The sequence below is a fragment of the Liolophura sinensis genome, chromosome 11, assembly GCF_032854445.1.
Source record: "Liolophura sinensis isolate JHLJ2023 chromosome 11, CUHK_Ljap_v2, whole genome shotgun sequence".
In the NCBI taxonomy this organism is placed as follows: Eukaryota; Metazoa; Mollusca; class Polyplacophora; order Chitonida; family Chitonidae; genus Liolophura; species Liolophura sinensis.
The window spans coordinates 8,772,437-8,836,074 of NC_088305.1; the positions used below are offsets into that span (position 1 = coordinate 8,772,437).

Below are 63,638 nucleotides of genomic sequence, written 5' to 3' on the forward strand. Positions count from 1 at the left end.
CAAGTTGAAAATCCTTAGTATATTTATGGATTATTTATTTGACTACTTCACCTGTACGATGGTGGCCGGTATTGCTATGGGAGGATTTCCACCACCGTCCACAAATTGGTGCCTAACCTTCCCACGTACCACCAAAAGATCTCTGAGTATCATGATGTGAAGCAACCATAAATCAATGTTTGTTAACAGATGCGTTCCGCAGACGAGACCAGCTTCAGCATGGGGGAGGGGAAACTGGACAGTGTACCTTTCAGTATGACGACGTAAGTTCACACATTCCACTCGGGTTCTTTTAACCTCATGGGGTTATAGGCAATAACATATTATGTATCTGTTTTTGTTATTTTGTAATGAAATCCAAATATTTTCTATGTTGAAACAATTTGATTGAGTGAGTGAGTGCTTGAGGTTAACGTCGTACTTAACAATTTTTCAGTCATATGACGACGAAGGAGAGTCCTTAGAATGCATGTAATGTGCCTCCTTGTTGCAGGATTTCCATCGCTCTTTTATCTAGTGCTGCTTCACTGAGATGCCTTACCGAAGGCAAGTAAGCCACCCTGCCCGAGTCATTATACTGATACGGGTCAACCAGTCGTTGCACTATCCCCTTTATGCTGAACGCCAAGCCAGGAAGTTATAACTTCCTCTTTTAAAGTCTTAGGTGTGACTCAACCCGGGATTGACCCTGGATCTACCGCTCCTGAAGCGGACTCTCGACCAGCTGTGCTATCGGGGCCTGTTAGAAACAATTTGAAAACACAAAACAAAGAACCACTGAAACTGAAATGTATTTATTATGAAACGAAAATGGGTATCAGTCAAGAAATCACAGAAGAATGTTGCCCCGTTTTTGTGTGGATTATATTAAAATTTCATCAACTTCCCCCGAGTCAGGATATTGAACTGTGTACAATCCAGCTAGTACATGTCGGTCACAATATTAAAAAAACAATGCCACCATGACATAAAAGTTAATATTACTCCTACGATTGTTGTCTGCTCAAAATGGTAATCTGGGCAGGGGAGATCATGCCAGTGAACAACGCTCGTAGCGTTGGACTCAGTGACCACTTTGCTTTCAAGTGTAAACTCGGTAAGGTGTCTCTGTGAAGCAGCACTAGATAAAAGGACGGAGGAAATTTGTCCTGCAACAAAGAGGCATATGACATGCACTCTAAGGATTCGTTCGTCATCATATGACTGAAAAATTGTTAAGTACGACGTTAAACCTCAAGCACTCACTCACTCACTCACTCACTCAAGTGTAAACAATATGAGGTATGAAAAATGCTTGGGCTCTGCTGTGTTCCTGGGTGTATCGGCCCTGGGGTCACCATTTTCAGTTAAGAAAGTGATGGATACAGGCTGTGAAGAAGGGAAAGGCGAACTTAGGTGACCGTTGTGGTGGACTAACATGTGTAGTGCCCATTTCATCGAGGGTGACTACATCACGACGACCAAAGAAAGTTAGTGCGTCAAAAAGTTTTCCTCTACTTTAAATACAGAACACATAGCAGAGTGCCATGTCTCTCGAGTTTGCGCAGATATTTAACATTATGTTTTAATTAAGACGTAATGTACCGCTGTAAGGCGAGGACAATTTTGTCATGTTCCTTCGGGAGTATGGAATGAAGTTGTCCTCTGTATACGTTTGTTAAAAATGTCTGTTTAAAAATACGCGCCTTTCAATTAAATTCTTCTTCTTTTCCTTCCTCGCAACCTTAAGTTTCTGTGACCTTAAAATGTCTTTCAAATCCTCAAGGGTCTATCCCGCGAACTGATTGTCACTCTTATCAGACATAATAAAGTGACATTAAACATTAACAGTGTGGATAGCAACTGCCACAAGTACTGTGAATTGCCTCTCTTACTATGTTACTACTAGTCCCACCAAAACCCTGACAGCTTCCCGGAGTGCCTCTCTTACTATGTTACTACTAACCCCACAAAAACCCTGACAGCTGCTCAGATTGTCTCTCTTACTATGTTACTACTAGCCCCACCAAAACCTGTCAGCTGCCCAGAGTGCCTCTCTTACTATGTTACTACTAACCCCACCAAAACCCTGACAGCTGCCCAGATTGCCTCTCTTACTATGTTACTACTAGCCCCACCAAGACCCTGTCAGCTGCCCAGAGTGTCTATCTTACTATGTTACTACTAGCCCCACCAAGACCCTGTCAGCTGCCCAGAGTGTCTATCTTACTATGTTACTACTAGCCCCACCAAGACCCTGTCAGCTGCCCAGATTGTCTGTCTTACTATGTTACTACTAGCCCTACCAAAACCCTGACAGCTGCCCAGGGTGCCTCTGTTACTATGTTACTACTAGCCTCACCAAAACCCTGATAGCTGCCTGGAGTACCTCATTACTATGTTACTACCAGCACCACCAAAACCCTGACTGCTGCCCGGAGTGCCTCTGTATGTTACTACTAGCCCCACCAAAACCCTGACAGCTGCCCGGAGTCCCTCTCTTACTATGTTACTACCAGCCCCACCAAAACCCTGACAGTTGCCCGGAGTGTTTCTGTTATTATGTTACTACTGGCCCCACCAAAACCCTGACAGCTGCCCGCAGTGCCTCATTGTGTTACTACTAGCCCCACCAAAACCCTGACAGCTGCCCGCAGTGCCTCATTACTATGTTACTACCAGCCCCACCAAAACCCTGACTGCTGCCTGAAGTCCCTCTGTATGTTACTACTAGCCTTGCCAAAACCCTGACAGCTGCCCGGAGTCCATCTATTACTATGTTACTACCAGCCCCACCAAAACCCTGACTGCTGCCTGAAGTCCCTCTGTATGTTACTACTAGCCCCGCCAAAACCCTGACAGCTGCCCGGAGTCCCTCTCTTACTATGTTACTACCAGCCCTGCCAAAGCCCTGACAGCTGCCCGCAGTGCCTCATTACTATGTTACTACCAGCCCCACCAAAACCCTGACTGCTGCCTGAAGTTCCTCTGTATGTTACTACTAGCCTTGCCAAAACCCTGACAGCTGCCCGGAGTCCATCTATTACTATGTTACTACCAGCCCCACCAAAACCCTGACTGCTGCCTGAAGTTCCTCTGTATGTTACTACCAGCCCCACCAAAACCTGTCAGCTGCCCAGAGTGCCTCTCTTACTATGTTACTACTAGCCCGACCAAAGCCCTGACAGCTGCCCAGGGTGCCTCTGTTACTATGTTACTACTAGGCCCACTAAAACCCTGACAGCTGCCCGGAGTGCCTTTGCTCTTAATAATTCAGCAAAACATAAACTGGGGGTTTGGGGTCATGTCTGGTGTCTTCGGCATGTTACTTACGTGGCGGCAGCACTTTGGCAGCACGGACATGCCCTGCCACAAGAAGACACAGTATATGTGTACACACCTAACGATTCCTCATAGTCATATACCTAAAAAATTGTTGAAGTATTCATTCGTTCCTTTCTTTCAAAAGTTGAACGTTCCTTTTTAACTGTAACCTAAATTTTCCACACAGGAAACCACTAAAGCTGTGTTCTGCCTCCTGTTCAATTGGAGTGGCTGGATGATCAGTTTTATAATATAACAATCACATACATGTGCACAACTAATTGCTAATTTTTTTTTCAGTTTCTTCGCTGTGTGATGTGCCTGTAGATATTTCAGTCTGACTTGCCCACATTACAAGGATAACAGGTAAATAATCACTTAAGCATGTATATCCCAAACACTGATATCACTTATTAAACCACATTCAAAGGCTCTTGCATTCATTCTGCCGATTGGTTTTTAACCCTGTAGTCAAGAGTTTATCTATCATGTTCATGAGCATATGAAACAGATGAGCCATGAGTAAACCGCTAACCTTTGTCAAGTACCTGCCACAACTGGTTAAACCGTTGACCTTTGTCAAGTGCCTGCCACAACTGGCTAAACCGCTAACCTTTGTCGAGTACCTGCCACAACTGGTTAAACCGTTGACCTTTGTCAAGTGCCTGCCACAACTGGTTAAACCGCTAACCTTTGTCAAGTACCTGCCACAACTGGTTAAACCGTTGACCTTTGTCAAGTGCCTGCCACAACTGGCTAAACCACTAACCTTTGTCACGTACCTGCCACAACTGGTTAAACCGCTAACCTTTGTCAAGTGCCTGCCATAACTGGCTAAACCACTAGCCTTTGTCAAGTACCTGCCACAACTGGCTAAACCACTGACCTTTGTCAAGTACCTGCCACAACTGGCTAAACCACTAACCTTTGTCAAGTACCTGCCACAACTGGCTAAACCACTGACCTTTCTCAAGTACCTGCCACAACTGGCTAAACCACTAACCTTTGTCAAGTACCTGCCACAACTGGCTAAACCACTGACCTTTCTCAAGTACCTGCCACAACTGGCTAAACCACTGACCTTTGTCAAGTACCTGCCAAAAATGTCTAAACCACTGACCTTTCTCAGGTGCCTGCCACAACTGGCTAAACCACTGACCCTTGTCAAGTACCTGCCACAACTGGCTAAACCACTGACCTTTGTCAAGTACCTGCCAAAACTAGTTAAACCACTGACCTTTGTCAAGTACCTGCCACAACTGGCTAAACCACTGACCTTTGTCAAGTACCTGCCACAACTGGTTAAACCACTTACCTTTGTCAAGTACCTGCCACAACTGGCTAAACCACTGACCTTTGTCAAGTACCTGCCACAACTGGTTAAACCACTGACCTTTGTAAAGTACCTGCCACAACTGGCTAAACCACTGCTCACTCTTATTGAATGGTCACGTAGTACCATGTGGTTTTATTTACGTGTCAAAGGCACAACCTTGAACTCCTAAATTCACCTAGCAAATTATAGGCACCAGGCAGGCTGCCCTGTTATGTCTGTGTACTGATACCAGTAGATCAAATATTTTTCACTTGTGTTAGATTTGCATACTAAAATCCCCTAGCCCATTCAAGTTCTTGTGAATCTATTGACATTCTTTTTTTCTGTTGCAGGTTGGCTTGATTCACCCAACACCCAGATTAAACAAAACTCAAGGAAATATCTGAGTATCACAAACACTGGCTATTCCAACCTTATATTAGGAATACATTGAACATGAACCTCTGCCTGAATACTGATTAGTTCTGGGAAGAACCTTTCGGAAGAATTTGGCTACTTGTGTTAAATTCTTTCATCTCAAATAGTTTGATGATCGATTGTATATTTATTGCAGCTCCCCTGCTTCTTCTAATTTTTGGGACTCAAGGTGTGCTCTGTAAAACCAGTATATTTGTTATTGTAGCAGGAGTATTTACATTTTTTGTTTTTTTTTTTTGTTTTACATGGTTAGTGCATCTAATGACCAACATATTCATATCTTATTTTTCTTAAAAAAAAACTTAAGAGAAATGTAATTCTTTGCATTCAGCACTTCTTCTATATATCCTAAAAATTAGAAGAAATAGGGGACACTTAGAGACCCAACCAATGTACAACATATACCTATTGTTGTATGTGTCTAGTTGGGTGATGTATATACATGTACATATATATATATACATGTATACAAATATATATGTGTATTAAATATGTGTCATATAGATTCAATGTCATCAATTCCTATTTGTTCATTATAATACAATAATACCTACATGTATAAATGTAGTCTTGTTTTGTGGAAAATTCAGATTTTCTTTCTCTTCACATGCTACTCATGCATATTTATTTATTTATTTATTTGAGTGGTGTTTAGAAAAGATCCAAGAGGCGGTGAGATGGCGAGAGACTCCTGGGTACTAGCACTCTAAAACCACTAGGCCATTGAGGCCGTTGGTACATGTTTTTTTAGAATAGCCCAAATAGTTACCTTTCACAAAACATAGCTTCGTCTGTTATCGTTCAAAACCATTGATAAAGTTCCCAAAATTTATAAAGCAGGTCACATTATCACTTCCTCAAACTTTAGAAGCATTTGAACACCATACATGGATATAGTATAGGTACAAAACACTGGCATTCCGGCAACCTGCGAATGGTTGTGGGTTTTCTCTGGGCTCTGCTCGGTTCCCTCCCACCATAATGCTGGCCGGCGTTGTATAAGTGAAATATTCTTGAGTACAGCGTAAAACCCCAATCAAATAAAATAAATAAATACAAAACACTAAAAGGCAATAATTTGAGCTGTTCTTGGTGAACACAGATAATTTGATTTGATTACAGTAAAGCTTCTTAACACTGTGCTGAGCCAGTTTCAGTGGATGCCACTGGATTCATGAGTTTGCACCATTCAATCATAGTTTAATTGTGAGTTGATTTCACACTTTATGTCTATCATCCTCATTTCCACCAAGTAATAATCAACCGTTTTGGTGGCTTCATGGTTAGAGCGTCCACATCGAAGTCTGGAGACCCTGGGATAAAACCTGCATCAGGTCATGCCATAGACTTTAAAAATGGTACTTGCTGCAGCCTCGCATGGCGCTCAGTACAGAGGTTAGAGCAAGAAAACAGTAATGGTTGGCCTGGTGTGCGTATAATGGGACTGGGTGCAGTGCCATGTCTGTTGTCTTCGGCATGATACTTCACTGGCAGCAGCACTTTGGCACCACAAGAAGACTCAGTACATGTACATGTACATACACCTAATGACTCCTTGTCGTCATATGACTGAAAAATTGTTAAGTACGATGTTAAACCCAAAATACACATACCAAGTAACAATCAGGTACATTTATTACTTCATACACTACCTGTAAAAAGTGATTCTTGGAAATTCCTTCTGCAAGAATGAACTTGATCTGATTCATGTATTTATTTGATTGATGCTAAAAAGCTGTACACCCTACTTCCTCAGCTTTTTCACTTTTTACATATGAAAGAGCAACTTTCAGAGAGATGCATGCACCTGTTTAATTTGCTTTCACAGACAAAGTCTACATTGGTTGGGTTGACCAATTTCAGGACTTCACAAAAGTATAAATGTATCAGTTCATGCAGAATAATGCTCTATATGCAGAATATACATGTACTTAAAAAAACGCCTAGCAAATATCCAAAAAGGTTGAAGAACAACAGTAATGAGAATGGAATTGAACATAACCCTTCAAGTCACAGTGTGATTCTACAGCAAGCGTCCTAACCACTAAACCACCACCGGTTCCCTTTCAATTATTCATTTGATTGGTGTTTTATGCCGTACTCAAGAATATTTCACTTATATATCAGCAGCCAGCATTATGGTGGGAAGAAACCGGGCAGAGCCTGGGGGAAACCCATGACCCTCCGCAGGTTGCTGGGAGTAATTCCCACTTACCGCCAGAGAGGAAGCCAGCATGAGCTGGACTTGAACTCACAGCCACCGCATTGGTGAGAGGCTCCTGGGTCATTACGCTGTGCTAGTGCGCTAACCAACTGAGCCACGGAGGCCCTGGTTCCCTTTCAAGCAAAAGCCGTGACACATGTTTATTTATTTGATTGGTGTTTTATGCCGTACTCAAGAATATTTCACTTATATGACGGCGGCCAGCATTATGGTGGGAGGAAGCCAGGTAGGGCCCGGGGGGGATCCATGCCCATCTGCAGGTTGCTGACAGACTCTCCGACATACAGCAGGAGAGGAAGCCAGCATGAGCTGGACGTATTCACGGCGACCACATTAGTGGGAGGCTCTGGGGTCATTACGCTGTGCTAGCGTGCTAACCAACTGAGCCACAGAGGCCCCGCCATGACATATATGTACAGTACACTGTAAACCTCACTCTAGAAGAAGCTTGAGACGTTCTCCCATACTCGAAAAAGATTTGCACACTTTAATGAACAATTCGTCACACACTGGTGAACTTCAGATGTCTCGTACTAAGCCTTTGTACAACAGAATTTTTCCCATGATATCTGTCAGCTTTGCTCAGAGGTCTCCCCAGGGGCTGAACTGTTTCTCGCCCCCGCTTCAACGTACCCTAATTTACGCCAGTCCTCCCTAGCCATGAGGTTCCTCTGCATTCTGCATTCCAGGTACTCTTTGGACTCGTCACGACACATGGAATTCTGTTGTTTGTTTTCCCGCAGACACCTCATGTAGTTAAACATGAACTGCTTGCACTCCCCCTGGTGGTCAAGCGGGAAGCTCCCTTTGTCTGGAGGTCGCACAAATGTCTTGTTCTGAAATGTCATCGATGTCGACATCTTGCTCACAGCAAATAGAACCCCAATTTGATCACAATCACAGTACTGTAATCAAACTAATGGCATTCAACAATGAAATTTTGGGTATTATAACAGTATTGAAATGCACAATGTAGTATCGTCACAAAGTTCTGAATCCCCTACAACACACCCAGAGCTCGTTCAACGAAATACGTTCAACATTTGGATCTTGTAAATCTTTTTCTGAAGACTAAATACAGATCTCTGATGTCGATCAAGAAGTCTCACTCTATCAATCCACTGGCTTGAGATCATGTAAATCTTTATTCTCGAGGAATACTGCCAAGATTTCAATCAGTCACTCACAGCCAAACACTTCAGAGACTGCAGTATCCTCATTAAAACACTCCAGCCTTCTGTTAGAGGCTGTTTTTCATCTGCATCATCTTGTTTAAGAAGTCCAGGTACACCTTCTTCTGGGCGCTAGATGCTGGTATAAAATGACCCCCAGGATGCTGAAGAATGGTTGGTTCAATAAACTGGTCATTAGCGAGTTCTTCACTCATGTCTGGAGCAGAAAGACGAAGAAAAGTGAGAAATGAAGTCATTCACACTTTCATGGAACTTTATGATAAATTATACATTTACAGATATGTGTGTGTGTACATGTAATACTGCTGAGACAGTATATCCATGTTGCCATGGCAACCATTGAAATAACGGCATCCTTAGAAAGAAAAAACATGAACTAGTGCGTAAGACATTCCGCACAGTGACGTCACATGACGCTGACATTTTTAGACTCAACATGCCAGTTTTTAATAATACTGAAAGTGTACAGATTATGGGAAACCAATTAAGTAGGACTTGATTATCTTCTGAATTATGTTCTTGTTTGGGTTTTGGCTTTCTCTGAACACAAATACTGCGATTTTAAAAGTAGGCCTTTCACAAGAGGAAGTATGTTGACGTAAAATAATATTAGGCCACACCAATTTTTATTAATGTTGTTTTACGAGTAAATTTTTTCCAACATTAGTACAGAATTAAAAACTTTTGGAAAATGTGGACTATGCTGACAATTTTGCGTGTTCAAGACATATATACATGATCAGAGGGCTTAGAAAAACAGGAAAACTGTAAAACATTTTCACTTTTATTCTGACTCCCTATTTGGGCTAAAAGTGAGCACTATTTTAAGTGTACCTTTGGGAATAACCCCATCCGTCTCCCCATAAACGTGCAGACTGGGGCAGCTGACTTTGTTACGATACAAATCCTGGTGATCACTGGACCGACTCTTGAAACCAGCAACCACGATGGCAAAATCAAACTGAATAGGGGAATCTGGAAGACGATGCAAAGATGAATGATGGACCTATTGATGAAGATGCTTAGAATTTTCTCATCATTTGGACGTCATCTTACTAACCTTCATTGTTTTTTAATGAAAAGCCAAAATATAAGTGCATTTTAGGGTGCGGAGAAATCATGGAGAGAGAGGGGGAATTCCACAACCATCTGCAGGTTGCTACCAGACCTTTCCAAGATGGGTCCTGTGGTCTTACCTGTATCCTGCTCCTTTATAGCACAGAGGAGAGAGAGGAAGGAAGCTCCCTGACTGAACCCTAGTACTCCGTCAAATGGACCCTGGAAAATATGTATCAGGCTATCAGTATAGGGCCCTATTCATGAGTTTTTAATGGTATTTCATTAGAAATTCATTTTTTTGTTTAATACTTTTCTCACAATGTTAATTTTTTCAAAATCCCTATCGTTTTCCTTAGCCAGCAGGAAAAAAAAAAAAAAAAAGAGAGCCAAAAAAAAAAATTCCATTCGACCATCCCTATTTTCTCTTATACTGTCCGGTTATGCCAACAATTTAAAATTTTTTTTTTTAAGATAGATAGATAGATAGATAGATAGATAGAGCTTTATTTCAGACTGAATTGTCCATATAAAAAAAGATAAACACACACACACAAAGAAAAAGAAAGAAAAAAAAAAAAAAAAAAAAAAAAAAAAAAATTAATTATATACACATAACCGACTTCACATCAGTATAGTAAAACTGACCACCTCTCCTGAAGCCGAGATGTTATACTGGTGTCACTATTCAGGAGTTTTATTACGATGGAATTGTCAGTAAACATAAGTCTCCGTCTGAAACAATACACTGACCTGCGCAGTAATTCACCAAAGGACGGTACACCATTAATGCAGAACATAAAACTGGCACTACAATCGCGCCTGAAACACATTAACCATCTAAATGCATTATTGTAAGTGACCCGTAATGAGCTTATAACCTTTTTCAGAAAAGTACACCAAAGCTGACAACAGTATATATTGCAACAAAAACTACGAAAAAGTTGTACTTTAACAAGCTGAGTACAAGAACTAAACTTACGTATCAACATGTTGGCTCTAATACAGAGCTTTCTTTTCTGAGACAGAATGTCCGCATCATCAGACAAATTGTCAGTAATAATGTGCCCAAGGTAAGTATACGATTGGACATAAGATAACAATCTTTCATTAAGGTACAAAGGCGGGGGATTGAAATCTTTATACGTTTTAGGTTTAATAACCAAACACACAGTCTTACGGGTATTAAAAATTATGTCATGGGAAAGAGCATACTCTTCACATACTTTAAAGAGAGCTTGCATTGCTTTTGCAGACGGGCAGATTATACACATATCATCGGCGTAGATAAGGTGATTGATAAATATACCTCCAACATTACATCCAACACAACTATCGGACAGAGCAACGTCCAGTTCATGGAGGTATAGGTTAAACAGAGTAGGTGATAAAATCCCCCCTTGCCTAACTCCGTTTATGATACGGAAAGGGCTCGATATGGACGATCCCCATTTAATACTGAACTCTTGGGTATTAAACCATACTTCGAGAAACTGTATAATACATGGAGGTACATTACGATCAATCAGTTTTTGCAGTAAGCACCAGTGATTTACGCGATCGAAAGCCTTACTGGCATCAAGGAAACAAACAAAAACAGGGCTGCCATTAGAGCAATAGTAGTTGATAGCTTCTTTTAACACAAAAATGCATTGATCGGTGGATCTATTAGCTTTAAAACCAAACTGAAAATCTGAGGTGTCGAAGAAGTTAAGACATTTTTCTAAAATAAGGCCTTCGATAAGTTTCGAGATAGTAGTAGCGACAGCAATAGGTCGATAATTGTCGGAGGAAGTTATATTTCCAGACTTACTCTTAATTACTGGCGAAATGTAAACATCAGTAAGTTCCTTGGGGAGACAAGAATGCGCCATAAGTGCATTAATACAGAGTGTGAGATGATGTGCAACTTCAGGACCACCATACTTTAGGTGCTCAGAACTCAAACTGTCAGGTCCACTACATTTACCCAGTTTTAAAGTCTTAATTTTATCAGACACCTCTTCCACAGTAGTAAATCTATGGAATGGAGCATCATTACATTCAGTCAAATACTCAAGTACTTTATCCTTAGCTCTGGTATTTCTGACTGAGTTAAGAATAGATTCATATTTATCTTTCCACAGAGATGCTATGTTGGCTTCACCATGAGTGTCATCAATACTGATAGGGAGAGACATATTCTTAGCATTGGTGTTATTCACCTCTTTCCAGAATTCCTCCGAGTTGCATTGGAAGAGAGTTTGGGCCATTTTGTCGGCTCGAATTGATGACTCATTTTTCCTACAGGCCCTAACAGCATACTTAAATTTACGTCGAGTCATTTGCATGTAATTACAGATTTCACCACTTCGAGGGCTGCCATGCTCTTTCCAAAGAAGGAAAGCTACACGTGCATGAGCATGAAGGTCACTAACTAGATCATTCCAACCAGGAATATTGTATCGAGTAGAAGACTTATTTTTAGCAACGGTTTCATAACCAGCTTGACGCAGAGCGGTGACAATACTGCGATAATACTGAGATAACTCTTCAGAATGTGTTTTACATTTAGGTTGCATGCAATTCAGAGCCTCAGATGGAATTGTTATAGATCTCATTTTGAGTTTAGTCACAGAAGTATACCTAGCAATATCATTTCCATTAAGATTACTCCAATCAATGAACAGGCGAGTTGGATTGGAGCTGGAAGTAGAGAGGCGGGGTAAATTTTGCCAAGAAATGTTAATAGACAGTGGTTTATGGTCAGAAGTAACAAAATCATACAACACATTAATATTGTTTACAGAATCACTAACATGCTGGGAACAGAGGCAGTGATCTAACCACGAGGTGGTCAGGTGGGCATCACTGACATAAGTAAACGTAGAGTGCGGGAGAAGATTTAAGTCATAATTATATAGTCCTGAGTCAGTACAGAAATCTTTCAGCTCTTTTCCAAATGAAGCATTTGGGTCTGCATTCCAGTCTCCCATGACCACAACGTTGGGAATGTCAGATTCTTCAATAATAGACTTTATCTTAGCTAGATAATCATTAAATATGTCAATATTATCTGTACAATCCGTAGGCATGTATATATTAATTATCAATAGTTTACTTGAGTCAGACTCTAAACGAAGACCAAGCAGCCTATTGTCATGGAAGTCAACAATACTAGCCAAGCTTCCCAGCGACTTTTTCCAGAGGACAGCAATACCACCAAAGGGACGCCCAGGAGTTAGAAGGGTTTCGTCAATGGACGAGACACCATAGCCACAAAAGTCATTGTGTATGGCATTCAGTAAATCATGTTCCGAGTTTCTGAGCCAAGTTTCTTGAAGAACACATACATCACTAAGGTCACATAGTTGTTTAACTTCCTGTATAGAGGTCTTAAGTGACCTACAGTTGAAAGAGGTTACAGTTAATGACATGTTGAAAGTTAAATTGAGATAAGGCACAAGCAGAAATAAATAAATACCATAACTGGGACGCAAAAAAGTACATTCACTAAGAGTCATTCTGTAACATCACATGGTCACGTGCATATCGCTGTGTAGAACCGTTGGTGGTGTAATGGTCACCTTCCCTAAATCTTCGCTTGGACCATGTTGCATCCGAGTCGCGGCGGTTATAGAATTTTCGAACCAGTACTTCATCGGGCCAAAAGCTAGAACGTAATAACATATTCGAAACTTTACCCGTTACTCGTATCCAAAACGATGCATATGTGTCATATTTAGTATCCAGCCTCTTACATTCAACGTTAACACCTGAGTTATCCTTAACAAATTGGATTACGTCATTAGAAGTGGTTGTTGGCTCCAATCTGGTAATAAAGATTTCCACAGGGGGATAGGTTCGCAAACCTCGCAATTCATGTTTTTTGTTTGGTCGGGGTTTGTTTCTAATCACTGTTGTGAAATCGTTTCCAGCATACTCCAGAGTTGTACGGCTAGGATGTGATCCTTCAGTTGATAGCACAGCAGCGTAAGATTTATCCATTGATTGGTCTACACAGGAAGCCTCATTTGGAGCAGTGTTGTTAGTTATATCTGACAAAGGGACTGTTTTGCTTTTATTAGCAAACGGACTGTCACCAACAACATTGCACTCGTTGATGCGAGTAGACTGAGATAATTCAGTATCATCCTTAGAGGAGGCGCACTCACCGACACTGGTAATAGATTTCTCTAGGAATCGAGTTTTTCTATTTGTAGGTGGACTAGCACATTTGCTGTCCAAGCGGTCCAACTTTTTTTGAACATTGATCTGTGTTGAGTTTAGATCATCCATTTTGCTAACAATGTCATTCATCTGGAGCTTAACTCCTGCCAATTCACGTAAGAGAGAGGAAACATCAATATGATTTGTTGACACGGGAGGTAACTTGCTCAGTTGCCGAGCCACAAAGCATGGAATATCACTGGGTTCCAATTCGTGAAGCATTTTGCATATATCCTGAAGAGAGTTCACCTTTCTGTTCGGACCTGATCTCTTGCGAATTTTATTTGTCACAAGGTTTCCGCAGCACTTATACAAGATATCCTTTGCATTTTGAATTTCAGTATCACTATACACATCGTCACATAACTTCACCAGCGTGTCAATTGGTAAGACATCCAGCTTATCCGACAAGTAGCATAGTAGCTCGTTAATTATAGGCTGGGAACGATAATCGGCCTGAACATCCACAGAATTGGAGTCAGTATTGGAGTCATTGTCAATTTCAGCTGAACACGTAGCAGTATCAGCCATATGTAGTATATTCCGGTTATTGCAAGCTACGCGAGAAAGCCCGTAGAGAGCCTCACTGAAGATTGTATGCCATCTAAAGACTGTCACCAAGCATGGCGGCCACAAGTTTGTCCACTGAGCTGAGATTGCTCGTCAAGATCCACAGAAATTGATCAAACTAGAGTCGTGTGATGGAATGGATGAGAGAGAGCTGATTTGCCATACCTTCATGTATGCCCACAACAAGTCTTGGCACAAAACACAACACTGATCCACAGAAAACCTTGGAATTTGTCGCCACGAAGTGAAGGTAAAACCAAACAGCTGTTAAGAATGGCCTCAGCAGGTTTTGGCCCATGAGGACAGAAAACTGGGTTCCACACAATCAGCTGTAGTCACTTAAGCATTTTTAATATATATACTTGGTTAAGACTTAATCATGTTTTATTTCTAAATAAATATTCCTGGTAAAAATTAAAGTTAAATGAATCTATCTTGTTACCTGTATAGAGACACTTAAGAAAAAAAATTATTAATGTGGTCAGAATTAAAAACTCACGATACTGGTATATCTTTTACATAAAGCTTACATCTGATCACTTTTTGGCAATGATTTGATTTGATTTGATTGGTGTCTTACGCTATACTCAAGAATATTTCACTTATACGACGGTGGTCAGCATTATATGGTGGGAGGAAACCGGGCAGAGCCCGGGGGAAACCCACGACCATCCACAGGTTGCTGAACGACCTTCCCATGTACGGCCGGAGAGGAAGCCAGCATGAGCTGGACTTGAACTCATAGCGACCGCAGTGGTGAGAGACGCCTGGGTCATTACGCTGCGCTAGCGCGCTAACTGAATGAGCCACGGAGGCCCCTGTTGGCAGTGACGAAAAAGATAAAAGAAAAATCTGAATATACAAAAATCTAATATTGGATTCCCATGGATTCAACGAGATACAGTAGCTTGAATTTGTCTGAATATTGGTGAAATTTCATAAAACAAACAAGCCTTTCTAGATCACCTTCAGTTATTTAGCCAGAATATAACACTCAGCCAAAGTAACATATGATGGCTTCGCATACTTCCTCTTTGAAGCACTTGCACACCACATCCACAGATTCACGGAAGCCTTTGTCACAGTCAGTAATGTCCTGTGCTCGGAAATAATCGTCTGGGCGAGAAAACCACCAACCCCTTTGATCTGCAACCATGGAAACAGGCAGGTTCATGCACAGGCTACATTTGATTTCATTAACAGCTAGGTGTTGATCACAGTACGTTACCCAGGGGAAGGATGGGTGGGGAAATAGGCTGCATCTTTTGATGTGTATATTGCTATAAAAAAAAAACCACTTACACGTGAACAGGCTAGACTGACTGATTTATTGATTTATTTACTGAATTGCTGTTTTATGCCGTACTCAAGAATATCTCAATTATCATGACGGTGGCCAGTATTATGGTTGGTGGAACCCGGCAGAGCCCGGTGAAAACCCACGACCATCCACAGGTTGCTGACAGACTTTCTCACTTACAGCCGGAGACGAAGCCTGACTGACTGACCTGGCCACTACCATGAGAACATTGATTTGATTTGATTTGATTTTTGTTCAACATCGTGTTCAAGAATTTGTTTTATGGGTGCAGGGATAAACCACAGGCCTTTGGGATGTTACTAATAAATTTTTCCACGAGACGTACAGACAGGAACACCATGATGGTGGAAGTCAAGTGGTCTTCAAATAACGACAAAGGAATCCTTAGAGTGCATGTAATGTGCCTCCTTGTTGCAGGACAGATTTCCACCACTCTTTTATCTAGTGCTGTTTCACTGAGACGACTTACCAAAGGCAAGTAAGCCGCCCCAGTCTGAGCCATTATACTGATACAGGTCAACCAGTTGTTGCACTATCCCCTTCATGCTGAACGCCAAGTGAGGAAGTTGCATCTTCCTTTTTTTAAAGTCATAGGTGTGGCTCAACCCAGGATTGACCCTGGATCTACTGCTCCCAAAGCGGACGCTCTACCAACTGTGCTGTCGTGGCCGCTCACACTGTTGGGAAGTTACTAACAAATTTTTCCACATGAGACGTAAAGACAGGAACATGATACTGGTGGAAGTCAAGTGGTCTTCAACCAACACATAAAGACATGTCTCATAAACAGTGAGAATGAGACAATCATAGCACAGATGCTGTGTCTAAGGCTGACTGGACAGGCGACTTAAAACAGTGCAGTATTTATTTATTTATTTACTTGGTGTTTTAAGCTAAACTCAAGAATGTTTTACTTATACTACGGTGGATAGCATACTGGTGTTAGGGAACCGGGCAGAACACGGGGGAAACCCACGACCATCCGCAGGTTGCTGGCAGACCTTCCCACGTACGGCCGGAGAGGAAGTCAGCATGAGCTAGACTTGAACTCACAGTAACTGCATTGCTGAAAGGCTCCTGAGACATTTCACCCCACTGGTGTGCTAACCATCTCAGCCAGGGAGGCCCCCAAGTACAGTATTACAGGTGAAGAAAACACTAAAACAAAGTATTTGTTAGATGAAAGAGCATTAAATACTGCCCAGGAAAATAGTCTGACTTATTTTTTTAGAATTTTTCTAACTGACTAAAATGCACTTCAAACATAGGATTCTATGGTGGTCATCTTGGACTCAGAGGGTATGAGGGAAGTCAAAGCAATATTTTTGGCTTGAAATAGTTTGTTTCAAGGTCCGTTTCTTGAATGCGTTCATAGCTCTAAATGAAGACGCATTTTGAATGATTAACTATAGCAATTTATGTGTGTCGAGTGGCAAAAAGCTGAAGAGACACCACTGGTTCCTATATGGCCAGCAAAGGCCACAGAAGGATCCGAAGATTTATATGCATTTTACTAGGTCGAAAAATATTTTAAAAAATAAATCAAACTCATCTCCTGGACAATATTTAATGTTCTTCATAATAGTGTGTTCTTTGCATTCAGTGCTTAATTTGTAACTTTCAAACTGCCTTAATAAATCAAATATGTTACTACGGCAACTGTGTACAGAGCACAACTGCATGCTATAGTCTGACCTGATGAAATCGGTGTATCAGCAGCACCCTCTTCGCTCTCCAATGGCGGCACAATATTTGGGGCAGTGATGAAAACTGGGAGAGAAAATTTTTTTTAATCAAATGTGCATAGCTTGTGTTGTCAGAAAAGTGGATTTCCATGAACTGTAGACTATTCTAACCGCCATACAAGCCATGTCAACTGCTTACTGTAACAAAGGCCCTACAAGGCGGAAGAGTGCAGGAATCTACCACTTCCCTGCCCATGTCTGGGATTGAACCTGTGCCTCATGCCAAGTGACCGAAAGGCAAGCACCCTTAACATATTTAATCACTAGACCCTGGCTTGCATGCGCACCAATTTCAGTGGACATTTGATCGGGCTATTCTATGGAAAATGGCTGACAAATGTTGAAAATCATTCCACCCGATTCATGTCCAGGTCAGGCACGATACTGGTGCCTGAGCTTAATCTTCTTCCTTATCCATTCATATTTATACAACCATGTTTTCAAGAAATATCAACACAAACAAATTCTCTATAATGTTGGGATAGCATGCTATACTATCAATGTACACCAAAGTTAAACAGCTTAAATTATCTGTAATTACAAGACTTGATGTTAAACTAGGACAGTTACAGTATATAAATGCATTCAAACGTATGACTGAGAAAACTCACCTAATTTAGCCTTGTTTTTTATTATCTTCCTGAATGCCCCAGTTTTCTCTCGGAAAGTCTGACTGTTTTGTCTGCATTGGAGGAAAGATTTCATCAGAAAACTGAATGTATATGAAGTTATTAAACGACTTAACAACACAAATCTACAGTATTAATTACAGTGCAGCTTAATTTCACTACCTCATGACACCAAGTTTTCTGAAAACAGCGATGATACAAGTTTTTGTATCTTGTGAAGAATTTTTCACTTTATAATGGCAGTCACTGTATTATGGGCAGAGGAAAGTGGACTACTTGGGGTAAACCACTGACCACAGGCAAGTTACATGTACACTTGTGAACTTATGCACGTCACATACTTTAGGTCAAGGGGCCTGCGTGGCTCAGTCGGTTAGCGCATTAGACCCAGGAGCCTCTCACCAATGCGGTTGATGTGAGTTCAATTCCAGCTCATGCTGGCTTCCTCTCCGGCCGTAAGTGGGAAGGTCTGACAGCAACCTGCGGATGGTCGTGGGTTTCCCCCGGGCTGTTCCCAGTTTCCACCCACCATAATGCTGGCCGCCGTCGTATAAGTGAAATACTCTTGAGTACGGCGTAAAACACCAATCAAATAAATAAATAAATACTTTAGGTCATATTTGCTTGAAGGCTCATGGAATCATGAAAAAGTGCCTGTACGGTACTGAACTAAAACCTTGTGTGACCTAGCCATTAAAAGAATTTATTTGAACTTACAGAACGACACAAAATTTAAACAGAAACTTTTCACATTAACCCAATACAGTAAGAAAAAAAGCTGTCAACTGACCTGTAGCCATGGAGACACAGTATCTGAATAAAGGAAAAAAGAAACGCGAAAAGTTTATACCCAAAAATTATAAACCCATACACCTTAAAGGCTTTTAAATGTGTAATTTCAAGTGCTCAAGAGGACTGGGGATAAACCAGAGTTCAACAATAATTGCACCTTTCATTTTTTTTTTGCCACCTGAAGTTTTACAGCCTACAAAAAAATTATGTAAATGACCTACAATTTTGCACCAAAAGTGAATTTTCAGTTCACATTAATCCAACAACATATTACTTTTGGTGCCAAAACTTATATTTTGGATATATCATCCTACTTTCCACACAAACCTTAAAATGTTATTCTTAACATCAACAGAACAGGTTGTCTGCAAGTTACCAATGGGTGAAATCTTACGTCATTTTCCGTAGTTCACTTACATGAGGTAATCGGTGGATGTAATTGGGTAGGAAACCACTATGCATCCAGGTACCTGACATAAGCCTCAGTCAGCTCCTTGTGAGCTAGATTCAAACATACAACCTCACAAATGATGAGATCATCTAGATATCAACAGAGGAACAAACATAACAGGCAAATGACGCAGTAAAATATGTACTGTAAACATGGAAGATAACCTAAAATCCCGTCCACTCTGAGAATTTTACTGATCTTCAAAAGGCCTTTCGAATTTGGTTTGGTAAGTAAGATGACATCACACTGGAAAAGTGTGAGTGCCAAAAGTAAAATTTTACGACATTTATTTAAATCTAAAACTACACCTTTTTAGGGCTGCAATGTCAGGTCATTTACTGTAAGCTTGATGCCCAACGGGGAATTGTGCTTTCAACAATATGTCAGTTAGTAATGTTTACACATTAACAAGGAAACTGGTACAGCGTCCGCTTTGGGAGCGGTAGATCCAGGGTCAATCCTGGATTGAGTCACACCTAAGTCCTTAAAAGAGGAAGTTGTAACTTCCTCGCTTGTCGTTCAGCGTGAAAGGGATAGTGCAACGACTGATTGACCCGTTTCAGTACAATGGCTCGGGTGGGGCTGCTTACCTGCCTTCGGTTAGGCGTCTTGGTGAAGCAGCACCAGATATTATTTATTTATTTATTTGATTGGTGTTTTACGCCGTACTCAAGAATATTTCATTTATACGACTGCAGCCAGCATTATGGTGGGAGGAAACCGGGCAGAGCCCGGGGGAAGCCCACAGCCATCCGCAGGTTGCTACCAGACCTTCCCACTTACGGCCAGAGAGGAAGCCAGCATGAGCTGGACTTAAACTCACAGCGAAGGCAACACTAGATAAAAGAGCGGTGGAAATCTGTCCTGCAACAAGGAGGTACATTACATAAACCCTAAGGATTCCTTCGTCGTCATATGACTGAAAAATTGTTGCGCACGACGTTAAACCCCAAGCACTCACTCACTTAAACCCCAAGACTCACTGAACCTGGTTGAGCTAGAGGAAACCTGGTTCAGCTGGAGGAAATCATCATCTTCCGCTTTGTATGTGTACATGTACCTGACAAAGCCATTAAAATTAACAGAAAAGGTGAACATCTACGACACACTCCCGGAACCCTCCCCACCATCCATACTCCTGGGCCCCATTGTTCAAAACTGGTTTAAGACTTTACCATATTTAACTTTAAGCCAAGTCTTCAATTTTGTACTTAACATTAAAAAAAATGAGCACCATAATGTTAAATATAAACTAAAACTGCTGCTGTTATACTCTGACTTTGGAGAACAGCATTGGCTGCTGTGTCTGGCTAAAATTTTAGATAAAAAATATGACTTAATACCAGTATTAGCTAATACACTTTTGAACAACTGGCCCCTCAGGTTTAACAATTATGTGATGTTTACATGTATTTGATTGGTGCTTTATGCCATACTGAAGAACATATCTTTTATACAATGACATCAAGATAAATGGCTCATAATTAATATTTCCTTATTGGTTATGATTACGGTTGAATGCCTCTCTTAATAATATTTCATCTATGATTGAATTTCCACCTGACAAATGCTACCAATAAAAGGAATCAGACCTCTAGATATACAGTTTGGATATTTCACACACATTTAGGGGAGGGTTGTCAGAGTTTGTGGCCATTGTAGCACATGTGAGAGCTCCCCACACAAAGCACACCTAGGTTAGAAATCTTGTCCAGTGGTCTCCATACAGGATTGTCCAAATACCAGCAACCTGAGCACAGCTAAGCAAGCCCGGGGTCTGTGAAAATAGAATTAATACATGTACACGTACATGAAATAAATAGATGGATATAATTCATTTATATTTGATATTGCTGACAACAGACCTTAATGCTTAATTCAATTTTTTAATCCTGTGAGATGGAAATGACGTGAACCGAGACTTTGAGCCATTCAATACGTCAAAAATGGATTGTAGTGCAACGTCCATTGTAAAACTATAGTGACACTGTATCAGTTTCTACTGTAACATGATGAAGGAACATTTGACGTCAACACAATCAAGTCAAGGCTCCGCTACAGGGCGAGACAGATCCTTAATTAACTATGCTCCACTAAACAGCACTACAAACTTTACAAGTTCCTAAATATTACAGATGCAACCTGCAGAGAAGGAAAAGTTTAAATTTGTCATTTTAGGTATCATCTATACAAATGCCTAGACTGCATTTTCTGACTAGAACTTGCAACAGATATTGCTGTAGTTCTAAAATGCTTCAGAGAGTTTCCATGTGTATGACGCAGGTAACATAGGCAGAGGAGGCTTTGGTGGTCAAAATATTGCCCAAAATGAAATTACCAGACCCTAATCTGAATATTCTGACTAAAAACTTGCAGCAGATATTGTCGTAGGCCTGACGGCATGCTGCAAAGTTAGAGTCAGAAGACCTTCCATGTGAACAAATAAATAGTTTCTGACTAAAAGAACTGCAGCATATTTATCACAATACCTGCTGCAAGTTCTAGTCAGAAAAATTCGGACTAGTTCGGAACCTATCCTTTCATAGACATAAAACTGGTGATTATACGAAAATGTCCTGGACTGGTTTTGGGACATGTAAGGTGATAATTAATAATGAGTGACAGCTCACAAATTCTGAGTACAACAACAACGAAAACAGTCCTAATATTACGAAAAATATCGCCAGTTTTAACTACACGCGTTATCTCTGTGACCGTCGTTAGCAAACGTTTAGAATCGGAACTTCTAAACCAACTGACAAATGAAATAGAATTGAAAGAACGAACGGGAAAGAATTAAGTCGCAAAGAAGTTTTCCTCTAAACTTACCACAACAGCACACCGAAGAGTTACAAGTGAAGGGAGATCATCCCTACATTGTGAGATGAGAGTCCTCTCCCCTTACCCCTGATTTACAACCTACAGTTTGCCCCAAATGGTGAATCGGGACGAAATGACAGTTGTAAGCACAATTTAGAACTAAAAATATTCACTATAATACAAGAAAGTAACTCGAATTACCTTCCTTGCCCCTAAATTATTCAAGATATAACGTCACCTGGTTTTGACGGAAGTGGTACTTGGGAATAGGGGTAAGGGAGAAGTCATTGGTTGCTTCGACCGAAATCATCACTCATTTTGTGGTAACACACACACCACGTGTGTTGTGCGCGCCTTCATTTGTCGACAATAGTCCTACAGTCGAATTGAGAGAGACAAAAACGAATTTCTCCGAGTCAAAATGACATCAGAGGCCTGTAACGGTAGTCCGTCAGATGAAGCCGGCTTTGAAACGAAAACAAAGACCAAAGGCGATGCTGTCATCGTAAGTGTCATTTCTTAAATTAGTTGCATGTAAACCCTGCTTGGTTCCCTTCGCGGTGCACTTAAGGTCGATGACAGTGGACATGCTCAATTCACGCATTGATACATTTATACTGTCGTAAGCAAACGCAACCCTGATCTGCCAGCAACTAATGTGAAGGGGATTATTAATTTTAGAATTAAGTGTTTAGATAAGATAGCTTTTCTTCGTATAACCAGCTTGTGAGTGACAATTCAGTGAAAGAGCTGGTCCATAAAAGATTAATTAGTTAGACACTAACTGATATACATTCTAATTTCAATTGCTTACTACGTTTTCCATAATATAAAATGGATTATATTTAATTTTTATATACCCATCCTATATAACCACATTGTTCATTCTGGGAGCAGACCACCGTCAAAATATGTTAAATGAAGTAGTAAATTCCATGAGTCATCTGAAAGGCCGTTTCATGCAGATTCCAAAGTGTGGGTTTCTTGATTATTTTTTTTTACATGTTTTACAGTGAACAAAATACAAAGAAAAAAAAAGAAAGAAAAAACACATTAGCTAATGTTTGTGAACTCCCAAGCGCAGGGCATCTATTGTACAGCTAGGCTGATCGGGGTACAGTGAAATGATAGATATGGTGAACGCTTTCACAAACCAACGTGGCTAAAAAAGCTGGATTTCAGAATTAATAATTCCACTTCTTTGATTTGTGTTTTACTGCTAGTACTCAAACATTATGTCACTAGTATATGATGACAGCCATTTTGTTTTTGGTGGAGGAATCCAGGCTTAATAGCCAAAGAGAGCCCACTGTACCTCAGCTGACAACTTCAGCTTACACATTTATGTAAATGCAGCATCAATTGCAAAGGGCAGAGAATTTGTACATTCTACAACTCTTACTGCTTGCGAAGCTTTTGGTGACTGTAAGTGGTTGGCAAAACCTTTGTGTCCGTTCGTGCAATCTGACATTTATTAAACACCACCGCTATGATGTGCATATCTGTACGTCACTTGTGAGAATGTTTGTTAGTAACCTGCCAAAGGTTTTGTGGTTTATGCTGGGCACCGAGGATTCCTTCACGTGGAACATTGTATATAAGCGAAAATTATCTTGAGCATGCATGGCATTATTAAAAACAAAGATCAACCATCTTTAAGCCATCTCAAGTTGAAAGACCTGGGGATCAAACCCGGTTTTGGTCATACCAAAGACTTTTGAAATGGTTGCTGCTTCACTTGGTGCTCAACATAGAGAGATAAGGGCAAGGAAATAGTACTGGTTAGCCCGGTGATCGTATAATGTGATTGGCTGGGGTGTCATGTGTGGTGTCTTCGGCATGATACTTAGTGTGTGGCAGCTCTTTAGTGAGATGGACTCACCTTGCCACAAGAAGACACATGGTATATCAACACACCTAGTAACTCATCGTCGTCGTATGACTGAAACATTCGCTGTGGCCACCTACTGGTACCTGGGATACTGTAGCTATGTAGCTCGATATTGTTATGCCATAATACTGTCATTTCAGCCATCAATATTTTTAGTCCTATCCTTCTGCTGTAATTCCTAATGAAAACCCCATGTATGTGGACCTTAATCAGAATTACAGAAATGATTTATATAGTTTGCTCATGCAGTCAAAACAGAATATACACGTAGCGCCTTGTTCTGCTTGAGTAACTGTGTTGTCTTTAGTATGAGTAATGTGGTGAGCCTTTACAGTACCTCTTTGTTACATGTCAAAAGTTCTGGCTGTGTTCAATCATGTTTGTATATTTACATCTGTTGTCATTTTGCGGAGTTTGATACATGTATGTAGGTTAGTTACTTCATATATATGTATGTATGTATGTATGTATGTGCTCTGTAATGCCAGCGTATGATAAAGTGTTTCACATTCTGTAAACATTGAAAGGCCATGCAATCAAAGTAGCAGTAGCTGTAGGGGTTTTGTTTTTCTTTTTTTGGGGGGTATGTAATCTTTTATCAGATTCTCCGATACATGTGTATGAAGTTGACTGCTCTTGGCAATCCCATATAATTTATGTATTTATTTCATTGGGTCTTTTTTGCGCCATACTCGAGAATTCTGCGCTTATATAAGCGCGCCAAGCGTCATGGTGGGCGTTGGCTAGGAAACCGGGCAGGGCCCAGGGGAAACCCACGGCCATCCGCAGGTTCCCATATAGTAACATGGACAGTTGTCGGCAGATCTTCATGTACTCAATATTCATTGAGCATGGCGAAAGAAAATAATTACAAATTCATAATATCTACCACATTCCCCATGAACCGAAATTTCATGTCATGCACTCGGGCCTTTCTGTAGACGAATGGCACATATTGAAAGATAGGAGGTGCGGGCTATAAGGCTGTGAGGTACAGAAAATGGAATGACTGACCAACCAACCAACAAGAGAGAGAGAGCAATCGACTTAGAAAGATGCTTTAAATAGTTTGCAGCTACAAATCCCAGCCGAAGCTTTCATTAACATGATAAATTAGTATTTTTATCAGAGTTTTAAAATATCTCATCAAAAATAGTGTAGAATGTATGTATAAGCAGGGGTGATGCCTTCTGTACTTAAGCTCAGCTGTGTTCGAGAATTTTGGATATGTATGTTATTTTAGTAAAGTATTGTTATGAATATACATCGGAATATGTCATTCTGATGTCATAATGTTTATAATACTTGTAACTTGCGTACATTACATGTCTGTCATCTGTATTGTATACAGTATACAGGTATCTACATATACACGTATATGTATATATACATATACGCACAAATACATCAATCCTTGGTGTTCAGCATGAACGGGATAGTGCAACAACTGGTTGACCCGTATCAGTATAATCTCTCGGGCGGGGCACTTTCTTGCCTTCGATAAGTTGTCTCAGTGAGTCAGCACTAGATAAAAGAGCAGTGGAAATCCGTCCTGCTGCAAGGAGGCACATTACATGCACTCTAAGGACTCCTTTGTCATCATATGACTGAAAAATTGTTGAGTACGACGTTAAACCCCAAGCACTCACTCACTCATTCACACACTCATATACATCAGTCTGTTTACGGAGAACTATACTGAGATTGGTATTCATGATAAAAATATTCCTAATAGCTTTCTGATAAAAACAACGCTCTCCAAGCTGATTAGATCATAGATGAAAATTTTAGATGCACAGTGAAATTGTTTCAGTCTGCTAGCTCTTGAAGGAAAAAGTATTAACATGTACTCATAATTGCAAGTATATGCAAATGAGTTTTGACAACAAGGAAATTGATTTGATTAGGGTTAATTTTTTTTATGGTCAAAATGGATATACAATGTATCTTTACATTTTCCTTTGCAAAATTGTCATCGGGACATATTTTAATTGAGAATTTGTTGACTTACAATGCAAATGAGAGTTAATAACTAAATATTTACATATTAAAAGGGTTATCTGGCAACAGCTGGTTGAAGTTATTGTCATACTGGGTAAATGACCGTAAATTTCACCTTGATTAAGTTGTACATTTTGCCTGACTCTGAGAGTTTTATTGATTTTGTTATTATTTTATAAGAAAAAATGTTTTGAGGTTTGGTTGTTTGAGGCAGATGTAGGACGATAATATATTGTAAACATGGTAAAACATTTCTGCACCAAAATTAATATCTACCAGCTTCATGCATGTTTTGAATTTGATTTTGGAGATAAAACAGCATTGGTTGGATTGGCTAGTGTCATTTTGTCAGTCAACAGAGAATAATGCTTGTCTTCACAATATCCTTGAATAAATACCTTGCAAACAAACATTACATTAACATTTAATTGGGTCTAGAAATGCATTTTTTAAGGCAAAATTGTAGGTTATTTTAAAATTTTATACCATGTAAAACAGTATTTTTTTTGTCCCCTATTGCGAAAGTAGTGAGCCAAGAGATATGGAAATGCTCTCTGTTTGTCTGTCCCTCTGTTTGTGTGTCCTTCTGTCAGTGTGTCTTTCTGTTTGTGTGTACTTCTGTTTGTCTGTCCGTCTGTTTATTTGTCCCTCTGCCAGTCTGCTCTTCTGTTTGTCTGTCCTTCTGTCAGTCTGTCCTTCTGTTTGTCTGTCCCTCTGTCAGTCTGTACTTCTGTTTGTCTGTTCCTCTGTTTGTCTGTCCTTCTATTTATGTGTCCCTCTGCCAGTCTGTTCTTCTGTTTGTCTGTCCTTCTGTCAGTCTGTCCTTCTGTTTGTCTGTCCCTCTGTCAGTCTGTCTTCTGTTTGTCTCTCCCTCTGTTTGTCCTTCTGTCATTCTGTTTGTCTGTCCCTCTGTTTGTCTGCCCCTCTGTTTTTCTGTCTTTCTTTTTGTCTGCCCGTCTGTCAGTCTGTTCTTCTGTTTGTCTGTCCTTCTGTTTGTCTGTCCCTCTGTTTGTCTGTCCCTCTGTCAGTCTGTCCTGTTTGTGTGTGCCTCTGTTTGTCTGTCTTTCTGTTTGTCTGTCCCTCTGTTTGTCTGCCCCTCTGTCAGCCTTTTCTTCTGTTTGCCTGTCCCTCTGTCAGCCTTTTCTTCTGTTTGTCTGTCCCTCTTTTTGTATGTTCCTCTGTTTGTCTGTCCCTCTGTTTGTCTGTCCTTCTGTTGGTCTGTCCCTCTGTCAGTCTGTCCTTCTGTTGGTCTGTCCTTCTGTTTGTCTGTCGTTCTGTCCCTCTGTTTGTCTGTCTTTCTGTTTGTCTGTCCTTCTGTTTGTCTGTCCCTCTGTTTGTCTGTCCTTCTGTTTGTCTGTCCTTCTGTTGGTCTGTCCCTCTGTCAGTCTGTCCCTCTGTCAGTCTGTCTCTCTGTTGGTCTTCCCCTTTGTCAGCCTTTTCTTTTGTTTGTCTGTCCCTCTGTCAGCCTTTTCTTCTGTTTGTCTGTTCCTCTTTTTTTATGTTCCTCTGTTTGTCTGTCCCTCTGTTGGTCTGTCCCTCTGTCAGTCTGTCCTTCTGTTGGTCTGTCCTTCTGTTTGTCTGTCCCTCTGTTGGTCTGTTTGTCTGTCCCTCTGTTTGTCTGTCCTTCTGTTTGTCTGTCTTTCTGTCAGTCAGTCACACCTGTCGAGTTCAGATACACAGTGGCTCATGGTTTATAGTTAGAGGACTGTTAAGATTCTGAGATGCTAACATATACACAAGTCATTGGCTTGAGGTCAGTATAGGGACATGTGGGATACAGTTCTATCAGTTTCTTGGATTTTCCTGAATTTGGTTGATTTTTATGCATGCCAATCCTCTTGAATGCATACTTTTAAAGGGGTATGCTTTACATGTACTTGACAGTCTGTTATTAATGATTTCTTGTTTAATGCTGTTACGGGGATGCTGCAGTATTAAGCCCTAAGCTAGTACTGTCTCCACTATTGTGGTAGAGAGATCAAAAAAAAAAAATGTTCGGTATGAACCACAGGTGGGGGGTGGGGGTCTGCTTTCGTAGGGATTAAAACTATCATGTAGGGCTATGGCCAATATAAAAACCACACCCATTGTTTAATAGTGAAGATAATGTAATCTGACCATAGCATGCAACAAGAAAAATCCACTGGGATAAAGTTTTCAATAGATTTTATTCTCTCAACTGTTCAGGCTTAACGTTGGCACCTGGGATATCGGTGAACTAACTACTATTATAATGGGACCTGGGAATTGAGTGGTGAAAAGATCTAGAAACACAACACTTAGATTTCACGCACGGCAATCCCGAACCAGTATAAAGATCGTGACAATTTACCCGTTTAAGTTATGACAGAGTTAGTACCGAAATGTCTGCAAGATACATCAAAACTTTCCCTGGACACAGCTACAGAAAACAAAGGTGATTTACCATACAAGTGCTCTGGCTTCCCTTAATTACGGTCCCATGGTTAGCCTTGACGCAAAGATCTTCGCACACTCAACACCAGAAATTCGCCATCACCCACTGTCCTGTGTGACAGTCCTCCACCTCCTCTAACTAGCCTAGATGTGGGCTGTCTTGTATAGTCACAGCGCGGACCTCACAGAAAGCGGTCCTCTCTGGACAAAAACTTTTTAAACCATACAGAAATCTGTGCTTCCTTGGCACTGTTTTTTTTGGCACTGGCAACATTGTATAATAATTACTTGTGGAAGCGTGGGGATGTACATGAAAAAGTTTACTCTAGTGATTAGTGCGCTAGTGCACAACAGTGACCCAGGGGCCTCTCACCAATACATACATGTATGTGAGAAGGTCTGTCAGCATCCTACAGATGGTCATGAGTTTCCTGTGTGCTCTGCTCAATTTTTCCCACCATGATGTGGGCTGCCAACATATAAGTGAAATATTCTTGAATCATATGTAAAACACCAATCAATAAGTAATAGAACCAGTTTACTCAAAACAAAAGGATTTATTTATTTATATATTTGATTGGTGTTTTACGCCGAACTCAAGAATATTTCACTTTCAGCATTATGATGGAAGGAAACCGGGCAGAGCCCGGGGGAAACCCACAACCATCCGCAGGTTGCTGAACGACCTTCCCACGACCTTCCAGCATGAGCTGGACTTGAAAACAAATGGATATGACCAGATAGACTGTGGAGTGTCGTATGACTTGTACATGGTGTCCGCCTCGAAGTCTGGAAACTCTGGGTTCAAATCTGCTACTTGCTCTTTTCTTCCTTGGTGCTCAGTACTGAGAGGTTAGAGCAAGGAAACAGGACTGGTTAGCCCAGTGTCAGTATAATTGGGTGTCATGTCTTGTGTCTTTGACATGATACAAACTGTATTTCAGTGGCTGTGGCAATGATTTGTCTTCATAGGACTGAAAAATTAAGTCTAACCTTAAACCCTACGCATGCATACATATACAATACATGTACATGTTCTTGTACCTGCTCCAAAGACAAAAAAAAAAAAAAAAAGACTATGCAGTGTGTTACCATGGCAACCTTTGATCTAGGTAATTATTGGTGTATTATTGGGCGTTTTCAGCTGGGAGAGCAGCATACATGTAGGAGAATCCATTGATTCCACTTTATAGGTACATGGTCTGAAACTATTCATTACCTTGATATCGCACAAAGGCGGTGTAGGTGGCGCAGATCTGCATCTGTCTGACCTTTAATGAAGCATGTGAGCATGTGTGCACAGGTAGGATATATGTGTATTCTTTTTAAGACATACGGATGTTCACACTGGAGTAGTTCTTTAAGATGATCAGTTTTAATACCCTAATTCTTCTAATTTTTTCGGACAGATGGTAATTGTGCTGAAAGTAGAATATTACGTTTCTTTACCAGCTGTTTGGAAAAGTTATGATATGAGTATGGTGTTCATTATTAAAGTGGTCTAACCATGTGAGAAAAAAGAAACTCAATATTCCTGCTACAATTACATATATATTGGCTAAAATAACAGATCAGGTGTCCCAAAAATTAGGAGACAGAGGGTATTTATATGTACCTCCCCTCTCACTGTTTGTGGGTCCGTGGTTAAAGTTAAAGCAGTCCACTACCCTTGTGTAGCTCTTAACACAGTCAATTATTAAAGTTAGATAAAGATCACCTGTCTTTCACCATTAAATGGTATTTATATCAGTTCATCTTGTGAGGAAAAGTTTGTCAGTGACTTGCCCAAGGGTAGTGGTTTACCTACTGCGCTCTGTTTTCTCCAACCATAAAACTGATTGCATTTATATAAGTGAAAAATCTTTGACGGGCGTTTAACAACAAATAAATAAATAAATCAGTTACTTATACATGTAACTTAACCTTGTACATGTTTAACAGAGACTTGACAAAAAATTTGTAAAGAAAACTTCTGTAATCCCTCAACTTTTTCACATGTTTGCCAAGTGCTTATTCAAGCATATTCTGAAGGCATTATTCTATGTTGACTGATAAAATTATACTTTTTTGTGAAGCTCTAAAACTGGCCATTCCAACTAATGTACTTTTTGTCTCAAAAAAAAAATGTGCATAAACTGAACTGAAAGTTGCTCTTTTATATGTGAAAATGTTGAGGAATTAGGGGACCTGAATGAAGTGATTTGTACGAAGTATAAAATTTCACATACATGTAATCAGAATTTGCCCTGCCATTCCTAGTACAGTTGGTAGAGCGTCCGCTCCAGTAGCGGTAGATCCAGGGTCAGTCCTCGGTCGAGTCACACCTAAGACCTTAAAAGAGGAAGTTGTAACTTCCTCGCTTGGCGTTCAGCATGAAGGGGATAGTGCGACGACTGGTTGTCCCCTATCAGTGTAATGGCTCCGGCGAGGTGGCTTACTTGCTCTGGGTTAGGCCTCTCAGTGAAGCAGCACTAGATAAAAGAGTGGCAGAAATCTGTCTTGCAACAAGGAGGCACATTACATGCACTCTAAGGATTCCTTCATCATCATGTGACTGAAAAATTGTTGAGTATGACGTTAAACTCCAAGCACTCACTCACTCACTCACACCTAGAAGGGTAGACAGAAATAATATTTAAGTATTTTGTATAGTTTTATTTTACATGTAAATGCCCACAAGCAAGTGGACAAGACCCTTGATTAATGAAGTTGTGAATTCAAATCATTCCATGTTCTTGCAAAAAAGCCAGGGATATTATTTTGAGTTTGTCTGCATATCCATCTGTGTGTCAGGCTTTGGTTTCCATGCAGTAACTGCTCATAGTACATTTCTGAATTTAATAAATAAAAAATTATTTAAAAAAGTAGCCCAATCCATCAATGATTTTAGATAAGTTTTTCCTGTTTTATGGTGAATTCTGTGATCTTCTTTGGTTCCTAATTTCTGTGCAATATGTATAACCGAGTCAAATATTGCCAAATCATGACAAACTTTTGTGAACAGACAAAATGGGTGCTGAGATCGATTTCAAAAACTAGCTTATCCTAATTTGCATATTTAGTGTGGGACATAAATTTCATGCACCTGTATGGCTTGCTTGCGTGCTTGCTTGCTTTAATACTAAGTATGATTTTGTCTTTTTGTAGGTAACAGATGAATGGCAGGGATATCCACTGGAACAGTTCTGTGTGCCCAAGCATTACGAGGAGGACCTGGAGAGTATCCTCATCCCGTGTGGACTCATTCTGGACAGGTAAGTGATGAGGGACACGACTGTGTGTTAGAACAGTTCTGTGTGCCCAAGCATTACGAGGAGGACCTGGAGAGTATCCTCATCCCTTGTGGGCTCATTCTGGACAGGTAAGTGATGAGGGGACAGGACTGTGTGTTAGAACAGTTGTGTGTGCCCAAACATTACGAGGAGGACCTGGAGAGTATCCTCATCCCGTGTGGGCTCATTCTGGACAGGTAAGTGATGAGGGACAGGACTGTGTGTTATAACAGTTGTGTGCGCCCAAACATTACGAGGAGGACCTGGAGAGTATCCTCATCCCATGTGGACTCATTCTGGACAGGTAAGTGATGAGGGACAGGACTGTGTGTTAGAACAGTTGTGTGTGCCCAAACATTACGAGGAGGACCTGGAGAGTATCCTCATCCCGTTTGGACTCATTCTGGACAGGTAAGTGATGAGGGACACGAATGTGTGTTAGAACAGTTCTGTGTGCCCAAGCATTACATAGAGGGATGCGGAGAGTGTCCTCATCCTGTGTGGACTCCTTCTGGACAGGTAAGTGATGAGGGACACGAATGTGTGTTAGAACAGTTCTGTGTGCCCAAGCATTACATAGAGGGATGCGGAGAGTGTCCTCATCCTGTGTGGACTCATTCTGGACAGGTAAGTGATGAGGGACAGGACTGTGTGTTAGAACAGTTGTGTGTGCCCAAACATTACGAGGAGGACCTGGAGAGTATCCTCATCCCGTGTGGACTCATTCTGGACAGGTAAGTGATGAGGGACACGACTGTGTGTTAGAACAGTTGTGTGTGCCCAAACATTACGAGGAGGACCTGGAGAGTATCCTCATCCCATGTGGACTCATTCTGGACAGGTAAGTGATGAGGGACAGGACTGTGTGTTAGAACAGTTGTGTGTGCCCAAACATTACGAGGAGGACCTGGAGAGTATCCTCATCCCATGTGGACTCATTCTGGACAGGTAAGTGATGAGGGACAGGACTGTGTGTTAGAACAGTTCTGTGTGCCCAAACATTACGAAGAGGACCTGGAGAGTATCCTCATCCCGTGTGGACTCATTCTGGACAGGTAAGTGGTGAGGGACAGGACTGTGTGTTATAACAGTTCTATGTACCCAAGCATTACGAGGAGGACCTGGAGAGTATCCTCATCCTGTGTGAACTCATTCTGGACAGGTAAGTGATGAGGGACAGGACTGAGTGTTAGAACAGTTGTGTGTGCCCAAACATTACGAAGAGGACCTGGAGAGTATCCTCATCCCGTGTGAACTCATTCTGGACAGGTAAGTGGTGAGGGACAGGACTGTGTGTTAGAACAGTTGTGTGTGCCCAAACATTACGAGGAGGACCTGGAGAGTATCCTCATCCCGTGTGGGCTCATTCTGGACAGGTAAGTGATGAGGGACACAACTGTGTGTTAGAACAGTTGTGTGTGCCCAAGCATTACAAGGAGGACCTCATCCCGTGTGGACTCATTCTGGACAGGTAAGTGATGAGGGACAGGACTGTGTGTTAGAACAGTTGTGTGTGCCCAAACATTACGAAGAGGGACCTGGAGAGTATCCTCATCCCTTGTGGATTCATTCTGGACAGGTAAGTGATGAGGGACAGGACTGTGTGGTAGAACAGTTCTGTGTGCCCAAGCATTACGAGGAGGACCTGGAGAGTATCCTCATCCCATGTGGGCTCACTCTGGACATGTAAGTGGTGAGGGACAGGACTGTGTGTTATAACAGTTGTGTGTGCCCAAACATTACGAGGAGGACCTGGAGAGTATCCTCATCCCGTGTGGACTCATTCTGGACAGGTAAGTGATGAGGGACAGGACTGTGTGTTAGAACAGTTGTGTGTGCCAAAACATTACGAGGAGGACCTGGAGAGTATCCTCATCCTGTGTGGACTCATTCTGGACAGGTAAGTGATGAGGGACAGGACTGTGTGGTAGAACAGTTGTGTGTGCCCAAACATTACGAGGAGGACCTGGAGAGTATCCTCATCCCGTGTGGGCTCATTCTGGACAGGTAAGTGATGAGGGACAGAACTATGTGTTAGAACAGTTGTGTGTGCCCAAACATTACGAGGAGGACCTGGAGAGTATCCTCATCCCGTGTGGATTCATTCTGGACAGGTAAGTGATGAGGGACACGACTGTGTGTTAGAACAGTTGTGTGTGCCCAAGAATTACGAAGAGGGACCTGGAGAGTGTCCTCATCCCGTGTGGACTCATTCTGGACAGGTAAGTGATGAGGGACAGGACTGTGTGTTAGAACAGTTGTGTGTGCCCAAACATTACGAAGAGGACCTGGAGAGTATCCTCATCCTGTGTGGACTCATTCTGGACAGGTAAGTGATGAGGGACAGGACTGTGTGGTAGAACAGTTGTGTGTGCCCAAACATTACGAAGAGGACCTGGAGAGTGTCCTCATCCCGTGTGGGCTCATTCTGGACAGGTAAGTGATGAGGGACAGAACTATGTGTTAGAATAGTTGTGTGTGCCCAAACATTACGAAGAGGACCTGGAGAGTATCCTCATCCCGTGTGGATTCATTCTGGACAGGTAAGTGATGAGGGACATGACTGTGTGTTAGAACAGTTGTGTGTGCCCAAGAATTACGAAGAGGGACCTGGAGAGTGTCCATCCCGTGTGGACTCATTCTGGACAGGTAAGTGATGAGGGACAGGACTGTGTGTTAGAACTGTTCTGTGTGCCCAAGCATTACGAGGAGGACCTGGAGAGTATCCTCATCCCATGTGGACTCATTCTGGACAGGTAAGTGATGAGGGACACAACTGTGTGTTAGTACAGTTGTGTGCGCCCAAACATTACGAAGAGGGACCTGGAGAGTGTCCTCATCCTGTGTGAACTCATTCTGGACAGGTATGTGATGAGGGACAGGACTGAGTGTTAGAACAGTTGTGTGTGCTTAAACATTACAAAGATTATTTGTGGTTTTCTTTTTGTATCTATTGCTACCTTCAAAGCAAATTTTAAAATGCCTTTCTGAGATGAGCTGAACATAATAGAATTAAGCAAGGTGACAACTTTGGTCATATGCGGAATGTTGTATACAGTTTTATAGTTTTGTTGAGGGATCAGAAAGAATGATCCTAGCTGAAGTACATGTACAGCAACGGAATGCCATCTGCTTCAAACACCGAGGACCCAATGAAAATATAATGGTTTATAAAATACCTGTTATAGAAAATGTGGTCCAATGAAATTAGTTTGGTAGTACATAAACGTCTTGCACTTGAAGAGATACTGGATCCCAGAGGAATACATGTGTGTACGGTATCAAAAGGGAGGTAACTCAGTGTGCTAAAAGCATTTGAGGGCTGCACTGGATACAGAGTGCAGTATTACCTGGCAAAAACACAGAGTAACTTTTTCCAGGCCAGGTGAATTTACGATCATTAAAGTGCTTGGATATGATGAGCTATATGTCAGCATTTCATCCAGTACGGATTTTCAACACAACATAGACTCATACCTTATACATATGATACTTATACTGACACCATATATTTCTGTATCCTGCCGTTAAGTAACCATGCAACAAATTTATCCGGCAAAGACCCGTACTGCATATCACTCCATCATTTACAAAACACTTCACAAGAACCTAATGTTGTTTGTCTTTCATCACAGAATAGAGCGTCTGGCGCGTGATGTGGTACAGGACATGCACCAGGAAGGCCTGGTGGCACTCTGTGTCCTCAAGGGAGGCTACAAGTTCTTCGCCGATCTTATGGACCGCATAAAGCAACTGAATCGCAACACAAACGAGTCTGTACCCTTATCAGTGGACTTTATACGTACAAGGAGCTACGTGGTGAGTGCTTAGAAAAGCTTAACGGAAAGATAACAGTACAAAGCTGTAAATGGTGTATTGTATTATAGAGCTGTATGCCTGAATAGAATATATTAGTGTATAAAATAAGGATGATGTTTACAAGTCTATGTAAGGTAAATCTATTATATCCAAAAATTTTTTCAAAATAAATAGAGCAGATATTCCGTGTTCAAGGGGATGTTAGCGTAATGTGGTCGCTGTGAGTTCAAGTCCAGTTTCTGCTGGCTTCCTTTTTGCGGATGGTCTCGGGTTTTCTGCGTGCTCTACCCGGTTTCCTCCCACCATATTGCCGGCTGCTGTTGTATAAGTGAAATATTATTAGTTACTTGTTTACTCATTGAAAGGATACAGAAATATATGGTGTCACTAATCATCATATTAGTCGAAGTGTCCCAGTATGTAGGTTACTGATACCATATATTTCTGTATCCCGTCACTGAGTAGCCATGTAACAAATTTATCCAGCAAAGATCCATCAATTCAGTGCAGAAGGCCGATGTATAAGTGAATGGCTTCAGTGATGTGACCATTGTGTTCACAACGCAACAAAGGGAGATAACCTACTTAGGAGACAGATTTGACATCTGCAGGATTCGAGAAGACGTGTACCCCACGAGACCGTTGTTGCCTGATGAGGACATAAGCTTGAATATGGCATGAAACACTGATCAAATAAATAAAATATTCTACATATTGGAAAGATGTAGGAGCAGACAGTCTGTTAGTAGATTATCATCGATGAGCTTCAGCTCTAACTCCAATGGATTAAGTACATGGGAAGGTCTTCAGCACCCTGCGGATTGTCGTGGGTTTCCTGTGGGCTCTGCCCGGTTTCCTCCCACCATAATGCTGGCGGCCATCGTATAAATGAAATATTCTTGAGTGCAGCATAAGACACCAATTAAATAAATAAATAAATAAAATGGGTTAACATAATTGAAGTACATGTACATGTGATCTTTGAATTAGTTCTAAAATACGAAATAATGAAAATAGGTAAAAACATCCATATTATATGTATCTGTTTGCAGAATGAGAAATCAACGGGCAATGTTAACATCATCGGGGCAGATCACCTGGTAACCCTTAAGGGCAAGGTTGGTGCAAACTTTCTCTCCTATGACTCCGTCTGGTACATGTACATCATTAGATTTAGTAGTGTCTACCAATCATGTCAGTCAAATATTTTTTTTCCCACCTCTGACTTGAACAGGTGGCTCACTGCGACCTGTCTGACCTTTGACCAATGATATTGCATGTACTAATTCCGCTGTCGGTGGCTATAAAGTGTATTCATCAATGACATGATTTCCGAATATATCCAACCATTGATGGAAAATATGCATTAATATAGAGTTTGTTAAGAATGTTTTGTTTTTTCTTCATGTATTTGTGCCATGTCTTTCTTCATTTTCCTTAAAGGAGAAGGTGAAAAATCAGATGAAAGAGGGTAAAAACTTATTTGCAAATCTGATCTTTAATATTTTGGGGGATTTTTTTTTGGAAGAGAAAGGGTATTTGAAAACATTTTGTATGGTGGATATTTGGAACCAACTTTTGATATATATCGTTGTTGCATAATAATGGTCTAAATAAGGATGTGATGCTTGTCTAATCAATTTATTTGAATGTAAATTTGGTGGTTATATCGAAACATATGCATTTAACCTAAATTATGATAATATTTATGAACATATTAAAAATATAAATATGATCCAAATTGAGGTTTAATACATTTGTAAGCTGAAAAGAACAAATTCTAGTGCAAAAATATTTATGAAATCAGTGTTACATCCTCATTTATGACATTATTAAACAAAGACTATAAATACCAAAAGGTGGTCTCAAATACCCTCCATACAAAAATTATTTTTAAGAGTCTTTTTCTCCTTACGGGAAAATCGGAAAAAATATTGAAGACCACATTTAGGAATGACTTTTCGCACTCTTTCATCCGAACTTTGTCATTTTTGTTTTCTCCACATTTAAAATTTTAGGCATACTCTTATATTTGTGCCAGGTCTTTCTCCATTTTCCTTGAAATCATACTCTACATTCTATAGTACTTTCGTATGTATCATTTAAGTCAAGAGTTTTGTACACAACAAAATTCATTAAATGCCAATCAAGTATGTAAAGAAATCAATTTCTTCGCCTTCAAACTCTGAATAATCGTGGAATGTTTGTGCATTAATGTTCAGTGATTGAACAAGTGGGAAAGTCGTTGGTGTTTTCTGGGTTGATGTATCATTTGTTGTTGTTGTATCATTTGTTGTTGTTGTTGTATCATTTGTTGTTGTTGTTGTTGTGACAGAACGTGTTGGTTGTGGAGGACATAGTTGATACCGGGAAGACCATTCAGAATTTATTACAGACCCTGATGGAGTTCAAACCCAAGACAGTCAGAGTGGCCAGGTAAGACGCAACGGCAAAGATCGTTAGGAACATGCCTTGAGTATTGAACTTAAACAAATCAATAATTTAGCAATATTCCCGACATAGATGTACTGTGATAATAGTAAAGTAACTTAAATGATTTAGACCAGAGTCCCGACTTTATGATAACACACTTATTAGCCTACAATACGCCCCACCCAAAATACCCTAAACACAGGGCCGAGACCGTGTTGGAACCGTTTTTGTCTGTCAGTGTCCAGTTTGGTCTGACAACCATGCCAACACGGTGTAGGCATCGAGTTCCTTTGTGAGAGACAACAAAAGTATTGACACTTTAGTGGACAATATTGTTTTCAGCATGGGAATTGTCTGCAGAACACAATGACATTATAACACCAATGCATTAAGTTTCCATTCTTTTCTGTTTTGTTTTGTAACATATCATGTACAAATATAAGCAAATGTGTATTTTGATAGGCTTTTCATGTATGTCCACATTCATAAGTGAACAGTTCTTGACTATTGTTAAACAGCAATCAAACAGATAAATAAAAACATATAAGTTTACCACTGTGCTAAAATGTCTTTTTGTTGATGAAAGAAAAACGGCCTTGATTGGATGAAGTGTTGAATTTTGCTGTTCAAACTTTCTGTATGTGGCATGTTGTTGTTGTTGCAGTTTGTTGGTGAAGAGAACTGTCAATTCCTCAGGCTACAGACCAGATTGTAAGTATTCATAGTCTTCACGTTTGACTTTCACCATTTCTTGTATTCTTTTTAATGATAGAAAGCATTTATTTGTCTTCCCTTTTGACTTTCACCATATCTTGTTTTCTTCTAAATAGAAGTTGTAAATTTATGTGGGTTATAACATTAGATTTTTACCATTCTGCCAGTCTTCGTCTTCTTCCAGTCCTCTCCAGCTGTAGGCTAGCTCAGGAAGGTCAACCATTAGGGTTATGTAAATAAAATCAAATAAATAAATTCTTCTTGTCAAAAATACTCGTAGACGCATCTCGTCACATGTCTGGCCGTCATTATAAATATGTGAATCAGGAGTAACCCAAGCGTCTCTCCAAAAAAGGGCTGATATTTTTACCTGAGATTACGAATCTCAGTCCCAAGCATTTGTAGTTCTCAGGACTTTGTAGTGGGGACCCGGAAGCCACTCACCAATGTGGTCTCTGTGAGTTCGAGTCCAGCTCATGCTGGCTTCTTCTCCGGCCATAAGTGGAAAGGTCTGCAGCAGCCAGCAGATGGTTGTGGGTTTACCCCGGGCCCTGCCCGGCTCCTCCCACCATAATGCTGGCTGCCATCGTTTAAGTGAAATATTCTAGAGTACGGCGTAAAACACCAATCAAGTAAATAAATTCAGCAGCCAAATGCAGTTGTCCAAAGTCAATGCAAAACAGCACCGCCGTTGTATAAGTGAACTATTCTAGAGAACAGCTTAAAACACCAGTCAAATAAAATAAATAAATCAAAGCAAAACGGCAGATTTAGTTCCTATTATATACTGCTATGCAATCATTTTGGGGCTAAGTCTTAAATTGAAGACTTGGCTTAAAGTTAAATTTGGTATTAAGTCTTACAACAGTTTTGAACAACTGAGCCCTAGTGCTTGTAAAAAAGAAAAAAAGCTATTTCACAACATCTCTTTGTTCTAACAGATATTGGATTTGAAGTTCCAGACAAGTTTGTTGTCGGCTATGCACTCGATTACAATGAATATTTCAGAGATTTGAACGTAAGTTTTTCCTGGTTTAATTCACTTCACAGGTTACTGCGATTGCATGTTGATGATATAAAGAGTGAATGTAAACACGTTTAAGGTTGGTGGGTAGGATTGGGAGAAAGGAGGGGAGGTGTGCATTAAAGGAGTTTGCAAAATTATCTGCTGTTATCACCTGTTGGGCCTTTGTGATAATATTAAGTGATCAGCGACATTCTTGTGTGATCATTTGCACAGCCTTGTGATCGTTGATTGATTGAGTGAGTGAGTGAGTGAGTGAGTGCTTGTGGTTTAACGTCATACTTAACAATTTTTCAGGCTTACGACAGCGAAGGAGTGCATGTAATATGCCTCCTTGTTGCAGGACGGATTTCTACCACTCTTTTAGCGCTGCTTCACTGAGACGCCTTACCGAAGGCTAGTAAGGCACCCCGCCCGAGCCATTATACTTACACGGGTCAAGCAGACGTTGCACTATCCCCTTCATGCCGAATGGCATGCTTGGTGTGACTCGACTCAGGATTGACCCTGGATCTATCGTTGAAGATCACTTCTGTCATATCTGTACATGACATGTATATGTGGGAAAGTTTTTCAGTAGGTAGTCTATGCCAGGCACTCGGGACTTCCTCCACCTCTATGGGTTAACTGACCCTATTGTATAATTGAATTATGTTAGTGTGTGGTATTACGAACACCAATTACTGCTAGGTAAATAAAAGTATTCAGTATACATGCACATCAAGCACACAAATGCATGTAAGCCTTTAATACAGGAAGCTGTGACTTTCCCTCAAGCAAAGATTTTATATATGTCTCCATCCTTCTTGTGTCTTCATTTTAAAAGAAAAAAACACATTTATACAAACTAGATTTTAAATGAATGAGCTGTACAAACTGTGTGGAATTCTTTTCTTTTTTTAAGAAGTTTTCGTAAGAGAGGAAAACTGTTTTAAACATTGGTATTTTCTACAAAATCCACCGATTCAAGGCACATTGATATCTCTCCCCCCCCCCCCCCCCCCCATGTTTTAGGCTTGTCCAATGAAACGCCTCCTTTCCTCCTCTTGAATATTCATCGTGACCTCAAAATGCTTAAGGTGTTAATCTTACCTTGTGAGTAACGGGCTTTTCCAGTCTCAGCTAAAAATGTATGGATATTGTGATAATCGTGGATATTGAGGTCAGTGAAAGCCAACTCTTAAAAAGGAAGAGTTTGGGACGTACTAGAGGGCCACATCATACCTACATGCGTGGCTGTTGTCTGCCAAACTATGTCTGGAATGCCATGTCCTGAAGAGCTACTGGACAATCTCTTCAAATAGCAGCTAGCGCGCCAGCACAGCGTAATGACCCGGGAGACTCTTACCAATGTGGTTGCTCTGAGTTCAAGTCCAGCTCATGCTGTCTTCCTCTCTAGCCATACGTGGGAAGGTCTGCCAGCAACCTGTGGATGGTCGTGGGTCTCCCCCAGTCTCTACCCAGTTTCCGTTGTATAAGTGAAATATTCTTGAGTAAGGCGTAAAACACCAATCAAATAACTAAATAAATCAAATGACGGGGTAAAGGAGACTTCTAAGCCTTTGAGTTTTAACTATTAATCATTAATTCAAATAACAAACGATGCTGACTGAAAATTTAAATATGTTGTTTAACTTTAAGTATAGCTCTGTCATTTAAGCTATAGGTTGTATAAATATGTTGTTTTTGCTTTTGATAACATCCTTGTACGGGTAAATAATCAGTGTTAAGAATTATCAGCTGAATTCAGCTGATTTTAGGGGAAATTGGGGACATTCAAAGTATCTAATTTTTGGCTAAAATTGCCAAAGCTTATTCATTCTACTAAAGGGGGTCGATAGAAGAAGAAATTTCAGCAGATTTTGATGGAAAAGATTGTTTTCTTTGAATAATGGCATAAGAAAAAAAATGTTGACGGATATGTCTTGATTCTTTTCAGCATATATGCGTGATCAACAACAACGGGAAGAAGAAGTATGCCGTTAAAAAGTAGCATGGACCAAGCTTCACGGTTTTTGTTTTAGTAGACTGGAGAAAATGTCAAACTGCAGGTGCGCGGTTTAACTTTGTGTGATGAACAGCGACAAAAGAGTGTGCATTTTCTGCAACATAGGAGAATTGAACAAAAATATCCAACATGTGTCATCCAGAGTTTTTTTCTGAACTGTGTTAATTTGTACTTGGGGACAGTTGACAGCATTTAATATAATTCTCATTTCAGGGCAAAACAAAAAAAAAACATGTTTCACCGCAAGTAGTACAAGCCCAAAAGAAGCTGCACTGTTTTGGGTCATCTTATGGGCATTCAGAAATGGTATGTTTCACGCCAAATTATTTTCGTTTTGTTTAAAAAACGCAGTGCATTTGTTGTTTGCACTGATGAGAATGTAATGCACTGACATTCAGTGTACTTGTGTTACATGTAAAGGATTCATGAAATATAGCTGCTATTTAAATTGTTGTACATGCACTTCTAAATTTGCTGTAGTGCAGCAAACACTTCAGAGATTAAGCCAGGGACACACTAGACGGATTTTTTCACTCGGACAGTGGTATTGTTTTGTGAATTTGTAAAAGTCTGTCTAGTGTATCCGCACCGGTGACGGTGCAATTTGCTGTTGATCATTTTGCCCCCCAGCACCCCCACCCCCCCCTCCTGAAATTTGCTTCCATCAAACATGTCAGATACTATTGAAGAATTATGGCGGCGATTTCACTAGTGTGTAGTGTGTCTGCTACAGCGAATTTCGGCGATCGTGACGATCAAGTGTGACCCGTCAAACAGCACGGAATTGTGTTGACCTGCAACATTTTGTTTGTGTCACATGCTTTACTAGATCACATGACATAACCTACTGACAACGATCAGCAGAAAAATGCGCCTGTTGTGTCTGCAACTATGCTACGATTGTCGTCAGTGTATTTCGCGGGCAATTAAGTTCATGCCTACAAGTGAAAAAAATCAGTCTAGTGTGTCCCCAGCTTTAAGTAATAAAATAGTCCTATTTTATTTTAAGGGAATATTTGCTATCTTTTTTTGTTTGCGTCAGTATTCAGGAATTTTTGAGCATGTCGTCAGTTGTGAATCTGGAGTCACTATGACAGAAACATTGGAGAAAATTCACACTTATCTAATATTGCAAAAATACTGATAGTTTTATCTGAAAATGAATTTTGCAATATTATAGTGTAATAAAATGGTGTTCTTCATTTTATATCCTCTTTTTGAATCATGGTTTTAGCTCTGTTCCTTAGGATTTCCTGCATATAACTTAAATAATTCCATCTAGCTTCTTTTGGAACAGAAAAATCACAATGAAAGACACTCAGATACCAAAAAGCTTCTCAGCTTTCTTTTTGGGACATAAAAATGGCTTTAAACTACAGTTTTCGTCATGCCTCAGCAGTCAATTGGGAAATTAAGTAGCCTGCTGTGGTGACATCTTTAGGGAGACCTGTCATAACAACTTTATTTGGGGGGGGGGGGGGGGCAGTGTCCGAATTGGGGGCGCTATGCTGACGCCACATGATCCCTGCGTGTTCAATGATGACATCATTTTCTAAATATTTCTGATCATTGACCGAAAATATGCTTGAAGTAGAGGGATTATTATGAAGTATAAAATAGGCCTCAAAAATGAAAAAAAAAAAACTCTAGTACAGAGTACAAAAACATGGTTATGCATTTCATGAATCCTTTCTTAAAACACTTGTTTTAAGAAACATATTCTATGTACTTCTATTTATGACTACTGCGTGTAGCGCTGCTAGTTAAAATTTGTTTTTTTCTAATCCCTGCATGTAGGAAGTACCATGCCTGGTGTTTGTTGATACATGTAAATGTACATACAATTGTCGGATGCATCATTGTCTAGTTTGTAGTATTTAGTGACTTTGTCTATAAAATGCATGTAAGGCAACACTAATTTTATTTATGGGTGATCCATCTCTAAAAAAAATCACAAAAAATGTAATAAAAATAAAACTCAAATCCACTTTTATTTTTTTCTGATCTGGAGGTTTTTATGAATTCCTGTCTTCTGCGAATAGCTGAGATAGCCCATATTTTCCACATATTAGATGATTTTCAAGTTTTATTTTTGTACCCTCTTCCAACATTGAAAAATGTTTATTCTGCCTGTTAAACAACAATTTAAATTGGTTTTTGGCCTAATGGTGCCATTGTGTTTTTTTGGTTTCAACTTGTCTTGTTTTCCCAACATTCCGTGCCTTCAGACTGATATTAGCCACTTTAATTATCATGCAATCTGAGATACATGCATCTGCTTAATTACCAACAAATTGAACACAGTTTTTTTTTCATACTTCTTTATATTTTCTGCTCCAATTTTTTTTTGTTTAACATGTATGGTTTCTGAGCTAACGTCTGGAGATCACCATATCTTTAAATATTGCATTTATCACATTGAATTAGTATCAAGATTGCTTTGTTTTTTTGCTGCCTTTGAATTTTGTCCAGATCGTCAGTATTTATTAATATGAGAGGCCCCCGTGGCTCAGTTTGTTAGCGAGCTAGTGCAGCGTAATGACCCCAGGAGCCTCTCACCAATGCGGTTGCTATGAGTTCAAGTCCAGCTCATGCTGTCTTCCTCCTCGGCTGTATGTGGGAAGGTCTGCCAGCAATCTGCGGATGGTCGTGGGTTTCTGCCAGGCTCTGCCCTGTTTCCTCCCACCATAATGTAGCCGCCGTCGTATGAGTGAAATATTCTTGAGTACGGCGTAAAACACTGATCAAATAAATAAATAAATTTATTAATATGACTGACAAGCATAATCAAGATTATGTTATATGCCCAGCTATTATTTACAATATACATAAAATATGAACCAGAAGGATGGGTGGAATTTCTTAATGCATATCCTAGCTAAGCAGTACTATCAAAGTGTGCCATATAATCACCTATATATATATATATACAGCTGCCATGTACAGGCAGTCAGTGTAATAGTCCAGAGATAAGCCAGTTTTATATAGAAGTCATTTGAGCTGGGTTGGTGTGGGGGTGTGTGTGTGTGGGGTGGGGGGGCTGTTTAGTTATGGGGTTTTCCACCCTTAAAGGGAAGAAATTCTTGTGGCTACTAAACTAGCAGTGCCATCTACCCACTAGAGTTCTCCACCCTTAAAGGGAAGAAATTCTTGTGACTACTAAACTAGCAGTGCCATCTACCCACTAGAGTTCTCCACCCTTAAAGGGAAGAAATTCTTGTGGCTACTAAACTAGCAGTGCCATCTGCCCACTAGAGTGACATTGCAATCTATGATTATTTCGGATGACTTGTGTGATATGTGTTTGATGTTGAAATCAGTGCTATTTTTAGTCATACAAAGTTGAGGGCACAGCCGTTGTATGAGTTGGAAAATTTGGTCCCCTCCGTAAAGGGCCGACAAAGAACGCCATTTGGGTTGTTTTACAGAATACTAGTACTTTGTCACCTTGTTTAGTTCTTTTCAACCCGAGCGTCTTTGTGAGTTGCTAAAGAGAATTGTGAGTTTTGACATAATGGTGACATCCTTTTGTGCCATAACTGTGTTACTTTATGGCACTTTGAGCAAATCAGTGCATTTTAGCATGGGAAGGTAGATACTTGTACAATATTGAAGATTATTCATAAAGAGGAAAATGAAAAAAAATTCGGTATTATAACCTTTTAACCGTATAATGTAGAGCCTGCACAATGTGACATGGGTTGAACTCTGGTCTGTATGCCACTTCGAAAATCTTAAAAAACCTTGAAAATTACCAGGCGTAAATTTTGTGTGGTGCATAAATTCACACCGTCACAAGTAGACACCATCCCTATATGACTGAAATAATGCATGTTATGTGAGGCATTAAACCCGAAGCACCTATTCACTGCTTAATATACTGTATATATAGTCTTAATTTAAAAAAAAAAATACCTTGAATATTAACTGCAGCTTATTTGAAAAAACCTTGAAATATGAAATGTAAATTGAGTACAAATCCTGTTAAACTTAACCTGGTCAAAACCGTTCTTCTTTCCCTTTCATACAAGCATGTACTGTAAATGCTGTCTTATGTCACTTTTTTTGTAAAAAAGAAAAGTAAAATCTTTACTAAAATTTTATAGTGCATATTGATGTGTTAACATTTTGTGAAAGTTAGTTCTGAAACATTGTTTGTAACAGTATCTGATCATGGCAGCAACAACTTTAGGGACATAATTATTGTCAGACAATTTTTTGTCTTTGTTTGAAAAATAACTTTGTAACTTCACACACACACACACACACACACACATATATATATATCTCAAATACTTATATTTTGGTGTTATGTTTGCTGTTCCAATTCATGGGAGTTTTTATTCTCTTAATGTCAATGATAATTATTCATTTGAAGAAGTGTTTTCTATTTCAAGCTTTGCCGGTGTATTTTTTGTGAAATTTTTTTTTTATTTGTTAACTTTTACACTGATGTTTTTTGTTATACACATTCTCAAAGTGAAGGTGTATATATGTACTTATGTATGCTACATATATGTGTAAATGTAGTCGGTTGGGAGTTAAATGGAGCTAAAATTTGGGCACGCCCATTGACCAAAAAAGCCCAAACTGTGCCAGTATTTTCCTTTGTGCAAAGTTATTGTATTTTTTTTGTTTTTTTTGGATATACAGGTCTGTGTTTTCAAAGTGCAGTTGTACACGTATGCATCATTAATATAGGCAACCAGAATATCACGTCGAAGATAAGAGCAATTTTGGGGTGCCATAATTCAGCAGATGACCAAACTCACCCAAATTAAGACCAAACTGAAAAGGTTTGCAATTTTAACTCCACTTTAACCTTGGTGTAAAATTTGAAGTTGGAAAGGTTTGATTTAATATTACTTGTCAGTTAAGTTTTAGTACCTATAAGATAGGTACAAGCATGTCAGGCATGATATGAGATATACAGTACATGCATTCGCTTGATTTTAACCGAGTTAAGTTATGAGAAGAAGAAACAAGAGCTGCCCAAATTTTTAAGCAGGTCTGGTCCCTGCAATGATTTAAATTCGTTTAGCCATATGTGGGAAGGTCTTCCAGCAATCTGCGGATGATCATGGGTTTCTGCCAGGCTTTGCGCGGTTTCTTTCCACCATAATGCTGGCCACCATCGTATAAGTGAAATATTCTTGAGTATGGCGTAAAACATCAATTAAATAAATAAATAAAGAAATAAATTGGTTTGGGTGTATGTATTTGACCATGGTCAATACCATTATATCATGATCATGATCAATACCATGATATTATGATCATGATCAATACCACGAGGTCATGATCATGATCAATGACCTCCTAATAATGTGTTCTGGATCATATATTAATTATTGCATGGGAGAAAAAAAAATACACTTTTGATCTGTCTTTTTATATATACATGTAGAAAACATGTTCAAGACATATCACTCTAAATTCTCGTTCCTGTGACCAGTACGTCAAATGCACATGAGCCATTTTGGAAAAGTCCTAAAAGCTGTCCGTATCATACTAGTACAAAATTCAAATGAACATTGATTTTATAGAACAAGCTTTATGTTTCTGAACTCAACAACGCATGGCAGTGGTCATTAAAATTGTTAAAGCCAAGAGCTGAAGATTCTTGGAAAGCATTTGAAGAGTACGTGTTATAAATGTGGCCCTGTGAATTGAAATTGTTTGTATCAGTTGGGTTTATAAAGAGACGTAATTTTGCACCATGGTTTTTATGGATGAATAGCTTCATGTACCGGTAGATAAAACTTTAATAAACATAAAGTGTTTATTTAAAATAATTTTCATTGAAAGAGTAAAGTTTACAGACATGAATTTCACAATAAATCAAATGTAAATTCACTTTCTTTCGTATATAAAATACACGTACAGTACCAGTGTTTGTCGAAATAAATGCGATGGTTGACCCGATGCAACATTAATCTTTCAGTTCTGATCCACAGAGGTACATGTAGTTATGTCCCCTTTCAGCAACTCTAAAGAATAAGGCTAGAATCATGAAATTTGGATATACATGTAAGTTTTATGTTGGGCATTGTTGGGAGGGGGTTTGGGGAGATGGGGAAAGTGCAAGATGGGTTAGACGCATATAAGTAATGCGAAAATTTTGTTTCTCAACGCAAATTTTCTTCAAAATAGGACACGATTTCACCTTTTATAGATGAAATTTATGAGACATTTGTTGAGTTTTGTCCCTTTGACTGTTTTGAGGCCAAGGGGTTTCATTGTCAACACATTTTTTGTTGGTGTGTTTTGGTTTTTTTCTTTCATCCGAGATGTTTTCAGTGTTGAATAGTCACTTGTCTGCAGGCTATTTTTTTTTTTTCTTTTTTTATTATTAACATTTAGTTTACGGGTGTGTAGGCACATGTATGTTAATGGATAGGCCGATGAAAACATGTATGTTAATGGATAGGCCAATGAAAACATGTATGTTGATGGATAGGCCGATGAAAATCTATCCAGGTAGTATGGATGACATAATTGTTCTTCATTACATGACATTGCTTTCTTGTTTGCTTTTGATACATCAATAAAGTTTTCTCTTCTTAACTATTACAGGTACATTGTGATGGTGTTAATAATACTGTTAATATTGTTAGACTTGGAAAACAAATGTTTGTGCCTACCAAAAAACATGTAGGCCCTACATCTACTTATACTGATCAACATAAGTGTACAACAAACTTTTAAGATACCCTGCACTTGTCAAAAAAAATTTTCCGGAGCTGAATATTTCAGGGCATCAATTATCCATGGCACTGTACGTATTTATAATACTGATGTATTTATTTATTAGGTTGGGGTTTTACACTGTAAACAAGAATATTTCACTTACACGATGGTGGCCAGCATTACAGAGCCTGGGGGAGTTAACAACCACCTGAAGGTTGCTGATGATCTCCCCCCCCCCCCCCCCCACCAATGTACGTGTACAACACAGAGGAAGTCAGTATCCCATTGATGCTACACATAACTCATAAAGAGTGCAGCATCAATGCTATACATATGTGCAGTGCGAGGGTTAACAGGTACCCTGGAATATTCAGATTCACAAAATGCTGGTTCAATTCCAGCTACAGACAAGAAGTTTTCAGATTTTCTTGCCTCAATTATCTCACGGTTTTGTGGCAGTACCCTAATTTCACAAGCTGAAATAGCAAATTTCAGTGCAATTTATATGCAAACTACATGTTCAATGATTGGATTGTTCAGTTTCAGGGCTTCACCAAAAAGGATAATTTTATCAGTGAACACAGAATAATGCGTTTACAATAAGCTTGAATAAACACGGAGAGGTTGAAGAATTACAGTAACAACAGGGCTCATCTGGACATTCAGGTCATCTTACATGAATTTTTATTTGAGACTGCTTAAATTCCACTGACATAAGATGCACATTGGGCTCTCCCGGCAAGTGAATGAATATTAGCGCTCCACATGAAAGTGTAAAGTCGGTACGGTACATATTCTTACTGATGAGGCCTCCATGGTCAAGGAAGTTAGCAGGTCAGCATGGCACAATGATCCAGAGGCCTCTCACCAATACGGTTACTGCGAGTTCAAGTCAAGCTCATGCTGGCTTCCTCTCCGACCATACATGGAAAGGTCTGCCAGGAACCTGCGGATGGTCGTCATAATGATGGTTGCCGTGGTTTAAGTGAAATATTCTTGAGTACGGCGTAAAACAATAATCAAATAAATAAATACTCTTGCTGAAGGCCAGAGCATGGTTTACTCCAACTGTAATATGTGCGAACTGCCACTATAAATATTCCTGACTACCAAGTTTTACACCAATCAGTATACAGGCCTATAAGTGCATCAATCTGGTAGTTGAGCTGGACCTTCTGTATGAACGAAAGCATGAGAGCGTGACTTCCATGTACAATGTTCTTGACGCCAAAGAATGTTGTGAAAACATATTTACTTTACAATGCATGATGGTACACATTCAGTGCTAGATTTAAGATTACACTGATCACTCCCCTCTCTCCATCCCACCCCCACCCCCTTCATCCCTCCCACACACACCTCAAAAAATACTCGAGCACCTTCCTACGTGCACATATGTATGAACTACAGAGGAACACTGTAAAAAAAATGAAAATTTAACAACAGAGGATTTTTATTTGTTGACTTCTTCAACACAGACTAGATTGATACATGTAGCCTACACACATGTAAACATGTAAGTACATGTAAACATGTAAGTACATGTAAACATATAAACATGTAAGTACATGTACACATGTAAACACATATACATGTAAACATGTATACAAACAAATCACTTCTCAGTTTGTTCATCTACATGAAAGTAAATGAGCAGAAATACACAATAATGTACATGTAGTAACCTTAAGTACACCTTCATGAACGCAGGTACACATATTGTACACATAGTTAAACCAAGTACACACTCATGTATGCTTTTCTTCAATGGATTTCATTAAACCTTGTTAAGTTTTAAAAAAACAAACAAACAAAGAATTGACAAAGAACCTACATGCGGCTACAAACAAATATACACATGGTATGCATATCAAAGAATAAGATGTATTTGATACTTTTTTCATACATGTTTGTGTACATGTATTTATGTGATATTACTTCATACATGAAACAGCACAAATAATATGTGACAACTGAACACATAATAATACAGTACTTATATGTGATACACTGATATATCATTTTATATATTGTATGTTTATCAACGGATCATGTTAACAATAGTCATACATGCATATGCATTAGTATAATGAGCTATGAATATGCTAATAAGCTATGAATATGCATATACGACGGCGGCCAGCATTATGGTGGGTGGAAACTGGGCACAGCCCGGGGGAAACCCACGACCATTCCACAGGTTGCTGGCAGACCTTCCCACTTACGGCTGGAGAGGAAGCCAGCATGAGCTGGACTTGAACTCACAGCGACCGCATTGGTGAGAGGCTCCTGGGTCATTACGCTGCGCTAGCGCGCTAACCGACTGAGCCACGGAGGCCCCATTTTCTCGTTGTATGGTTCAAAAAGAATGACAAGTACACACTACACAACAATCAACATGGTAGGTACACCTAGAGTCTTGTCACTTAACTTTAAAGTACAGGGACCACTGTCAAAAAGAAGTCTTACATGTACGATAATTGCACATACAGGACAATGGTACAGTAATAGTGATGCACAAAATATCTTACGGCAAATGTACGACAAAAAAATGTCGTCTGCTGCTTTGTGAACTGGCCTCTGCTTTTTATCTGAGGTACATGTACAATTTTCTTCAACATGATTTTTATTATGCCTCTTTCAACAAGTGTGAACAAAATAGCAGATTATGCCTATCTATTGTCAAAAACAGGAGACATTCATGCAACAGAAAAGCTTTATACAGTATATTTATACATGTATATGTGCAATACACTCATGACCTTTATATTCACATAGAAGATATGGATTTACATGCATAATATGTGATACTTGCACACATGATAACTGATAACTCTTAAATATTGCACACATAATATGCGATAATTGCAAACATAATAGTATGTGAATATTGCACACAAAATATTATGTGATAATTGCACACATAATATGTGATGCACTTGAGATATACACATACTGTACATGGACATACACAGTGTAATGTGGTATATTTATCACTGGGTGATGATTAGCCCTACTTAACAATATTATAGTTACATGTACGTGTATATGACAGTGAGGAGTCATTCGGTGTGATCATACATGTGTATACTGTGTCATGTTTTCCTGCCATCAACACACTGCCACCATTGAAGTATCAAGCTGAAGACACCAGATATGATACCCCACCCAGTGGACCTGTATATGACAGTGAGGTGTCATTCGGTGTGAACATACATGTGTATACTGTGTCATGTTTTCCTTGTCATCAACGCACTGCCACCACTGAAGTATCATGCCAAAGACACCAGATATGACACCACACCCAGTGTACATGTACATAACAGTGAGGAGTCATTCGGTGTGAACATACATGTGTATACTGTGTCATGTTTTCCTGCCATCAACGCACTGCCACCATTGAAGTATCAAGCTGAAGACACCAGATATGACACCCCACCCAGTGGACCTGTATATGACAGTGAGGTGTCATTCGATGTGAACATACATGTGTATACTGTGTCATGTTTTCCTTGCCTTCAACACACTGCCACCATTGAAGTATCATGCTGAAGACACCAGATATGACACCCCACCTGTTCACATTATGCTGACACCAGGTCAAACAGTCCTATTTTCTTACGCTAACCTCTCAGTACTGGGTTCCAAGTAAGGCAGTAACAAATACAATTATCTTTGGTATAACACAACCCCAGTTTGATACCAGATCTCCCAACATTGTTGTTTAGTTGAGGGTGCAGTTTCTCAGTAAGATATGTTTGGCCAGCTGCTGCTGGGAGCCGAACCCCTGAGCCGATGCGTCTTGACACATTCGGAACTGGCTGGCACTCAGCTGGGTGCGGTCACATGACTTGTCATGGTAGATATGAAGTAAGCCTGGATCCATCGCGCGAAAAACCTGTCAAACAGATACATATGTAGATGGCAATAACTCCTATTTAATCCATTCTTACACACACACACACAATATATATATATATATATATAAATCAGTTTAACTTCTAAGGCTATATGTTATTGGCTGGGGCTGTCTATCATCAATGGTCAGAGCAATTTGCAATTTGGTCATCACAGCAAATTGACATTTATTTCTCTGGCTTTTGAATCAGTCACATCAAGTTGCCATTTATTCATCCACCGCAAAAATGTCATTTGGTCAAAGAAATTGTTGTTTTGTTAGAGATACATGCCATTACAGCAAATGGTTATATAGGCTATTTGGTCACAGAAATTTGTCATTCATAGGTCATTCAGGTCATAGCAAAATGCCTTTTGATCACAGCAAAATAAAATATGGTTACAGCAAATGGCTATTTGGTTACAGCAAATTGCCATTTAGTTAATACAGCAAAATTTGATTGAGGTGAGGGTAAAATGCTGAGAAATCCATATTTTCACTGAGACATGGTCTTAAAGTTGGATTCTACAGATAGGCCATTGTTACCTTATTGTTTGTTTCTCATGACCTCATTCTCAAAATCACATATATGATAATTATCATTTTCTGGGGCAAAATTATATTTATTTAGCTTGACCTGGAACAAATTCTACGTTAATATTCTGTATTGATCTGAAATTTATTTCACATAAATGATTGCTCAGTTCCCTGGACACGAGAAGAAAAACTTTTATTTTTAAACAGTCAGTAATTAACACCTGAATGCTTAATTATTGGCCAGAAAGATACATAAGGTAGGGTAATGACCTGAAAATTATTTAAGGGCTGAATTTTGGATTGGAGATCATGCCTACAAAATCGACTGTCTTTCCTGCATCACTGAAAACTGACGACTGCTTCTCTGATACATTTTACCAGATTTATTTAAGTGAGTAAGTGAGTGCTTGGGGTTTAACCTCGTACTTAACAATTTATCAGTCATATAACAACAAATGAATGTTTAGAGTGCATGTAATGTGCCTCCTTGTTGCAGGACAGATTTCAATCGCTCTTTATCTAGTGATGCTTCACTGAGACGACTTACCAAAGGCAAGTAAGCCACTCCGCCAGAGCCATTATACTGATACAGGTCAACCAGTTGTTGCATTATCCCCTTCATGCTGAACTTTCAAGCGAGGAAGTTACAACTTCCTCTTTTAAGGTCTTAGGTGTGACTCAACCCAGGATTGACCTTGGATCTACCGCTCCCGAAGCGGACAGATTTATTTACAATCTTGTGTACCATTTTTCACACATTCCTTTGGAAACTGGAGTCATAGGTTGAAAATAGATCTTGGAACGCCTCTTCACAGTTTACGATGAGTATATGACATTCAGAATGAGAAACGACTAATTCACTGCCAACAACCACGAGCTACGCACATGTACCGTACTTGTCTCACCTTGAGGTTACTTCTGACGTGTCTCCTGTAGAGAAGCACGTCCTCTCCGCCCCAACCTTTGACTGACAGGTCAAATCCGCCCACTTCACGATAATCCTGCGCATACATACAGGCTATGCCATACCCGTAATGCACCCAGTGACCTGACGACAAGAGAGCAGGACACAGATTGTTACATGTAGGGTTGCAAAACATCTGCGGCACCACACAAGACATTTGCAGTATCAAACAAGACATTTGCAGTATTAGACAAGACATTTGCAGAACCAGACAAGACATCTGCGGCACCACACAAGACATTTGCAGTACCAAACAAGACATTTGCAGTACCAAACAAGACATTTGCAGTATTAGACAAGACATTTGCAGAACCAGACAAGACATCTGCGGTACCACATAAAACATTTGCAGTATCAAACAAGACATCTGCAGAACCAGGCAAGACATCTGCAGTATCAGAGAAGACATCTGCAGTACCAGAGAAGACATCTGCAGTACCAGGCAAGATATATGCAGTACCAGACAAGACATCTGCAGTACCAGACAACAATTTTGCAGTATCAGACAAAACATTTGCAGCATCAAACAAGACATTTGTAGTATAGACAACTTGAGACGAGACATTTCCAATATCAAACAAGACATTTGTAGTATCAGACAAGAAATTGCTGTATCAGACAACACATTTGCAGTATTAGACAAGAATTTAAAGCTGATGTATGATAAATTAGCTGATAAATGACACTAAATTTTTTTCCAACATCAGACAATATTGTATAGAACACTGCTTAGAATCACAGAATTCATTGAAGTTAAACACAGAAAAGTATCCACAGACTGGGCTGCTTTTCAAACATGATCTAAAAATTCCATAGCCTGAACCTGCACAAAAAGAGTTTCTCAAAATCAGAAAATATTTTGAGCAGTTTATTGCATGGAACGCAAAGCTGAAGGGATGGACAGAGAGATAGATCCAAATTAACATTCCTCTCTCTGTTCCTCACAGAAGCATGGCCTCAAAATTAATATCCCATGATCTGTTCAGCGTAGAAGCATGGCATTGAAGGTAATATCCCTCACAGTGTTTAGCAGGAACATGGCATTAAAATTTATATCCCACGATCTGTTCTAGGTAGAAGCATGGCATTGAAGGTAATATCCCTGGCAGTGTTTAGCAGGAACATGGCATTAAAATTAATATCCCTTGATCTGTTCTACATAGAAGCGTGGCATTAAAGGTAATATCCCTGGCAGTGCTTAGCAGGAACATGGCATTAAAATTAATATCCCTTGATCTGTTCAGCGTAGAAGCGTGGCCTTAAAGGTAATATCCCTGGCAGTGTTTAGCAGGTACATGGCCTTAAAATTAATATCCCTTAATCTGTTCAGCGCAGAAGCATGGCATTAAAGGTAATATCCCTCACAGTGTTTAGCAGGAACATGGCCTTAAAATTAATATCCCTTGATCTGTTCAGTGTAGAAGCGTGGACTTAAAGGTAATATCCCTGGCAGTGTTTAGCAGGAACATGGCCTTAAAATTAATATCCCTTGATCTGTTCTACATAGAAGCGTGGCATTAAAGGTAATATCCCTGGCAGTGTTTAGCAGGAACATGGCATCAAACTTAATATCCCTTACTCTTGTGGACGCATGGGATAATCAGTATATGAATCCTTTTGTCTGGTTGTGGAACATACTGAAAGTACAGGCTAGGCAAATGATAAACCATACGTCACTGGTTCAAATCTTGCATGAGTCAAGTTAAGTCATGTTATACTCACCTGTACTTTTGTTAATGTCGACGAGGTTAGATGACTCAGACTCAGGTGAGTAAGCCTTAACCAGGCGAGGGTGGTACTGAGCGAACACGATTGGGTAAAACACCTGTTGGCTGTAGATTGCATTAGTCCTACACCTGTGCAAGAAGTCGGCAGTGAAGGAGATGTCTAAGTCACAGAAAAAAATAAGTTTGTCCCCTGGCATGCTTTTGACGGCAAGATCCAGGGCAAATCCACGAGAGAACATATGGAAAGTGTGGATATACATAAAGTACCGGCTCCCATACTTGGCGGATAAGTTGCGGATACTCTGTCCAACAGGATCCTTCTGTACGTTGGTATCCGTAATGAACGACACAACAACCAGCACAACCAGAGCGCGAGCTTTAAGGCAGACTTTCTCAAACCTTGCCAGGAACTTGCCGAACTTCTGCATGGCGTTGAACACAGGCACAATGATGTAAAGTCGCGACTCACCGTTGAACGGGCGCTGCTCCAAGAGATGAGCTGGGCTGAAGGGTTTCACCACCTCCAGCTGATAGAGAACGCTGTTCCTGGCATTGTCCAGGGAGTGAGTGAGGTTGAGAGTGAGGCTGTACTCCTCCCCTCGCTGGGGGTCCAGCCTTCGGTATGCCTGAACTACTTCCCATAGCCTCCATTCTCCTGGGTTCTTGTGTTTGAACAGGGTCACTGCCTGGTTCACAATTCCTATCAAGTCATTCTTCTGGTGGCCTAATAGCCGAATCTTCGGCTCATTGTCAAAGTTACTGTATATGTGTTTACGATTCAAATATTCATAACGCAACACATCGTACATGTCTTTGGGCTTGTAGGACTCAGGAATCTGGATATTAACATCATCTATGAGCTCATCAACTTCATGACCAACTGGCTTCTCCTCACTAACTTTGGCACACGCTTTTTCAATACTTATCTTGTCAATACAATCAATCTCTTGATACAGATTTAACAGAAAATTTGCAGAAAACCCCAACATAAAACCAATAACAAACTTGTAAAAACCCTTTAAATTTAAAAAAGCCATGGTAAACTGCTGTGAAAACTTGGACAATACAAATACTGTGTAGTCCACAGAAAAAATGGATGAAAGTTATACGAGAAAGTGTGAAGGCAATGGCATGGACAAATTTAATATTACATACAGAGCAATATTAACATATTCATATATTTGGCACAAAAAAAAACACATGTCTGCACAACTCGAACAAGAAAAAACAAAAAATGCAAACAGTTATTTATACTTTGGGTTATCAGACAAATCAAGACTTACTATGACCTGTGTATAAAATGATGATGTATTTAATATCAACTTGGGCTTGTAAATATACATTTATATCTACCATAAAAAAAGTACATTTCAATACTGAGATTATTAAAGTAAATTTCTTCTATTTTCCCTTCTGGACATGATAGTGTCAGAACCAGATAATACTGAGGTTTAGTATCATGTGGTCACCCAATGAAAGTTAATATTCATAAGAAGCACCTATTTTGAAAAATATCAAAAAACTGTTATAAGACACGAACAGAAAGACTTCATATTTAATGTTATCGTTACTGAATTATACAAGTGTAAACAACAAAGCTATATTATCTGAGCCCTGACATCAATCAAAATGGCCTTGTGCATACATCATTCAATTCGATAAGATCTGGGTCAGAGACAATTAACTCCCTCTTACTCCCTCAACAGCACACTTCACACTGGCTCTCTTGCTAACTCTTGTACACCTTTTCCCCAAGCCAAAAATGTCACAGGCTTGATAATACAGCTTGAAGAAAATCATCATTTTTCAAAACCTGGGACTGTCATGTCCTGGTTTCATGGCATCTCTGGAAAGATGATTCCTGCAACAGACGATAACAACATATACAGTACCAGTAGTTAATATGTGTTGTGCATGTGCAAATAAAGCGTCAGTCCAAACTTGAATCCCTCCTTCAACACATATCATTTTAAAATTTTATTCATATTTATTCAATATGGTACATGTTAAACAGTTTGAGGTAGTAGTAGCATCCACCCTAGCACCATATAAGGCCAAACAACATCTCCTAAACACTACTTTAACATCAACAGAATCTCACACACCGTTATGTATTTAGTACATTATTGATCCCCACCTCCTTCATCCCTGTTTCACTTAAAATAAAACATCAGAAAGTTATCCATTTTAGATGAATTCTATACTGACTGCCAAGAGACCTCTTCTTACTGCATGGTGTGAAAATCTGTACATAAAATGGTAGCCCAAAGCTAAGCTGGACCTTCCTATTCGCCCAGCTTTGGTCATATAGATACAATGTGGAGGATTTCTCTCAAAAAAAAAAAAAATGCTCAAACCCTACCTTATTTTTGCTATACACCAATTCCCTAAAATGCCAGAAATCTAATATGTCAAAGCCAGTATTGGTAAACCATCTTTCAACAATAATCCAGCTATTTTAACCTCTGAATTGGACAACACAAATCAACGTCTGGCATGTTTGGGTTTTTTTTCCAACTTCGGGAAGGTGATGGGGCGAGAACATTCTACCCTACACAACAATCTCTTTAAGAATTGCATGCCCTGTAAAGAGAATGCTGAATGGGGTAAAATTTAGGCCCTATATCTCTTCTATATAGTTAGGAAGTAACTGTAGAATTTTGTTGTATAATGATATTCTTACTGGGAAAGACAAAACTGTCATTAGCCGAAAAAATATTTAGTTATTACTGTGCATAAATTTTCTATAAAGTACAACCTTAAATCATTCGTTTCTGTTCGGTATCAACAACGGTGTCAGTTAACATGGGGTTGTTGTTGTAATGGCCCATTGATAAGACTGCGTGTCTCTTAAAGCAATTTCATTTGGAATCTCAACACATCAGGCCCCATTTTTCATGCTTTAAATATGTGCCATATGACACCTTACCCATTTTTGGACCTGGTGAACTATTCCTCCAATCATCTCATGATTTCCGTTCCAAACCAACAACACATCAGCACGACCAAGGATGCTGCATGCAACCTACTTCGCCATTGTGAATCTATTAATAGCACGGGAAATCCCCACTTTCACGAACGACCCACGGTCACCCCGACCCGAAACACGCCAATGACCACACTTTGTACCGATACGCAGATACACATATGTGTTGTTAAGTGGAAAAAAAAAAAAAAATTTTGAACAGAGGAATAAATTTCTTGTCATGTTTCAAAAAGTATTTTTTGTTACCTATTTTTTTTCTCTTCAGCTATATAAAAAGTATATTTCCCCTCATCAAATCACACACTGTGCTCCGCTCCACTATACATGCATAATGTTAATACTGGGAAGAAGTGTTGCTTGTCAGTCTTTAAGACTGACTAGGTATGGGTTCAAAACCGACCCACCGGCCCCGATAACTCTACAGCTGAATATCACTTGCGTTTCACCAGTAAGGTGTGTATACCGAGCCGTTAAAGTTACATGGTGAAAAAAAAAATATTTGGAAGAGAAAAGTTGAAAAAAATGTCATGGTGAAAAAGAAAATTTTTTGGAAGAGAAATTTTTGTTAACCCCCGAATTTAAAAATCGGAACCCCGAGTTGACCAATCATAATTAAGAGTTACGCTCTATTTTCAAAGGGGGTTACTGCCTTATCGTCCAGGCCATTATGCTTTTGCAAATTAACTTTTGTCGCTTGCAAATTATACTTTCTCAGTCCCAAAATGTTCTTTTAGACGACGAGGAACGCCAACACGATCTATAATATAACCTCCAATAAACTGAGATTATCATTAATAAAGTAAACATTCAAGGAACTAACACGATAAGTTTAAAACTTCTCACCGTCGTCCTCAGACATAAACTTAACGCCTTTGTCCTAACGTATATATAGCTTGCCTTAGTTCCACCCTGGCTGGATCAAGTAGGCCTACATATAGCCGAATAGTGTCTCACATATAGCTGTTGCAGTTGAGATTGAAAGAAGTCGACTGGGATACACGAGGGCGGGGCTGCATGCTGTATTTTGTATTTTATTTTTATTTAGTCCATATATGTACATATATATCAAACAGTCAGTATCTCTCACTGACAACTACATGTTTTGACTAGGATCTTACCATTCGATAAATAACTTGTATTTTAAATCAAGAACGAGGGTCACAATGGGCATGATCGCCTACCTAGGTCAATTCCAATCTGTTTAAAAACACATTCTCAGCTGCCACGCTGCAGCACTTGTGAACTTCATGTACGTGTAGGCCCACGACTTTGCTTGACAGACACGTCTAGATCTACGCAGAAACAATGACGTGCTGAAAGAATAAAACAATACACCGCTCTACACCGACTTATATATAAGGACTAATTAAAAAAGAAAGTACAAAATACAGCCTTCAGCCCCGCTCTCATAAAGCCTGGTCAAGTTCTTTCAGTCTCAACTGTAATAGCTCTGGTTTTGCTCTCTATGCTACACGTCTTCAATTAGCCTGTAAGACAGTATTCGAACACATATACTTGATCAAGCCAGGGTGGAACTAAGTATATACGTATTTCGGCCTACGTTAGGACCAAAAGCCTTAACTTTATGTGACATACATGTTTGATGACGGCTGTTATAAGTTTTATAAATAATCTTATTATTTGGTTGAGTGTTTACTTTATTAATAATAATCCCAGGTTGTTGAAGGCTATACTATAAATCGTGTTGGCGTTCCTCGTCGTCTAAAAGAACATCTTGGGACTGAGAAAGTATAATTTACAAGTGACAAAAGGTAATTAGCAAAGGCATAATAGCACTGACGATCAGCCAATAGTCCCCTATATATTGATGAGATTATAGCATAGCCCTTATGATTGGATAATTATGTCGGGGCCTCGAATTTTAACCTCGAGGCCGCGATTTGTAATCTTGTGACCTCAACTTAAAAAGTCGGGAGTTAGAAAAAAAATTGTCTTCTAAACCAATTTTTTGTTCTGCACAATGGAATTTTTTTTCTCTCTTTCAATTTTTTTTTTCACCATGTCACAAGGATGGATTTTAGAAAAATGTAGGGATATAGTCTATTCACACGGAAAGTGGTGTAGGCTGTGTTACTGTGTGGGGTGGGTTTCCGCCGGGCTCTGCCCGGTTTCCACCCACCATAATGCTGGCCGCCGTCGTATAAGTGAAATATTCTTGAGTACGGCGTAAAACACCAATCAAATAAATAAATAAATACTGTGTGGGGTTTGTTCTATAACCGCTTGTTGGTGCAGCCATTGTCAAACAAATTACTCTCCAGCATACAACTTGCTTTTGAATAATTATGACATCACCCGAGGTAACGAGTTCTGGGCATCGAAACTAAGCTTATGGAGTTTAACATTGTGAATGAGAAAAAATATTCTGCAATAATAATAATAATAATAATAATTTACTGTAATGATATGGACGTTCAACGTGTCAATGCATGTGTAGAGCATGGGCTGTTACGTGTCACTGAATAAAAGCAATTTTGGTGAATAACCGAGAATGACTGATTTTACATAGAGCTGAAAATAGGCGTCTGGGTAAAAGAAATAGGCTATGGAATGTATTCTGTTATTTTACCATAACAATGTGTCATGTTCAACATAATATCTTGTTAGTGTTATACAGTCTTTATGCTGATGTTAACAGAATAGTTGTCCGATATGGAACAGAAAAAATCTGCTACAATGACCAAATATATCCTATGGCATCAGGCAGACGTAGACTTTCTGTTAAATTTAACAGATCATTTCTTGAGGGTAAAATTAGAGCAGCGACGATAAATGTGAAATCGACATCTCGTCAGTTTGCTTCAGTAAGGATTTTGTTCTAAATGTTCATGTAAATGCTTAAACAGAAGCATGGGTTAAGCAGAATTACATCTAGTTCAAAAAATCTATACAGTGATGTTCATAGCAGTTTATTACGTTCTTTATTTGGTGTTATATTGTCTAGATGTAAGGGGAAAAGAAAAAAAACAGCGGTAAATCAGGTACTATTTTACCTGAACGTTTCTAATTCTTGAAAGTGTCATATTTGTATGATACATGTACGTTCTAATTCTTGGACGAGAGTGTCGGATTAGTGTTTCACTTTCTAATATTTGGAAGCACGTGTCAGTTTTGCAAGTAAATGTCGCATATACATATTTCCTCCCACCATAATGCTGGCCGCCGTCGTATAAGTGAAATATTCTTAAGTACGGCGTAAAACACCAATCAAATAAATAAATAAATAAATACTTCGCAGTAAGTGTAGCATTCATGTCTGTGTTTCTAAGGCTCGGAAGTAAGCGTCGCATTCGTGTCTTTCTTTCTGTTGCGTAGAAGAAAGTGTCGGATTCGTGTTTCTTGTTTAATGACTGGAAATGAGTGTCGGGCTTGTGTGTCTATTTGTAATGCTTGGAAGTATCTGTTGCTTTCGTGTATCTCTTTGTAATTCTTCGGAAAACAGTGTCGCATTTATGTCTCTCTTTCCAATGTCCGGAAGAGAGTGTCGGATTCCTGTTTCTCTTGGTAATGCTTGGAAGGGGTATAGCATTCGCGTTTCTCCGTTTGATTGCTTCGAATTAAGTGCCAAATTCGTGTCTGTCTATTGCTTGGAAGGAAGTTTCACATTCGTGCCTGTCTTCCTAATGTTGGGAAGGAGGTTTCGCATTTATATCTCTCTTCTATTGCGTGCTTGGGAAAAAAGTATCGGATTCGTGTCTCTTTTTAATGCTTGGAAGAAAGTGTCGGCTTCAGAATTCTGTTGCTGAGAACTAAGTTTCGCAGTCATACCACTCTTTCTATTACGCCGAGGTAAATCTATAGGATATGTGTGTCTCTTTCATTCTTTTCCTCGATCGTTGTGGAAATGACTGTGTCAGTGTATCGGAGATCCACACAGGAGAACTCTAGGTTAGTCACATTTTATGCCAATTTTGGCTAAAGGACGAGGTCCTACATTCTTTTCATCTCGAAGGTCACACCAGGACATCGTCCATTATTATATACAGATGTCAATAAAGCGAGCTACCTGTTCAAGTGCGCATGACTGGGATTTCTTGATCGCTTCGGTGGCTGAAGGTAAGAGAGTCCGCCTCGAAGTCAGCTGTCCTGAGATCACATTCGCGTCGCGTCATATCAAAGACTTTTAAGAAAGGTATACGTGACACTCAGCACTAGCTAGAGGTTAGAGCAAAGATACAGGACTCGTTGGCCCGATTTCACTGTAATGTGACTCGGTGGGGTGTCCTGTCTGGTGCTTTTGGCAAGATACTTCAATAGCGGCAGTACTCTGGAGGCATGGAGTTGCTCTGTGCCACAAGAGGGCGCAGTATATGTATACATAATAAGAGTACAATGACTGTTGGTTGAGCAATATTTGGATACGCCATATTCATGTCGCCATACGACTGAAAAACTGTGAAATACGACGTAAAAACCCGCAGATGCATATACAAATACACACATATTCATACATACTGAGATTTCTTCGCTGTATACACAACAAACCCACATGGCCTATGCAATATAACCCTTCGCAGTCACGAACCAAATTTCGTGCATTTAAAGTTAATAGTTGCGACACTTGAAGCATTGCTTGGACTCTACCATAGTGTGCGTTCGAAATTATAGACAAATACAAGTTTTAATGCACATTGTTCATTCCTGTCTTTGTGAAGAATTTTTGCGAGAAAATTGGTTAAGTACTACCTAGCTACAGCGAGAGATGAATAGGACTCCAGCATGGATCCAGGTCGTCAATGCGCTGGAAGATGTATCTCAGAGTGTATATTTTGAAGTCGTGTGTGTAGTGTTTAATCTGGTGACAGTTTTCATCGTGAGGTTAATCATTTCGTACTCTCAAAACATTAATCTGTTAATTTTAACACAGAGTCTGTTGTCTGAGTGATGTTAGAATGTATTCTGTTATTATAAGACAATATTCTGTCATATTCAACATAGTATTCTGTTAGTCTAATAGAATCTTTATGTTGAATTAATACGATATGGGTGTTGTATTTAACAGAACAATTAGTTACCCGGTTTCCTCCCACCATAATCGTCGTATAAGTGAAATATTCTTCAGCACGGCGTAAAACACCAACCAAATAAATAAATAAATAAATAAACAATCAGCAGCAATAGTAGAATACATTTTAGCATCACTCAGACAAGAGAATTTCTATTCAAATTAAG

The 63,638-nt window shown here is 39.7% G+C and overlaps 4 protein-coding genes across 6 annotated transcripts in view; 2 read left to right on the forward strand and 2 right to left on the reverse strand.

Moving 5' to 3' along the window:
* Positions 1-5,417, forward strand: part of LOC135478036 (sorcin-like) — an 8,770-nt gene extending 3,353 nt beyond the window's left edge. Inside the window, exons 4-6 of one of the 2 annotated variants that reach the window (XM_064758301.1) lie at positions 190-263; positions 3,604-3,669; positions 4,972-5,417. In XM_064758301.1, coding sequence (XP_064614371.1) covers positions 190-263; positions 3,604-3,630 — 101 coding nt within the window. In that variant the 3' untranslated portion in view covers positions 3,631-3,669; positions 4,972-5,417. The remainder of the gene's footprint in view (positions 1-189; positions 264-3,603; positions 3,670-4,971) is intronic. The other variant, XM_064758300.1, reaches the window with a different exon arrangement.
* A 2,734-nt stretch (positions 5,418-8,151) lies between these two features.
* On the reverse strand, positions 8,152-21,112 carry LOC135477571 (esterase OVCA2-like). 2 transcript variants are annotated; one of them, XM_064757717.1, is made up of 8 exons: positions 20,871-21,112; positions 18,794-18,816; positions 17,986-18,056; positions 17,325-17,399; positions 15,336-15,454; positions 9,670-9,751; positions 9,308-9,448; positions 8,152-8,669 (listed from the first exon to the last, which is right to left on the reverse strand). In XM_064757717.1, the coding sequence occupies exons 1-8, from the start codon at positions 20,901-20,903 to the stop codon at positions 8,521-8,523; spliced, it is 693 nt and encodes a 230-aa protein (XP_064613787.1). In that variant the 5' UTR covers positions 20,904-21,112; the 3' UTR covers positions 8,152-8,520. The 2 variants fall into 2 exon arrangements, with proteins under 2 accessions (XP_064613787.1, XP_064613786.1); XM_064757716.1 differs by lacking the exon at positions 20,871-21,112 and adding an exon at positions 19,213-19,339.
* Positions 21,113-22,404: 1,292 nt separating this feature from the next.
* LOC135477572 (hypoxanthine-guanine phosphoribosyltransferase-like) lies at positions 22,405-41,750 on the forward strand. Its single transcript, XM_064757718.1, has 8 exons — positions 22,405-22,571; positions 31,521-31,627; positions 35,281-35,464; positions 36,517-36,582; positions 37,800-37,900; positions 38,562-38,608; positions 39,553-39,629; positions 41,575-41,750. Exons 1-8 carry the CDS (start codon positions 22,488-22,490, stop codon positions 41,626-41,628), a joined length of 720 nt encoding a protein of 239 aa, XP_064613788.1. The 5' UTR covers positions 22,405-22,487; the 3' UTR covers positions 41,629-41,750.
* Positions 41,751-50,680: 8,930 nt separating this feature from the next.
* LOC135477636 (chondroitin sulfate synthase 1-like) lies at positions 50,681-58,471 on the reverse strand. The gene is made up of 4 exons (XM_064757801.1): positions 58,389-58,471; positions 55,455-57,320; positions 53,674-53,816; positions 50,681-52,231 (listed from the first exon to the last, which is right to left on the reverse strand). The coding sequence occupies exons 2-4, from the start codon at positions 56,494-56,496 to the stop codon at positions 52,058-52,060; spliced, it is 1,359 nt and encodes a 452-aa protein (XP_064613871.1). The 5' UTR covers positions 56,497-57,320; positions 58,389-58,471; the 3' UTR covers positions 50,681-52,057.
* Positions 58,472-63,638: the final 5,167 nt, after the last annotated feature.

Bases quoted from the DNA above. Each gene is read 5' to 3' on its own strand.
- LOC135477571 (XM_064757716.1), bottom strand. From the start codon at position 19,272: ATGTCAGGTACCTGGATGCATAGTGGTTTCCTACCCAATTACATCCAC. The intron at 18,817-19,212 runs GTAAGTGAACTA...TCCTTTATTCAG, and splicing joins ACATCCACCGATTACCTCAT to ATACTGTGTCTCCATGGCTA. The intron at 15,455-17,324 runs GTCAGACTATAG...CCATGGTTGCAG, and splicing joins TGATACACCGATTTCATCAG to ATCAAAGGGGTTGGTGGTTT.
- LOC135477572 (XM_064757718.1), top strand. From the start codon at position 22,488: ATGACATCAGAGGCCTGTAACGGTAGTCCGTCAGATGAAGCCGGCTTT. The intron at 22,572-31,520 runs GTAAGTGTCATT...GTCTTTTTGTAG, and splicing joins CCAAAGGCGATGCTGTCATC to GTAACAGATGAATGGCAGGG. The intron at 39,630-41,574 runs GTAAGTTTTTCC...GATTCTTTTCAG, and splicing joins AATATTTCAGAGATTTGAAC to CATATATGCGTGATCAACAA.
- LOC135477636 (XM_064757801.1), bottom strand. From the start codon at position 56,496: ATGGCTTTTTTAAATTTAAAGGGTTTTTACAAGTTTGTTATTGGTTTT. The intron at 53,817-55,454 runs GTGAGTATAACA...TCTTGTCGTCAG, and splicing joins CGACATTAACAAAAGTACAG to GTCACTGGGTGCATTACGGG. The intron at 52,232-53,673 runs GTGAGACAAGTA...TCTGTTTGACAG, and splicing joins ACGTCAGAAGTAACCTCAAG to GTTTTTCGCGCGATGGATCC.